Source organism: Artemia sp. Qi Xiang Cuo, chromosome 16, assembly GCF_049724085.1.
Source record: "Artemia sp. Qi Xiang Cuo chromosome 16, ASM4972408v1, whole genome shotgun sequence".
NCBI lineage: Eukaryota > Metazoa > Arthropoda > Branchiopoda > Anostraca > Artemiidae > Artemia > Artemia sp. Qi Xiang Cuo.
This window is the reverse complement of record NC_142809.1, coordinates 30,727,249-30,799,337: the sequence shown is the minus strand read 5'-3', so window position 1 is coordinate 30,799,337 and position 72,089 is coordinate 30,727,249. Positions and strand designations below refer to the sequence as shown.

Here is a 72,089-nt window from a genome sequence, read left to right as displayed (position 1 = left end):
TTCTACTGTGACCTGAACAATTTGATTTTTACATCATAAGAGGTGTGCACGCAGCAGCCACGATATAATGGTATAATTCTGATAAAATAAATGGTATAATGTACAATATATAGCTCCTGGAAATATCAACAATTCGGGATTGTATTTAACAGTATTTATTTTATTTTCAATATGATAGTTATAAAAAATAATGTTAATATTTTTTTTTTCGGTGAAAGGCAGATGACTTTGGAAGCTTTACGGTTATTAGGGGGGGGGGGAGGTCATTAGGAGGGAAGTTCTTTTATAGTAAATTTCTTTTTGTTTTGAAACTAAATTTAGTATAAGTTTGAATTTTTACTCGTTTCAGGATTTATTTAATGACCTATTCAGTATCTACTACCTTTGTGTTTGAACTAATTATTTACCTCTTCGTAGCTAGTTTATCTACTATGCGCTGCCTCCCCGTAAAAGTATCAAATTTGTAGGCCAGAATATATCATGACTCGGAGGTAATAGGCTGGAGACTCTCTGTGCGGGCTTTTGACTCTTGTTGATAAAAGATTATCGCCAAGTGCTGAAAACCATGTTGTGACCAAAATGGGCCCTTGATTGCACAAAGCCTTTATTAATACCGGAGGTCCTAGGGACTTCTTGCTGTCCGGTTCTAAGCCGACTTAAGCACTTCGGTTAGACTTGAGAATATATGTGATCCCCGTCCAGCACTGGTATCCGGGATCATTACTTTTCTGGAGGCAAAAATAATTTCAATGATTTAAAGAATATGAAAATTGGAACTTGAAATGATAAGATGTTAAAAATGACTATCCTATCGACATTTTGACTGACGAATTCAGACAATTTTAACTAGTCTTATTAAGAGTTTCAGAAACCCACATCCCAGGGGTAGAAAATATGAAATTATGTGATATATAATATGTTTACTCAGGCAGGAAGGATGGGGTACATAGACAGGGAGTAGAGCTCATGATGAATAAGAAAGCTGCTAAGTCTTGTTTAGGCTGGTAAGCTATTAACAATAGAATATAAATTGCTCATTTTATGAATAAAAAGTTCGGGGTATCAGTTATAGTAGTATTTGCCGCTGTAGAACCGACTGACAGAGATACTAGCAACTCAGATGAATTTAGTTAAAGTTACAGGAGCAAACAGACAGGGTCCTAGGTAGAAACGCGATGTTTTTACTAGAGTATTAACACCCAGCTTAGTAGATATAGGGATAAATGGTATACTGGCCTAGGTAAATTTGGTGAATAAAAAGAAAACAGTACTGGATACAGACTTTTGCAATTTTGTAGGTATAACAATCAAGTTATGACCAATACGGTGTTCGGTCATAACATGGCTCATAAGTTAACATGGTATTCACGTGATGGTAAGACAGATAAACTTATTGATTATGTTATAGTAAACCAACGGGAAGTTATGATGTAGATAGACTCCAGGATAAGAATTTGAGAGACACTTTCCAGGGACAGTCGAATACTAAACTTGAAATTTATAAAATAGACAATGTGGAAGATGGTTGGAATAATTTTAGAAAAATAATTTGTGAAGTCGCTGAAGGTGTCTTAGGGAAGAAAGCTAGGACTGCAGCTACGAATATTAGTGACAAAGCATTATGTTTAATAGAAAGGAAAAGGGACATTTACAAGAAATATCTGAGTGATAGATCATATGAAAACAAAAGGAATGTGAAGAAAGTGGAGAAAGGATTAAAATATGGACTAAGGGGGCTTGAAGTGGAGGCCATGGATAAAATTGCCGAGGACCTGGAAGATGCAGCTAGACGGCATAATAATAAAATACTGTTCTGATATTTTAATAAATTGAGAGGGAGCAGTCAATCCGGACTCGTCCCAATTAAATATAGGAGCGGGGCCACAATTTGTGATAAGGAAAGAGTTAAAGAGAGATGGGCAGAACATTTTGAGAATTTGCTAAACCGGGATAGAGTTGCAGGAAAAGATATAGAGGAAAATGAAAAAGTTTGTGATATCTAGGATGTGAAGGAAGATTTGTTTTGTGAGGAAGAATTAGCAATAGCACTAACAGGATTAGAAAAATTATAAGGCCCCAGGTGCTGATAGTTTGGTAAATGAGTTTCTCAAGTATGGTAACTCTGAAGTTAGAAATAAGTTACTGAAGATTATGAATATGATTTTTGAAAAAGGGGAAGTACCTAAAGATTTTAGGAAAACCTTAATTAAGCCACTTTGTAAGAAAGGTGATAAGAGTGAGTGTGGTAATTATCGAGGCATTAGTCTGGTCTCTGTAGGTAGCAAATTACTTAGTGATATGGTACTTTTAGATTGAGAGATGCTGTAAACTCAGTTTTCAGAGAAGAGCAGTGCGGTTTTAGAAAAGGTAGAGGATGTGTCAACCAAATTTTCACTCTTAGGTTAATAATTCAGAAGTGCCTGAGTTGTCAAACACCTTTTGTCCTCAGTTTAATAGATTATGAGCAAGCGTTCAATTCTTTTGATAGAACAGCTTTAGCAAAGGTTTTATCCTTACATGGTATACCAGACAAATACATTATATGTATTTGTATTTTAATACATTTAATTGTACATGATTAGTGCTATGTACGAGAATAACACTGCTGCGTTTAAGGTAGGAAATGAGGTTAGCAGCTGGTGTTGTATTAAATCAGGAGTTAAACAGGGTTGTGCTCTATCCCCCTTTATATGGATTATTTTGATAGACTTCGTCTTAAGGAGCACAGGAAAGGCAAAGGGAGACCACAGAGTCAAATTGGGAGGAAAAAGTATCCTGGACTTAGATTATTCTGATGATTTAAGCATCCTAGATGAAAGTGTGAGCAAAATGAATGGATTTTTAGAGGTTTTGAGAGTTCAGGGTGCTAGAATAAGTTTCATAATTAATGTTAAGAAGACTAAGTCACTAAGGCTAGGAACAAGTGATGATGAAAAGATGACGCTTGGTAACGAAAAGATTGATCAGGTTGGCAGCTTCACTGACCTTTGTAGCATTTTTAGTAAAGATGGCGGGAGCAGAGCAGATGTTAAAAGTAGAATAGCCAAGGCTAATGATGTTTTTTCACAGTTAAAAAAACTTTGGAAGAATAGGAAGATAAGCCTGCAAACCAAGATTAGAATATTAGAAGCTACAGTGGTCAAATATTGCTCTGAAGCATGAGCGCTCGAAAAAGCAGATGAAGGTTTGCTAGATGTTTTCCAGAGAAATTTCTTACGGATTGTTCTGGGTACTCGGCTGACTGACCGTATTCCAAATAGTAGGATGTATGAAAAATGTGGTTTAATCCCGCTTTCTAGAGCTAAAATGAAAGATTTAGGTGGATAGGGCACGCTGTGCGGATGAAGGATGACGGATTGCCGAAGATTGTCCTTTTTGGGCAACCGTCTAGTGCTAAACAGAAATGGGGTCGTCCTCGTCTTGGGTGGGAGGACGTCATAAAGAAAGATTTAAAGAAAATGGGAACTTCCAGGGAGGTGTGATGGTTTATCATTTTTGTTTTCCTTTCGTTATTTTCATGCCGTGATTTTATTTTCTCAGATTATAGTTCGTAAGTGTGTGACTTGAAAAAGGCTAATTACCTGTTTTGGCGGAGAGTCAAGATACGACTTAGTTTGGTTTTGTATGAATGTTTTTGTATGAAATTTGCAGATCTTTCCTGAGCTTTGAGAAATAAAAACCTCTGTTTGAAAATTTTTGCACTTTGTGAATTTAGATAGCGATAAGGGTTTCTGATTGAGACCAATTTAAGGTCTTGGGTTCTAATTATTGGTTGCTGTGGTAAAGATACCACATTTACTGTCTGGTGGTGGGATAAGATCCCTGAATTTGGAGAGGCGTTGAACGGTGGATCTGGAATAGGGACAAAGTGTTTACTATTGCCGCAAGTGATCGCGTTTGAAGAGTTTCTGAGTTAATGGTAACTAATTTAATCACGCTAGCGACATTTTGTTGTTTTGTACAATTTTAGTTCTCTGTTTAGGCTTTTAAGATAAGTCTAAACCTAATCGATTAATTCGAGTTACCGACAATTTGCTGTTTGTGCAATTTCAGTTTTCGGTTTTGGCTTTTAAGAAAAGTCTAAACCTAATTAATTAATTCACGTTACCGATATTTTGCTGTTCTTAGAACTACAATTTTCCGTTTAGAATTTTGACGAAAGTCTAAATTTGATCAAGCAATTCTTGTTACGACAATTTTGCTGTTTTTATAGCATTTCAGTTCTCCTTTTAGACTTTTGAAAAAAGTCTATACTTTCAAATTGATTATGTCGTGAAACCTGGCTACCAAATTTTCCGTTTTCCTAATTGTCTACAAATTGGAGTGACAATTTGCCGGTAATCGAAGCGGTAAATAAAGACAGTATTTTTGAAACCTTAGAGAGATTATAGGATTTGTTTTTGTATAAAGAAAAAAACTTTTTGTAACCTAAGTTTTCTTGTCTTAGGTGATAAGAATCTGATTCCAATGGACGCAGCGCAGTTTAACCAGCCTATGACATCGCACATGCAGCTAATGATACCAATGAACGCCCTAACAAAAAGCTTGGGGGGTCAACCTACGGCAAATCAGCAGCATCCAACAGCAGCACAGGCCACAATTAGGCCCAAGCTAATGAAGCTGTCAGAGTGTTTGAGAGCACTGTGACGGCAAGTGGGGGGCCTAGGGAACAGTGGGCTACACAGCTGTATCCAGTTCTATCCGTCCCTGCATTGTAGACAATGTCAGGTTTATCGGCGGATACATTTGCTGATTTTGATGCGGTTGAGACAGCAGTTCTTGAGAAGTACTACTGTCACAAATGAAACGTATCGTATACACTTCCGAAGTGGAAGAAAAGAAGTCCTACGGAGAATTTGGAAGGAAGCTGGCAACCGACTTCAATAGATGGCTCAGTCTAACATCGCTGAGAGCGCAAGCAGAGAACCTAGCGGCAACAAGCACCCGGCCAGCCAGAGTGGTTGTGCCATTGAAGAATGTAGAAGAAACTTTTGAGCTTTTACAGGCGAAACAGTTTACGGAGGCAATACCATATTACCTGCAGATAGCCCTTCGTGAGACGCAGTTTAAAACTCTTAAGGAAGCTGTTTCTTTTGTGGAAGCTAGTTCCCTAGTTCGTAAAACTACGAAAGATTATTTGAAAGATGGGTGGCGATAGCAGAGACCAGCGTCCGGGCAAAACAGAAATGAAACAGAGGAATTTTGATAGCAAGCGTAAATGGGGGCGGAGAGTAATAATCAAGCGAGAGCTGAGTCCAAGGAAGGAAGCTCACGTGAGAGTCACCAATTAAGAAACAGGAGAGCCTGCTTTGTGTGTGACGATACGTCACGCTTTGTGAAGGACTGTCCGAGGAAAAAGCAGCAGCCAGAGAATACACGACAGTGCTTCTTGGATGAGAACCCGGAAAGGCCGGATCACCAGGAGTCAACAGGGGTCGACAGGAGTCGACAGGGGCATGGAAGAAATGTTGAAATGCTGTTGGACAGTGGAGTGGACAAAACAGTTCTGCACTCGGCGTTGGTACCAGAAGAGTCATGGTGCTGGGAGGTGAATAGAAGCTTAAGATGTGTACATGGCGACAAACACGAATACCCTACGGCAGCAGTGGACATACGGTGAAACAAGCAGATGGTTTGCTTTCTGAAATTCCAGTGAAGGTTGCAGTTTCGGATCGGATCCCAAAGAAGTTTCTGGTAGGGAGAAATTTTCCACAGTTCTTGAGACTGGTAGATTCGGAAGTTGATGTGTTTGTGACAATCAGAGCCAGAGCAAGCAGGCTGGGTGAGTTACAAACGGATATTTTTGAGGCAAGACAGTTTTGACTTCGATGACTCAATGCTTTCTGGAGGAGGAAAAGCACGGAAGAGTTGGGGGCTGAAGCGTATAGAAAAGAAGGCCGCTTCTCAGAGCAAGTCGGATGGAGAGGAGGCTCCGATGAAACCTGGACAGAAAGAGAAAGGTTTTGCTGAGTTACAGAGGATGGATGAGACCTTGCAAGAAGTCTGGATGCGGGCTAAGGCCATACCTACAGAGGCAAAATATTTCATTGTAAGGGATGAGATCCTTTACCGAGTAGTGAGTGATGGAGATCGAGACGAATAGAGGTGGCAATTAGTGGTTCCTTCAGCTTGCAGAAAAGACGTGCTAAAACTAGCCCATAATTCACCTATGGGAGGGCATATGGGCAGGTTAAGAACTACCGACAGGATTCTAGAAAGATTCTTTTGGGCGAATGTTTATCTGGACGTAGTAAACCATTGCCAACAGTGTCAAGACTGCCAGATGACATCCAGAAAACACCAGATACAGAAGGTGCAATTAAAACCCCTCCTGATCACTGAAACTCCTTTCCACAAAATGGGAATGGACCTGGTGGGACCTCTAAAGCGTAGTAAAACTGGTTTCAAGTGGATCCTAGCGATAAGTGACTATGCAACCAGATATCCGGAGGCTATACTGCTTCGCTCAACTCACTCACAGAAGATAGCTGACTTATTGATCAAGTTTTTTTCTCGAGAAGTGGGACCAGTATCTTACATATCTTTTGTTTGCCTACACTGAGACTAAACAGACTTCTACAGGTTTCTCACCATTCGAGCTGATCTATGGGCATCCCGTAAGAGGACTACTAGATATATTACGAGAGGAGTGGGAGGAGAAAAAGAAAGGTGCGTCTGAATCAGTAGTAAGTTACCTGTTCAATATGTGGGAACGAATTAGCAAATGGGCTGAGACTGCACATCAAAACGTATTGACCAGTCAGGAACGACAGAAGACCTGCTATGATCACTATCGGAAACCCAAAGATTTTGAAGCGGGAGAGGAAGTGCTGGTCCTATTACCGTGTGGAAATAGCAAACTTAAGGTACAGTGGCAAGGCCCATACATGATCCTGAAGAAATCTAGAAGTGTGGACTACCTAGTGGAATTTCTCGAGGAGAAAAACAAGTCAAAGCTTCTCCACGTAGACCTTCTTAGGAAGTACCACAGGGCAAATCCGAATGAAATCTTATTCATTCAAGCAGACAACTATACGGACAAGAGTCTGAAAGAGATGACGAACTACAAGGATAGGGGAAATAACGAGACTTCAAAGAAGCCGTCCAGACATCCATAAATGGAATTTTGAGTCATGGTCAGAGAGGGAAATTCGCTAAAATCCTGAGAAGACACAGAACAACCCTCTCGGACAGACCTGGGAAAATCGATCTCATGATGCCTGAGATCGATACAGGTAGTAATCCACCATTGCGGAAAAAACCCTATCGAGTTCCAGCAGCGAAACGGCACCTGGTAGAAACTGAAGTGGCTAAGATGCTGCAAGAAGGAATCGTAAGACCGTCGGAGAGTGATTATGCGCCACCAATAGTACTAGTGCCAAAGACAGATGGGACGGTGTGGTTTTGTGCCGACTATCGGGAACTAAATAAAATATCGATGCGGAATTGTTACCCATTACCTCGGATGGATGAGATCCTTGAGGGAATAGTAACGGCTAAATTTATCAGTAAGCCACACTTAACCCGAGGATATTGGCAGATAAAAATGCACCCTAATAGCATAGATAAGAAAGCATTTGTGACACCAAATGGTCTATATGAGTTTCTCGTAATGCCATTCGGAATTCAAGGAGCAAGTGGACGATTCTAAAAGCTCATGGATCGTGTTCTCAGAGATTTGAATTTTTGTCGCTGCTACATCGACGATATTGTGATCTTCAGTGACACTTTCGAGGATCACTTGCGACATATCGAAATGGTGCTACAGAGATTGCAACCAGCAGGGCTGACAGTCAATCCAAGGACGTGCAGGTTCGGGGATGCAGAAGCGGAATTTTTGGGACATACAGGAGGAGGTGGAGTTGTTAATCCATCGACGAACAAGGTCCAGAGGATTTTCAATTATCCTAGGCCCATTTCGAAAAAGGATGTTCGAGCATTTATGGGACTATTTAGATACTATGGTCGCTTTATCTAGAATTTTGCAGCTTTGGCCGAACCACTCAGCCAGATGACAACCAAAAAGGCCCCTGAGGTAGTCGAGTGGACTCCCAAGGCAGAACTGGTATTTGAGTCTCTGAAGGAGGCGTTGTGTTCAGCCCTGGTTTTGAGAAATCTGAACTCTAATGAGCCCTTAATACTACAAACGGACGCGAGCGGCAAAGGACTGGGGGCAGTATTGACCCAGTGATCCGACGGGGAGGAACATCCTATTAGCTTTATCAGCAGGAAACTAACACCTGCTGAGAGTCGATACTCCACGATCGAGAAGGAGGTACTGGCAATAAAATGAGCAATATCCAAGTTCCACTATTTCCTGGCGGTTTGGCAGAGCTCGGTGGATCATCGCCCTACAAGTATATAATTTCACTATTTGTAGCCGTCCAGGGGTTGCGAACGCTAATGCCGACACCCTGTCAACATATCAGGAATAGGCGACCCTCCTCGTTTTGTAAACACTGTATATAAATTTTTCGTTACGGGATCCAGAACGAATCGTTGTCTTGAAGAATATATATCTGCCGAAGAAGCTGTATGGATTCACCTACGGTGAAGTAAGCCGGCTGCAAATAGCAGACGGCACACTACAGTATTACCTAGAACGGGTGGCGTTTGAAATGATGGTTCCAAGTGGCACGAAACACGCATGGGATGAGAAAGGAATCTTAACAAGGTTCTTCAACGATCAACTTCCCCAAATCATCGTGCCTATGGGATTTTTTCGTGAGTGCCTAGTCATGAGTGGCACATCCGAAGATGGTTTTCACAGGTCCGATAAAGAGGTGGCTGATCATATTTTGCCGGGATACTTTTGGCCTGGGTTATTTACAGATATCAAAAATTACAAAAAGAATTGTAACTAATGTCAGGCAGTCCGGTTGAGACGGGGTCAGTCTATAGTCACACAGCTGTCATAGGGTTAAGACAAAGTGGGGCCTTTTTGTAAATAGTGCTCAAAGTGGCCCTTCCTCTTTTCTCGTCATAGATGAGGCCTCGAAGAAAAAACTCATGAAACTGTGCCTAAGGGGGAAGGGATGAATGGTTCATCATTTTTGTTTTCTTTTTGTTATTTTCACGCCGTGATATTTATTTTCTCAGATTATTGTTCGTAAGTGTGTGACTTGAAAAAGGCTAATTACCTGTTTTGGCGGAGAGCCGAGATACGAGCTACTTTGGTTTTGTATGAATGTTTTAGTATGAAATTCTCAGACCTTTCCTGAACTTTAAGAAATAAAGACCTCTGTTTGAAAATCTTTGCACTTTGTGAATTTAGATAGCGATAAGGGTTTCTCATTGAGACCAATTTTAGGACTTGGGTTCTAATTATTGGTTGCTGTGGTAAAATTTGCCACAGGAGGTTGTAAAAAGAGAGGCTTTGAATAGATTGGGATGGACGAGGAGTGTCTGTGGCTGTGTTTGCCTCAGGCGGCTTGGTGCTGCAGTGAGTTGTTAGTAGTTGTAGTAGTAATTATTTATTTAAATTTCTGTTCTTCTTGTGTTTCATTTATTCTTTGAAAGTATTTTTTTCGTTTTACGTTTGAATTACTATAGGAATTTATTTTTGCGTGTCTTAAGCTTTAAAATACGTCTCTACTTTTCATTGAAAAACTTATTTTACGGGAAAATTTTAAAAATTGATTTCTGTTCATTCTTGATCACCAAAGTTTCATTATTTGTTAATATTATGAATATATCGGATTTTTATTTAAATTCTTATGTTACATAAAGTTGTCTGAGCGTTGTCTTTGGCTGTATCCAATTCTATTCTTTTGTCTGGGTTCTAAGTTCCTTTGTTTAATAACGAGTTTAAATCAATAGAAAACAACTTTAACATAGCCTTCCCGGCCAGGCTCCATGGCCAGGAAATAACTTAATAATAAATTTTACTACTGATGACGGTCACTGCATATGTGACCGACATATCTAGTATTTTTGTGAAATTTATCTCTGTTTATTAAAAGGGTTTTATCCCTATTTGAACTTTCATTTAGCTTAATAAATGATCCCGATAAAACAGGCATAGCAGTAGCTTCTCTTTACCAGACGTAATCTCAAAACTCAATTCAAAAACGCAATATGAGATTACTATAACTGATTAAATTAAGGGATCTGGTCATTATTTATATATAGGGATCTGGTCAATATATCGGATTTTGATTTAAATTCTTATGTTACATAAAATTGTCTGAGCGTTGTCTTTGGTTTTATTCAATGCTATTCTTTGGTCTGGGTTCTAAGTTCCTTTGTTTAATAACGAGTTTAAATCAATAGAAAACAACTTTAACATAGCCTTCCCGGCCAGGCTCCATGGCCAGGAAATAACTTAATAATAAATTTTACTACTGATGACGGTCACTGCATATGTGACCGACATATCTAGTATTTTGGTGAAATTTATCACTGTCTATTAAAAGGGTTTTATCCCTATTTGAACTTTCATTTAGCTTAATAAATGATCCCGATAAAACAGGCATAGCAGTAGCTTCTCTTTACCAGACGTAATCTCAAAACTCAATTCAAAAACGCAATATGAGATGACTGTAACCTATTAAATTAAGGGATCTGGTCATTATTTATATATTTACCACTAGGAAAAGATTGGATAGAAAGATCAGAATATTCATCGGCAGTTGATCCCACCAATTTAAGTAAGTTATTAAGTCAATTTGTCTTCTCTCAAAATAATGAAGCCGGTCAGATGTTATTCTATTTAACACTTATCATCAATTCAGCATACAAATAAGACTTACCAAAATCAATTTGGAATGATAGGCTAATATACACAAAATAGTACCTCATATTTTTCCCAGCACAGGAGGAGCAATAGGGCTGCCGGAACAGATCCCAATTAAACAGCAGCGAGGCAGTCATTTCTTCCATCAAACTCACAGACTTAACATCTGACTTTTTAGCCGCAGAAAAAAAACGAGCAGAACGAGCACTTTTTTTGCGAGACTAGAACTAGATAGAACAAAAAGAAAACATGAAAACAATCGCATCGAATTGCCAGATACAAAAAAGCACTACGTTAAGATACATTTTGAAGACTTTTTTCCCTTACGGAAAATTAGTATAAATTAAATTCTGTGTCGCAACTATTTATAAAGACAAGATCAAATGTAACTACACGTGATACCACGAAGACGAAGATCCTTTGATTTTCCAGCCATATGTCCATTTTTCACCTTTATGTCACCTTTTTGAAGGACCCGAGAAAACTTTATTTTGCCTTTCGTTTTCATGTCGCGTAGCTTAAACAAGCATTCACTTCTGTACAAATTCAATTCAAGTGTCAGATCCATACATTTAACTATACCACCCACGATAAATTTACCAACGTTTGACATTACCACTTGAATCTCGTTTATAGACCCTATTGATGCAAGAACTGGCTCCAACTGTTGTTTCTTACTTTTACGTCGGCGGGAGTCAGTAATATTTGTCAAGCGAGAAGCGAAACGATGCCACTTAGATTTCACTGCTGGTGCAGAGATTTCTAGCTTATACTTGAAGAGAGTTTTCACATTAGATTCTGATGTTTCGCCCGATTTTTCATCTGGTAAGCCATGAATCAGCAAGTTAAGCTTTCGATCTTTTACTTCAAAAACGTCCTCTCGTTTTTCTAGAGCTTCAAATTAAAGCTTATATTCTTGTAGTATAAATTGAAGATCAGTTATTTGAGAATCAAGCTTCGCTGCATCAACTTTTTAATGACACAACTTTGGTCGAAAACGAGTCCAATTTACTAGAAAACTTGGCCTGAGACGTAATGACGTTGTCTAGTATATCACAAAATATTTTAACAAAATTGTCAAATAACAACTGACTAACCTACAACATCTTTAAATATTGCAAAATCCTCGATAAGAATCTTCAGTTTATTATAAAATACATCTGTGAATGAAAAACGGTACTTATCTTAATTTGGAGCAGGCAAACGCTAGCGTTGGCAATTACTCTTGAAAGTAGCTCCTTGGAGTTGGAGACCTGCTGAGATTTGTTTGCCACCGTGCTCTTACATCCAATAATGAATATCTTCTTGGTTATTCAAAGTAACTCTATTCTTTTTTTTTTTTTTTATTATTACATGAAAACTATAGCCAGTAAAAATAATCGGCTTGTTCAAATATTAATACTTGTGAAAATTATAAGAAAACAATCACAGGCAGCGCAATCGCACTGCCTAAGTAAAGAATGATGTTGACACAATGTTTTTTTTTCTTTAGACCAGGGCACTTCGTATCAAAGGAGTTGTCGTAGAAACTTCGGGAAAGGGCTCATTCGACTGGAAATTGGAGTGGCTTGTGCCCTTTTTACTAGTCGAAAGTAATTGGAAGGCAACAAACCTCCCTTCCACGCCCGTCATTTACCCAAACAAATCCAATCAAAATTTTGAATTAGCAATTTTGTTAAGCGTAGTTGATTTCCAAATAGAAATTATGTTTTTAAGGAGGACGCTCCCCCACAGCCCCCAGGGTAAGGGTTGTAAGTTATGCCCTGGGGGCATAAAAGGTTTTATTTACAAAAAGCGTTGTTGTTGAAACTTCAAAAAGGGCTCATTCGATTGGAAACTGAAATAGCTAGGGTCCTTTTATAACAGTTAAAAGGGATCGGAAGGCACATAACATCCCTTCCACCCCCGTCTTTTATCCAGACACATCTAGTCAAAATCTTGAGATATCCATTTTACTCAATGTAGTTAAAAGATCCTGAAATTATATCTTTGAGGATGACACTCCCCCACAGCCCTCAGGGTAAGAGTTGTAAGTTAGGCTTTGTCGTAGAAACTTGAAAAAGGGTTCATTCGATTGGAAATTCAAAGGGCTAGTGCTCTTTTTAATAGTCAAAAGTGATTTGGGGGTAACTAGAACCCCTCTCACGCCCACCTTTTCCCCAAACAAATCCAGTCAAAATTTTTAGATAGCCGTTTTGTTCAACGTAGTTGAAAGATTGAGACATTATGTCCTTGCAGATGATAACCCCCTCAGAGCTCTCGGGGCAAGGGTTGTAAGTTATGCCCTGGGGGCAGATAAGGTTCTTTTAGATTGTGGTGTTGTAAAGACTTCAAAAACGGCTCATTCGATTGGAAATTAGAAGGGCTTTTTCCTTTTTAGTAGTCTAAAGTGATTAGAAGATAACTAACAACCCTCTCACACCCACCATTTTCCCAAACACATCCAATCAAAATTTTGAGATAGCTATTTTGTTAGACGTAGTTAAAAAGTCTGGAAATTATGTTTTTGAGGATGACAGTCCCCCCACAGCCATCAGGGCAAGGGTTGTAAGTTATGCCCTCGGGGCATATTAGGTTTTCTTATAGAAAGCATTGTCATAGAGACAACAAAAAGGAATCATTCGGCTTGAAATTGAAACGGCTAGTGCCCTTTTTAATAGTCGAAAGTGATTGGAGGGCAAGTAACGCCCTCTCACGCCCACCATTTTCCCAAACACATCCAATCAAACCCCCTCACAGCCCTCAGGGCAAGGGTTGTAAGTTTTCCCTTGAGGCATACAACGTTTTTATAGAAAGTGTCGTCGTAGAAACTTCAAAAAGGGCTCTTTCGATTGGAAATTTAAACAGCTAGTGCCTTTTTAATAAGTAATTAGTGATTGGAGGGCAACTAACCCCCCTCTCACGCCCAACATTTCCCCAAACACATCCAAGTAAAATTTTTAGATAGCAGTTTCCTTCAAGTAGTTGAAAGTTCTGGAAATTAGGTCTTTGAGGAAAACATCCCCCCCAGAGCTCAGGGAAAGGGTTGTATGTTATGCCCTGGGGGCATATAAGGGTTTTATAGAAAGCGTTGTCGTAGAAACTTCAAAAGGGCTAATTCGATTGGAAATTGAAAGCGCTAGTGCCTTTTTTCAAGTTGAAAGTGATTGGAGAGCAACTAATGCCCCTTTCATGCCCACCGTTTCCCCAAATACTTCCAATCAAAATTTTGAAATAGCCGTTTGGTTCCACAGAGTTGAAAGTTCTGGAAATTAGATCTTTGAGGATGAGAAGCCTTTCACAGCTCTCAGAGTAAGGGTTGTAATTTATGCCCTTGCGGCATATAAGGTGTTTATAGAAAGTGTTGTCGTAGAAACTCAAAAATGGCTCTTCCGATTCAAAATTAAAAGCGATAGTGCCCTTTTTAATAGTCGAAAGTGATTGGAAGGCATGACATTTTATAGTAAAGATTGATTTGGGTAGAATGTATTATTATTTTTTTCTTTTTGTTTAGACCAAGGCACTTCGTATCGAAGGAGTTGTCTTAAGAACTTTGAAAAGGGCTAATTCGATTGAAATTAGAAAGGGCTAATGGCCTTTTTAATAGTCGAATGTGATTGGAGGGCAACTGGTTCCCCTCCCCCCCCCCCCCTCCTAATCGCCCACTAGGTTTAAAAACTAAATGTTCCCTTAACATTTAATCAAAATGGACTATGTTAATGCTAATTCCCAATAGGGCATCTCAGCAGGATCCTAAGAACGACTGAGGGTATGATGTTCAAACTTTCGGGGTTACTTTTGCTCTTAAGATTTATTCAAATCAAAATAGCGTGAGTGTATCCAAGCTATCACAAAAAGTAAACAGATTTTTTTGCGAATGGTATCAAGTTTTCTATTTTAGATCAACTAGATGAGGCATGAAGCTAAATTAAACACTATTATTTGTGTCCAGATTTATAAAAGGGTGTATGCTGTTAAAAATTGCTGAAAATCTTTCTCCAGTATACAAATAGCAGGCCAAAATATAAAGTCTTAAAAAAACGAAAATATTTAAAGTATTATTTTCTTTTTCCCTGAAAAAACTATGTCAATATAAAACGAACAGGAATTAATTAAAAAAAAAATTTGTCCACAAAATAATTTCTTCAAAGAAAAGTAAAGAACTCCATTAAGCCAAAAATGAGCAAAAAGAAAATCAAATAATCTACCAAGCCTGAAACTACCACAAATTAGCATCGATAAATAAATGAAACCCAAAACAAACAGAAATTACAATAAATAACCGAGTCAAAACTCACAACGAGCAGAAATTAACATGAGTAGGGCTCAAGACCCTTATGCCTTCTCACGGCCAGAACATAATTTGCACTTTACTGAAAAAAATACAAATGAATGTGCATTGTCAGTTTAATATACAGATACTGATATGTAGCAATCAAAATGTTAATATTATTTGATTTATCAAAGTTGTAAAAGTAAAATCATTTATATTTTTTCATTAAAGTGCAGATTTTGTTCTGGCCTTGGGAAGGCATATGGGTTATGAGCCCTAGTCATGTTAATTTTGGCTTGTTTTGAGTTTGACTCGGTTATTTATTGTAATTTCTGTTCTTTTTGTGTTTCATTTATTTATCGATGCTGATTTGTGGTAGTTTCACTTTTGGTAGATTATTTGATTTTATTTCTGCTCGTTTTCGGCTTAATGGAGTTCTTTACTTTTCTTTGAAAACTTATTTTGTGGAAACAGTTTTTTTAATTGATTAAATTAAAAAAAAAAAATTTTTCAACTGAAATTAAGAAGCAACATTAAAACTTAAGACGAATAAAAATTGTTATGTACATGAGGGGGTTCGCCTCTTCCTCAATACTTTGCTCTTTACGCTAAAGTTTGACTATTTGTTCCAATCATTTAAGAATTCCTCCTGAAAAACAAGGGTCGCTTAATTAAAATAATAAGATGTTTTAAAAGTTCTAGAACAAAATTTAGTAAAGGTAGATTAGTACAGATTAAGGTATCGAGGAGAAGCCACCCCCCCCCCTATATACGTAATAATTTCTGCTCGTTTTGTTGAATAATGTTGCGTAATGTTGCTCCCTTACTTTCAGTTAAAAAAGCATTGTTTTTATTTAATTTCTGATCGGTTTTTCAGATAATGCCGGGACATCCGGCTCCCCCTTCATGGAAAATTTCCTTGCCATACTAAAAATTTCCCAATGGAAAGATCCTCCCACTTAACCCCTCCCCGAAATCCCCCAAAAAATGTCTGTATATTTACCAATAGCCAATACTATGCGTACACATTGGTAAAACTCATAGCCTGCTATCCTTCCCATGGGGACTATGGGGGTTCAAGTCATCCTCGAAGCCATAGTTATCAGATATTTTGACTTTGCTGAACCACATAGCAATCTCAAAGTTTTGATCGGGCGACTTTGGGAAAAAGGGGCGCGAGAAGCGGATTAGCTGCCCTCTAATATTTTGGTCACTTGAAAAAAGCAGTACCACGTTTAAGGCGTTTAAAAACGTTTTTTTTAATACAACGACACTAAATCTCTGCTGCGGATTATGTCAAAACTATGATTCCCGAATAACACCAATATCTGTGTCCAATAGGCATGAAAAATTGATGGCACTCGCTAATGACAGTACGGTAGGTGCATCGGCTATAGATGACGAATCCCTTACACTAAAGTTACAAACGATGACTGAGAAAATGTATCATTCGTTTAATAGTAATCTCTTAGCTATGAATGTAAAAAAGTCATACCTTATTTTTTCCCTTATGGATAAGAGTTGTCCTAAGGTAATGGAGTTTCCTACTTCGAGAGGACGTATATGCCGTCCACCTGACCGATAAGTGCGATTCCTTTGACTTCTTCTGGATGAAGAATCTAACAGTCAAGCAGCATATTTTGCTGATAAGAGTCAAGGTTTTAAGAGGACTATAGATCATTAAAAACTTAGACAATTTTTTCCTTTTTCTATTCTCTGTCTTTTATACTCCTCTCTTATTTATCCTTATCTATATTACTGCGCGTCGGCATAGATGTCTACTTTTCCATTTCTACTTTCGCCCGTTAGTAATCTCCAGCTGAAAGCGGCCTCCAGTCCACCATTTATGTCCTGTCCAACTCTTAAAGCTGAAGGATATCAATACACTTTCGTTGTGTTTAATGGCATTTCTGTATTTCCACGCAGATCTTTCAGCATGTTTTTTTTTTGTTGGAGAAGAATAATTTATTGTAAAAATTTATAAATAATGTAGTTTTAAATTGGATATTCAATGGAGTGTTGTTTATTTTATTTTACTTAGCGTTGATTCTCGATGTCGCTGACAAGGTGAGATTTGTTGTTGTTGACAAGTGATGTGGAGAATGGTTGTCTTCGCATGAAGATTCGCGTGAGTACTACATTTTTGTCTAGACCTAGTTCAGTAACCTGCAAATGAATAATATGTAGTGTTATTTTGTGTTGTTGTTTTACCAGTTATTAGGCCTCTGGGCCCTTTGGGATTTTTTTGGAATGTAGAGTTTCTTTTTGTGTTTATTAAATTAAAGATCTTGAACAACAGGATAAGATCACCCCTGGGGATAAAAAAACAAACAAACAAATAAACATACATTTGTGATTTTTCTTCTGGTAAAAATTACGAAATTTCACATTTTTGTGTGTAGGAGCTTGAAACATCTACTGTAGGGTTAAGTCATATACTAAATCTGATGGTGCGATTTTCATTAAGATCACTTAATGTTTTCCCCCTTTTTCAAAATTGGGCAAATATTTTCAGGCTTGTAACTTTGGATGGGTAACATTAAGGTTGACGAATTCTGCTTTTTTGAATAAGCGTATAAATTTGATTCTTTTGATGTATTCATTGTATACATACTTAAAGTTCATTACCACGAGCTTTTTGATATAAACGGGTTGATATCTTCACAGGTCAAACCCAAGATTCATGCAAAATGTAACTGCATGTACCTCACCTACACACCACACAAGTATAGGCCTATTCTTATGTTCAACTTTGTGCTAAGATTTTACATCTTTTGACAAATAACTCTTAAAAGTGAAATCTTAGCACTAAGATCTTACATCTTATGGCGTTCTTTTGCAAACGTCTTTCATCATTTTGCTCTGATCAGTGGTCTAAGAACAATGATGAGTATATCATCAAAGTTCTCTAATAATTGTTCTATATGGCAGAAAAATGGTGTTCTTCACACTTTTTGCTAACATCAGTGAGCTCTAAGATCTTAGAACAAAAGAATGGAAATATTTACAGAAAGATGTAAGGTCTTGAACAGGGTTGCCACTCAGCCGGCTTTTTTGGTGTCACTTTGGGTGGCGAAATAGTGTCAATTTTGTATATAAAGTGTCATTTCCCAAATTTTTGCCGCTTGCAACGCTTCGCGTCGCTTGCGCTCATATCAACAAGCTTTTCAAATTGAAAATATTGGCCAATCCACTTGGGATCACCCCCGCGTGGTTTCTCGTATCTTTAAGTTCGCCAACCTGAAATCTCGGATCTAATGCCATCTGTCAACTATAAAAAAGAAATTTTGATTTTACTTAGTTGGTGCTGATTTCCGGCTTTGCGCAGCACTTCCACTCTTGTCAACTTTCCAGTCCCCCTCCTGAAAACCCGCTAAAACACAAATGGTGCTTACTGTATAAAATAGGAACTCGTTCCACAGATTTCTTTCTTCTCTTTTTTTGCTGAGCAGTCTTTTTTCATAGCGTGAAAAAGGAACGGAAAAAGAAAAGAGGAAAAACCTTCAGTTTTTTTTCGTTTGAGAAAACGGAAAAAAAGGGACAGAAATACTCGTCTGCAATGAGAGTTTTTCATCCAGTTTTTCCATCAAAAGGACTATCTGGATTATTACAGTTCATTAAGGTGCTTGAAACTTTTCTTTTCTCCGAAAATACTGAAGAGAATGCCATGAACATAGATCGTAGCAATTGATGACTCTATGATAAACACAACTAATAGTTGTTCAGACACTAACTCTTTCAAATAATTTTGTTGGCAAAAACGAGTGGAAAAACAATAAGACAGCTATATCATCTAATCTGTTTAGAATAAGTTTAGAATACAACCTGAATAGAATAAGTTTCACGAGAACTTTCGCCACTCCCAGTAAATTTTTCTTTAAGATGTCTCCAGGGACTAGGGCACAGGAACAGTCATCTAGCATTTTAAGTATCAATATGAAAGCACCTTTATAATAAAAAATGGGCATTTAGAGTATCAGCGTGAAAGCACATTTACAATCAAAAATTAGTGGGAAAGAAATAACTAAAATGAGGAAGGGTGCCCGAATTCAATTTATGTAATGATTTAAAACAAATTTAAGTAAGAAAAAAAAGTGTAATTAGATTGTGATTTTACTAAAGATTGCATAGGATTTAAGATAATGGAAGTTATGGTATCAATTTTGTTTTAGTATGATGGTTATGTATGACATTTGTCCCTTGCCAAGAGTTCAAAGAAAAAATATGAAAAATATGAACGGAAATGTTAGAGCGCATTTTTGCGTCACTGGCCCAGTCACTGAAGAGGTCACTAGATATTTTTGTGGGATATCATTCAGCTTAGTGGATGCTTTTGTATTGCTGAGTCGTTGTGTGATTCCGCAAGTGAGCTTTTCAGTGATTGGGCTTCGAGAGCTTTATTTAAGAAAATCGATGACAAGACGCGTAAAGTTAAGCAGTCATTTGCCCAGTAAATGGTTAACATAGTTACATGTATTAACATAGTGGGGCAAAAATACACTCTTAGCTGTTCTAGCTCTTTTATTCTTTGAATTGTAGTCAACCCTCAACTAATAAAACATAAAAATTTAATTGGGACCCGCTCAAGAATTGTAAACCAATTGCAACAACACAAAATAGTTGAACTAAACAAGTGAAGGCTTCTCCACCACGTACCGAAGATCACTGGGTGATCTTCGTTTATCAGTGATAAGAACAAGAATAAAAATTTTCTCACACACAGATAGAGACAAACACGTTTACGTTTTTCACCGCACAGAAAGTTTCTTGCATCCAATGTTGCCTTACGCGGAGTTAAGATAAGAATCTTAACTGACAGAAAAAAGATATCAATACATATCTACATTGACAGTTTTCCTTTTGGCTTTTTGTCTGAAAAAATTCTTTTTTTGTAAAATAGTGCTACTTAGCAAAAAATTACCACTTTTGCTAAAAAGTGTCCTAATAGTGTAAGGTGTCCCGAAAAGTGTCATTGAAAAATAAAAGTGTCAATACTGACCACAGCTTATATAATTATCCAGTAAGCTTATCGCAGATCATTTCTGATCTTCGTTCTCGGTGCGAACAAAAAGCTCCTCCCACTTCTTTGTGCAGTTATGGATCAGTGTGTTTGCGTCAATCAATGAGAAATGGTTAGAAAGTGCATTATTCGTAATAGCGGGTTTCCACTTGTTTCGCGTCTGACTTGTCTACCCGTAAAAAGATCTGATGCCGCTTATGTTTCTACGTTCTCTGGAGCACTCGCACCCCGGTCCGGGTTTTTATAATGGGTGAGATAGGGAATGATCATACTGAATAATTGTTTAACTGTGATAGTGACACTAAAGTGTCAACGGTGGCAAACCTGATCTTGAAGCAAAAGAACGGCCCTTATGTATATGTGGTACTCTCATGAGATGGTTGATGCCTACAGACCAGCCATCTATAATAAACAAAATTCCGAAAATTATTAAAAATTTTTAGATGAGGATATTTACAGAAAAAAGCTAACAGTTATAGTTTTATCACCAAGTCACTTTACTGACACTGAGACGTATTTGTGGATCCATTTAAGACCTAGATAAAACATCAGTTTTGGCCCTGGGCAGAGTAAATGCGCCAGATTCAATATCTCACGTAGGTTAGAGACGATCAGAGGCTATTAGTCTATACAGATAGGCTAGGCCTAATTATTAAGCCTAACCATTTAAAGAAAGCCCTTACAATATTCTAAAAATTGTTGATAAAATTATAGATGAACTACCTTTTGCTATCCTGGAAAGTGGTTAGGTTAGGAAATTTCAGAGATGAAGACTAAAGTGTGGCCCAAGAAGGAACTTTTGAAGTAACTTATCTCCACTCCTTCTCCCTCTACAGGGCACTGGCTACGGTTCTCAAAACTTTTAGGGACACAAATGTCCAAATCCGCCAAAAATGGACACTTAGCCTACTGTCCCTCTAGAAAATTAACCAATATCCTTGTTGCCGCTATGAATTTTCAAAACCTGTGAAAAAAGTGCCTAAAAACCTGTGCAAAAAATATCTATAAGAAGAATCCCCAAGACATTACCAAAGCTTAAAAGTAAAGTACAAGATTAAACGCAGTTGTATTTAGGCCTAGGCTATAAAAAAGAAGAAAATAAAGACATTTGGTTTTGATTTGGAAAAGTGTTCTTCTTTTTCAATAAACTACCTTTTTAACCCAATAGTGTCCCTCAGAGTGAAAAAGTTTTCAAAAGCCACTAAGTGTCCATTCGGCATCCCAGGCACTAGCCTTTAAAAATCTTTGTTTTATATAAGTGAAACCTTTCAAGATAGATCTTCTGCTTAAATGAAGTACAAGAAAATTAGTTTCAGCTTCACAACTTTGCTCAATCCCAATTTATGAGGTTTCAAAGATTTGCAAATACATTTTCTAAATCTAGAAAAAAAAAATATTGATATGCCTTAAGATTCTATTCAAATAACAGAAATTGCCTTTTAAAAACCAAAACCAGAAAAAAAACTGAACACTAAAAATTAAGGTGTTATGTGGGGTAAAGTTCTAGGTGGCCCTAAAATTTAGCTAGGATGAAAGTGAAAACATCATTTGATGCCTTTTTTATTGCATTGTAATGCAATAAAAAATTTTCAGAAAGAAGATTGTATTTTCTTTAATCTATCAAGCATTCAATAATTGTGTATTAAACATTAAGAAAATGTATTTAAAAATAACAAAAGAAAACAAAATTCTACAAACTTACGATTCAGCTGGTGCAACAATCTGTTGACTATCAATTTCAAAATCTAACTGAACCTGCATAGTGTATATGTTCTGTTCAACTTAAAAATGAAATTCTTGAGTACAAATAATGTAAGAATCTTATAGCAATTGGGAAAAAGAACTCTGAAAGCAACAATAAATTAGGATAGACTAAATAGTTTAGCAATTATGTTGATTGAAAGTGAAGACACAACAAAAATAGATTCTAAAACTGTTTTAAAAGTATTACCAGAACAAAAAATTAGAAATATATAAATTCATATGCCCATATTTGGTTATGTAAATTTCAAAGAGCATATTCAGCAGTTTCTTAATATCTAAGGGACACAAACTCTTCCATAATACATCAATTGCTTCTGTTGCAAATTGTATCTTGAGCCCTTAAAGGGGCCCCAAAGGTATTTCAGTTTTGTAACCAGACAAAGAAGTTATAACCTAACCTGGTTAATATAAATAAGGCAACATGTTGCCTTATGTATTGCATGAATCCTAGGCTTATACTGTTTACAGGAGTTTTTGGGGCTTCCTTTAAAAGATCTCCTGGGCCTAGCCTTGTAAAATTCCACATTAACTGACAATAGAGATAGGCAGGCTAAGTAACAGATATAGCCCCCCCCCCCCCAAAAAAAACCTTTAGAAACCAGAATTTTTTCCTGAATCCAAATATAAAATACATTTTCATTGTAAAAGGCCTTTACAACTACCACCCTAATGGTCAAGTAGCCTACACACTATACCCTGGATTGTATATATGCACCAAATTTTGCATATGTCACTCTTTAAAAAATCAGTAGAAAACGTATTGCATATATAAAATGCAAGTATTTTTTTGACTACTAGGGGGGTGGGGTAGAGTAAAGTAAGTTTATGATGCAAACAAATGTTGCACTTAAATTCAGGATGACTCTCTGATTCTAAAAGTATATCTATTTCTTAGATGTCTTAAACTTATGTTCAGGTTAACAATAATTGTCTCATAGAATTATTCTTTCCTACTAATAATACTACCTAGGTAAGTAAAGGTGGTCACTGGATCAATCTTCTTGTTACCCAACATTACCTCTTCACCTTCACTTATTACTAGAAGAAAATATTTGATAATTCCCATAAATTGCATTGGCCAGCAAGATATGGTAGTGTTTAACCTCCTATAAGGTATCTTGCTAAGAATGTAAACTTCATCAAGGTTCAGCAGCATCCCAGGTCAGCTTTCATTCCACATTTGTCCAGTTATGAGCAATGCCCTTCTTGAATGATTGAGCCATCTAGGATTGAACAGTACCATTCGAGTGACTGTTCAACAGAAGCATGGAGCAAATAGCATAGATGTTCTGATGCATACACCATTGACTTCTGGGAACCTACAGTTTCTGGCTGTGACACTAGAGGGAGGTAGAGAGAAAACCTAAGACTTGCATGTAAAAGCAACCTGCAAGTTATGATGGCATATCCTCTTTTTCTTCTATACAGTAGTGTTGTCAGTTTTAGGTTTTTCTCACAGATGTAGTACAAGTTTGGTGGCTAGATATCGACTATTCTCCAGTGCCTTAGCATCTATATTATAATGGAAACATGCCAATATTAAATCAAACTCTAAATATAGGCAGACTAATGCCTTATAGAGTTTCCTTACCATACACAGCTTCCTGATGGCCTGGTTTGTTTTTGCAGCTTCAGCTTGTGTATGGATGTGGAACTTCAGCTCCCTGTCAATAATAATGTCTTAAGTATTTTTTCTTTCAGTTACCACCTTGAGTTTGTCAATCCCAGTGGTATGTGATTGGTTGGAGTTATTTTGGCCCAGATCAAGAACTTATATTTTAACACATTTAACTGCAGACCCCAGTATTTAAGCTACCTTCAAAGCTTGTTGTGGTCTTCTTGAACAGTTAGGGTTCTTTGATACATCTAGTCAGCCCCATTAGCTTACAGCTGTCTGCATGTATTGTCAGTGGATTCCTCAGGTTTGTTTAACAGTTATTGACATATGTACTAAACAGTATAGGCCCCAAGATGACTCCCTGCTGGACACCACTGACAACTATGGCTGGCTCAGAGAAAATGACACCATTTTGGTATTCACAAAAACATTCTGTATTTTATTTGACAAGAAAGCCACAATCAAATCTATACCCTTAACATGGACTCCATATGCATATATTTCAGTATCAGGAGGTTGTGTTGCACCTTGTCAAAAGGTTTTGCTTGATGTAGCAGAATAATGTCTACTGGAAGATCTCTGTCTAGGAGCTTGGTGACAATATCATATGACTCAATAGAATGACCTATGCAAAACACATGTTGACCTTTTCTGAGTAAATGGTTTATATTTAGATGGTCAACCAATGCATAATTTATTATAGGGTAAAGGTACCGATGATTTGACAGTTTCTGTAAAAAAACAGTTTTTCTACTCTAGAAGTCTTAATTTAAAGACTTTCGGTTTGAAAAGGGTTTCAGTATGTAGGAAAAACATCTAGGAATCTAACTTTTTGATGAGAAGTTTGAAGTTTTGTCTGGAAAGGGTACAAAACTCCAATTTTCCGAAATTAGAGCATTTTCACCTACAAATTCGACACAACAAAAAAGTTACCTGTTTTTGACGCAAGTCGGAACCCAATTCGACACCTGTATTGGGTGTCGAACCCCTGATTCGACAGTATTTGTAAAAAAACACGTTTTTCTACTCTAAAAGTACTAATTTAAAGACTTTTGGTTTGAAAGGGGTTTCAGTATATAAGAAAAACATTTAGGGATATAAATCTTTAATGAGAAGTTTTAAGTTTTATCACAAAAGGGTACACAACTCCAATTTTCCAAAATTAGAGTATTTTCACCTACAAATTCGACACCACAAAAAAGATGCCTGTTTTTGACGCAAGTCAGAACCCAATTCGACACCATTATTGGGTGTCAAACCAATGATTTGACAGTTTTTGTAAAAAAAAAGTTTTTCTACTCTAGAAGTCTTAATTTAAAGACTTTCAGTTTGAAAAGGGTGTCAGTATGTAAGGAAAACATCTAGGAATCTAAATGTTGGATTAGAAGTTTGAAGTTTTGTCTGGAAAGGGTACAAAACTCCAATTTTCCACGTACAAATTTGACACAACAAAAAGTTACCTGTTTTTGACGCAAGTCGGAACCCAATTCGACACCCGTCTAAATACTTGGGGAATACTTGTGGGCAGAACCTGGTGTATTTGACACGTATATTCTTGTTTCTTTGTTTTTTTTAAAATTCATTTAATGTATAAAAGTATAAAAGACTATGCAAAAAGTAGAAGTAATAAAACTAACAAAGTCGTTTCAAGTATGTAGTATTTGGTATAACCAAATTGGTACAACATATTTTCATATGCATTATTAAATAGTATTTAGTATAACAAATTTAGTATAACAAAATTGTTTCACTAGCATTTTGGAAGGGATAGGGTCTAGGAAAACGGGAGTGTATTTCAAGAAATTTAAGAAGTTTATTTGATTTAGTGAATTTTAGTTTCATATGCAGATTCTTAGTTTTGTCCAAAACATAGGCTTAGTTCTTAGTTTTGTATTCGATAAAATTTGTATTTTTTATTCGGATGAAGGATAAATAAGGGTATAATCTAAAAAAATCTGGGGCTTGGGGCAAAATCGGGGGGGGGGGCAAAACGGGGTCTGGGGGGGGGGGCAACTGCCCCCCCCCCAGTCAGTGGATCCTGGAATTTCGACACCTATTATTTCTCATCTGTTTTACATGTTCAGTGAAGTTTCGACAAAGTCATCTATATTTCGACAGGGCCTGTTGCTGTCTGTCCAAAATTTTTACAAGGTTACTACAAGATATTCGCCAAAGAAATAAATCCCTAGATAGAAGCCGATATTTACGCTTGAATGCGGCTGAAGGAACATTTTTAGTCCACCTGGTATTCCACTACATCGAACAAGAATTTTCGACACTTGGAACCTAGTTTAAACAATGCAATTTCTGTCACCATTTTCATTTAATTTTATCAAGAAAAAGCTAATGTGGCTACATTTCAGAGAAAATCAAATGCATCTCGACACATTGGCGCTTATCCCAACTTTTTCTTGCAATAAATAAACAAGTAATGACAGTTTGAACATTACATACCTGGAAAATTGTCGGTAGCTCCTTTCGTGTCGAAAACAGGAAACTGACCGAATTTAATGTCCTTTTCTTATCTGGGTGTACCGGATATAGTGTCCACGTTTTGTACCGTCGAAATATAATGACGGCTCCAAGAGATGGCGCTCTTAGTCAGAGCTAAGCAGAGCTATCCCGTTTTGAAGGAAAATTTCGACAGTGGTTCCAGAATTGCAATGTCGAATCATTGGTGCCTTTACCCTACTTTTGCAACCCTTACAAAGTACCAAAGTAAGGCTGATGGGTTGGTAGTTGCTAGTTAGTTTTTTTGTGTCACTTCTTGAAAATGGGCTAGATATGAACCATTTTCCAGTCACTAGGGAAGGTTGTTGATATTGATGCATTTAATTAACTTTAACAAAGTTTACACACAAAAATCAATATGATTTGCCCAAAACCAAATGGTTAGCATGGGGTGAATCAGGTAAAAAAATACATTCATATAGTGTCTTTAAAATTCACTATAATAAGAAAGAACGAAAAAAAAAGACACTAAAGAAAAGAAAGAAAGAAAAAAAATAATGCTAAAGGGACAGCAACTACATACCAGATTCATGCTTTGGTGTCACACGCACAAACCAACAAACAATTGCAACTTAATTTAAATTAAATCAAGTCTCCTCCAAAACAAACAAAACTAGAATTCTTGCTTACTTGATAATTTTTCTTTCAATTTTCCTTTAAAATCACTAAAAAATTTTATCTTCTTCATATCATTATCCAAATTATTCCATAAATTCTTACCCTTTATAATAAAAGAAAACGTGGACCTGGCAGACTCTATACATGGAGTATATGGTGGTATACAGAGTATATGGTATACACTATATGGTGGAGTATAATAATCATTTTTACCCCTAGTGTTTTGGTTATGTATATTCCATCAGCTGTAAAACCAACCATTAAAACACTCCAGCAGCTACTTCATATTGTACCTATACATAAACACTAATATATAAAAATGATGAAGACCCACTGCTGGCTATATCCTAGGATCCCTATAAATTTCTCAAACTGATTCTCTTTCTGAATTTCCTGATAATTCAGCAATAGACTTGTTTTGGATAATTCGAAAATGATTAAAAATGGAAGAAAATGTACCAATGTATACGGAAGAACAATACAAAATATAGGGATGGATTAACGAAAAATAGAAAAGCCTAAGTATATTGGTTGGAAACATATATTTAAGTTTATGGATCATCCCCAAATTATGCAATAGAATCCGGGATAAAGTTTCAATATGGGGCTGGAAACTGAGAGTGTCATCTATAATAATGCCAAGATAGTTTACTGCCTTTTGACGAACAATCATACCATCTTCATATGCTATATGCTGAATCCATGGATAATAATTCAATGTCCTGGAAAATATGAGAAAGTTACTCTTAGTGGGGGTTCACCTTTAGCTGATTCACTCTCAGCCATCTTGAAACTTCATTTAGCAATTCTCTTACACTCTCTAGGAGCAACCTCTCTGTGTTTGTGATCACCACTAAAGGAGTATCATCAGCAAACATAGGCACTGTAGTCGCGCTATCCTTTTTGACAATCTCACTCATTCTTGTTTCCAGTTTACTTACAGACTATGGAAGATCATTGAAAAAAATCAAAAATTTTCATCAGAACCCATATTACCAATTTGAAAATATTGTTTTCTACAAGACAAAAAGAACGTAAAAACGGAAAAGCTGGACCCCTAATCCTATGAGTTTCACACTTCATTAACAGAATATCATGACTGACTGTATCAAAAGCCTTTACAATATCTATAAATAAAGTTGCCACTTTATATCCATTATCTAACGCCATATTAATAATGCTAGTCAAATATATGTTTGTTTGCTCAGTAGTGTAATCTGAACTTGAAGTCCATGTAATCTGGAATAGCTTAGCAATTGGTTCTGCTGTAATTGGGCTATGCTGTAATTCGGTAATTGGGCTAAGTAATTTAGGTGAATATTATCTGGGCCAGTGGCATTGTTCTCACAAACTATTTGATTCTTTTGATGATGTTCCCGGTTGTTATAACTAGGAGAGACACAGTTGTATGAAACAGGGGGGATGGCATTGCAAATCATGGGCTGGGTGATGACTAGGAACTTGTCAGGTTTTGCTCAAGCTATCATTCAGCATATCAGTTATGTCTTTAGGATTAGTTACTTTATTACTGTCCTCTTTATAATCTATGTTATTCCTCTCCTGAACTAAATACTATAATGTTTTTATCATTTTAATACCCAGGATAGTACCACCATTAACCTGCTCTTATGGTGACTAATTTTGGACAAATATTTTGTGTAAGAAATATATTTCATAGGCATGGATTGTAGGCATCTAATTTTGGATATGATGTGTAGATAGTTAAGACTGGCTGATGATTGGGGCTGGGATAGTTAAGATTGGCTAACAAAAATTTAGGAAAACTTAAAAAACAAAACCTCTAAACTTACCCAAAAGTTACCCTTGCCAATAAAATTGCAGTTTGGTAGCTATTCTGCAGGAAAAATGCTAATAAGATAAAAAGATTGCCATTATATTCCTTATATCATGCTCTTTCCATATATGAAGGTCAACCAAACAGTTTGTGGTAACACACTGTAAGTAAGGAGCAATGCAGGTCAATAATGACCAAAACTCCAAGAAACAGAGTCTTGATAACAATAGATACATCAAAAAATTGAATTTTGATGCTTATACAAAAAATATAAAATTAATCAAGTTTGATGTTACCCATCTAAAGTTCCAAGCCTGAAAAATTTTGACCACTTTTTGAAAAAGGGTGAAATACCACCAAAACATCAAATGATCCTAATGAAAATCCCACTCTCAGATTCAGTATATCAGCGAAACTTACTGTAGAGGTTTCAAGCTCCTACATACAAACATATGGAATTTTATATTATTTTTCAAAAAAAAAGATCTTGGATGAATCTTTATTTGTTTTTATTTTCCCAGGGATGATTGTGTCAAACCAATGTTCACGTAGGGAGGGGAGGACGAGTTTTCTGCTGGCAGAATTTTCAATGGAGAGGATAGTTTCCAGGGGGTGAAATTTTTGAAGGAAATTTTACACTGGGTGAATTTCCCAGAATTCATATACGAAATTTCTTCATATGTCTTGCTTTCTCTTTACCAATCCAATTTTACGCTTGAAGATGTTAAGGGTAATTGTCCGGGGAAATTTTTGCTAGGATTGGATTATCTAGAGGATATTTCTATGGGGAGGGGGATTTTTCCGTGGAAGTGGAGCCAGGTATCCTGGCGTTATTTAAAAAACAATCAGAAAAAAAAAGTTTTTCAACTGAAAGTAAGGAGCAACATTAATACTTAAAACGAACAGATATTATTACATATATGAGGGGGGTTGCCTCCTCCTCAACATCTCGCTCTTTACGCTAAAGTTTAAATTTTGCTGCAATTCTTTAAAAACAACTCCTGAAACACAAGGATCGTTTAATTAGAACAATAAGTAACTTTTTTTTAAAGTGTCAACAAACTGTAGTGTGTTGAGTGAGGTGTTGAGGAGGGGGGCAATCCCCCTCATATACGTAATAATTTCTATTCGTTTTAAGTTTTAATGCTGCTTCTAACTTTAAGTTGTAAAAACTTGTTTCTTTATTTAATCAAGCATAGAGACAAACAATTTTCTAAAGGCAATGGAGAAAGTATTTTAATTAAAGTAAGAGTATATAAAAATGAAAAAAGTAAGTAATCACAAAAAATACACAAAACAATAGCCTACTTACAAAAACTAAGATACAAACTCCCAGCATTAAGTTCTGTTGAGCAATACCGAAGCGTTGGACAGATATTTTTTAACAATATCAACAGCTTTGAACTTGGTTATCAAACATCAAAATATTTAATGCCTTTAGACTCAGTGTTTATAGAAAGTAACGCATTATCAAAGTAGTTTGTTCAAAGTAAAACATTACAACTAAGATTATGAAAATCAAATCAAAATTTTTAATTAAATATTTTAATTTAATTTTGAATATCAAAGGCCAGTATATTTGACTCCTTTTAGGCTTCATAACTGTAAAATATTAAATCTTTTTCAAAGTGACAACTAAATAAATACCATCACTCCTGGAATAAAAAAATTGATAATAAGACACAAAAAGTGTATCCGTTCAGGGGGAAAATACAGAAATTCCCACCATTCCGTTTCGGGGGAAACAGTGGTTTATAGTTATAGTGGCTTCATATATCAGCTCATGGGTACTCTTGCAATACAAGCAAACGTTGACGGCATATTCTTACCGAAATTACCCCTTAAGTTGTTTTCCTTTTGTTTTCTATAATTATACGAACTTTCTTCTGTTCTAATAACTGCACTAATTACTAATAAACAAATACATATTTAGGATCACTATAGAAAGCTGATTCTTTGACTGAATGTTATCAATAGTTAGGCTCTTATACTTTTGTTATTGACAAGAATCATTATTTACTTACCATTCATTACTATGAAGAATTTGATTTTTTTTTTTTTTACTCCAACCAAATCATATAGAAAAAATGTTTGTGGAAAACTTGTTAAGGGTTACTCAGTCATAAATTAGAGTTCATATTTTCCTTATTATGGGTCAAAATCTACTGGCAGGCAGCCAACAAAGGGGCAACACACATTTTTTTCATGGTTTTTCCCTATTCTTCTCTCTTTCCTTTGGTTTCCTTATAATTACTTTACAATCTCAGATTTCCAGGAGGGACATGGCCCCTCTGCCCCCCTCCCCTTGCCGGTGCCCATGATCATAGTAGTAGTGGTAGAAGTAGGAGAAGTAGTAGTAGTAGTAGTGCTGTATTAGCCATTGCAGTAACAGTAGCTGCAGCAGTGTTGCATTTTGGTTACTTGAACATCTCCCTCATAATACCCTGGACGTCTCATGTTGATACAGTAAGCTGTTCCAAAAGTATTGCTGATATGCCCTTTTGATCCCCCCCCCCTTGAGGGCCTTTCATCTTAATACTCTTAGCCTTACAAGTAGCTGTAATTGAAGTAGTAGTTGGAGTAATCTAGTAGCAGTAGTAGTAGCAGTATAAGTTAAAGTAGCAGTGGTAGTATTATTAGTAGTAATGTGAAAATTTCACCTTTTAGTCAATTGATCTTCCCCTTTAAGCATTGTTTGAAAGTTCCAACTTAATACCCAAATCCGTTTTTGAGATACACCCTTTTGACAACCTGCATGCACTTAGTGTGTTTTGATTTAGTTCAAATTTCCCCTCAACATTACCTCAGTTTGTCATTTCAATATCTTCAGCCTGGTAGTAGGCTACTATCTACAGAAGCAGTAGTTTTAGTGGTAGTAGTGGTAGTAGTAGTAGTAGTTGTAGGAGTAGCATGCAAATATTGCCTTTTTGGTCAATTGATCATCTCTCTTATATTTCCTGAAAGTTCCAAGTTAATATACTTAGTCTTTCCTGAGTTATGGCCTTTTGACAGCCCATATGCATATAACATGTTTTGATTTAGTTCAACACGTCCCTCAACATCCTCTGAAAGACCCACCTAATTACCCTTCGTCTTTTTGGAAAGCAAAGGTCAAACATGCCCACCTTTGTCAGTAACATATAGTATGTTACAGGTAATTATTTGGTAAAAGAAAAAACTGTCTTCCTAATTTAGTAAATGAGATAAATGAGTACTTGAACAAGGCCGTACTCATATCATCCATCTGATCACCTTGGATAAAACAGTATATCCAATCCACTACCCAAAAAATCGTGTCCAAAATCGAGCAAATTTAACATTAACAAATGTAAGTTGTTGTCCAAAACCAAGCAAAAGCACCTTAAATCTAAAAAATAATTATTCCTCAATTGATCACCTTACATCAGGGCTCCTCAGAAGAAAACTCACTTGCAAATACGGGTTTTGGCGCTTACATTTCCTGACCCTAGCAAATGTTTAAATATAATATATATATAGACAACAGACAAATTTTTGGACATACAGCCCTTAACCTGAGGGCTATGTCTGGGGGGGGGGGTGTTGACATTCCAAAATACATAATTGCTTAAACTAGCTGTCTCAAAATTTTGACTGAGTGTGTTTTTGGGAAATGATGGGTGTTGGGAGGTTGGTTTTCCTCCAGCTACTTTTGACTTTTAAAAAGGACACTAGAACTTTCAATTTCCAATCGAATGAGGTCCCTTCGAAGTTTCTTTGACAACTCTTTCTATACGAATTGCCTTGGTAAAAAAAATACATTCTGCCCACGTTGCTCTTCATGTAGGCAGTGCACACTAGTTACAGATCTAGAGGATTCATGATATCCTAGAAACACATTGCTTTTTCACAGCGATATCACATAACTTCTTGTACCGTGGGCTATACGAAGCTTGGTTTCCGCCGCAATTTGTACATTAGGGGTTACAGGAGCAGGGTGATTCTTTAGTTGAGGTACATGGTCTGGGGCAGCGATCACATTTTGGGACGGGACTGGGACACTCCACCATTAAAGGGTTGGGAGAACGGTCTTAAACATCTGGAGAGTATTAAGAATCTGTGAATACAAATAATCTTGTACCCGACTTTTGTGCCATCTCTTATTGGTAGCTCGAGCGAGCGAGTATCGACAAAACTAAGCTTTGTAGCACGACAGCTCCTAAACCTCTCAGCCTCTTAGACTCCAGGGCAATCTTTAGACAGCAACACATCAAAGTCAGTGTCGACATTGGCAATAATACCAAGGTGCTTACGAGAGCAACTTTTGCAGTAGAATTTTTCAATATGTTTGGCAGGACACTGCATGGAATCTTAGGAAAGTGTTCATTGTAAGGAGCCAACTGAGCCGAAATAACAATAAGTAGTGGCTTGCATGCATTAACTTTAGTTGAAAGGCGAGAGTAAGCCACAGCTTGAATACAGGGTACTTCGGTTGGGCAGCGAATTACAAAATCGGGGACTTTGGCACTACTGGCATCACATTTGCAGAAAAGGTCAAAAACGTCTCAGATTATTCAGTTTTGAGTTAGTTCCGACCCGCTTTAGGACCGACTCATTTGGCAACATTTTTCTCCAAAGATTACACTTTGGGTGGTAAATATCAGCACTATAAAAAAAAGTCCAAACCATAACGGATGATATCATCCTAATTAATTTCCGCGAGAAAATTAATTTGCACGAAATTCAGCACCAGGGAAATTATCAGTTCACCTTGATTGGTCGTTTTCTTGCAAAGCTAAGGTCATTATATAATAATATAATTTTCAACGCACTCTAAAGTCCGCTAGCGAAAAGTATCATAAATGACGCTGTTTCATTTCCTTGTAAGTAACAAAAATTAGTATTAATCTACCATGGTAACTCCAGGAAAATAAGTCTTTTATTTCAAAAATATAAACAAACAAATCTCACTTGTGTGTTACTGTGTATGTATAATGGTAAGATGGGTCAAATGTCCACAGATTCATTATATCAATAAGTCCAATAGAGTCGATTTTATCAAAATAAAAAAAAAAATTCTTAATGCTCATCAAACAAACTTACTAAGCAGACTTGTTAAACAGATTTATTAAACAGACAATGAAACAATAATTCAGATTTTGTATAAAATTTGCATTTTCTTTCTTTTTTTTCTAGGGTATAGCACGTTATAGATGGCTCTCAAGTCTTCAAGTCTTCTAGTAATGGGGCAGAGGTAAGCAAAGGTTGTTATTGGTATATATGTTAACATGAACTCATTTAGTCATTGAATACTATACTATCGGCTGGGAGAGCAGCTGTTTTGGGTTTAATTAAAAAGAGAATTTCTCCTAAAAAGGAAAGAGCAAACTTAAAATAAGCAGAATTGAGCTTATAAAAAGGTATAAAGCCTAAAGTAGCATAAACTTTGGGCAAATGTGAAGTGTTGCCTCAACTTTTCATTATCTCTGTAGAAAAAAAATCGTGAGAGTATATCTTTGTTTTTTTTCTTTGCTTGTTAAATTCATGTTAATAATTTAACAGGTAATAGTTAATAAATTTGTCAGGTTTTAAATGAAACAGCAAACTTGACTGAGTTTGAGAACGAAAATTGCTAGCAACATCAGATGGTACCACTTTGTGATCTGTGGGAAAATGCTCATTTTTCTTTTATCTAAATTTTACTATGTATTATTCTAAACAAGATATTTTCACAACAGGGTCATCAAGTCCAGACCTTTAGCGCTTTTAAATTTTAGTCAACCTTCAAATCAGAACTGGTCTTCTGCTAGAATCTACTTCCTACTAGAACGGAGTTTTCCACTCGAAAACAGAAACATGGCTCAGATAAATAAAACTTGCTGGGATAACTTCAAATAATGTTCCCAAAAATATATTATTAGATTGACTTCTGCCCCCACAATATAGTCTGTAGCTCAAGGAGGAGCACAACATCCTTTTTGATCCCAGACAAGGATCATATGCAGCTTTTCAAAACGTAAAGTCTGAATGCGTCAACGTCTTTAGCTCCTTAATTTCTGTAAAAACCTCAGTGGATAGCTTTAGATTCTCATAATAAACCGAAGCTGGCAGCATAAAAAAGTATCAAAACTTAACCAAAATGCTGCCTTTGCAACAGAATTGTTATGCATAGGCCTATAGAATGAAACTTAAAACCAATTAAAATTACAACAAACATGAAGGCCCTCGTTTTTAGTGTGTGAAAACGAACAGTAGCTAGATACATATTGGTAGTATTGTGAAGTACTGATTTGGTTTTGTCTCTTCACCCTTGATTAAACACTATATTTGTCAACAACTGAGGAGCTTCGAAGTGGTATATCCCAAGAAGAATTTTTCTTCAACCAGCCACCAAATCAGCGTTGTTACTTTAAATGTCACATGTGTAATAACGTAGAAATATAGTAGTTTACCCCAAAACATAAAACATAGCCCCGTCTTTATAGTTATTTCAAACAAGACATATGAGTTGATATGTTACTTCGCATCAAAACATAACGTCAATGATTTGTTTCCTGTCTGTTTGATTATAAGAACAGTTTGATACCATGTATGACCAGCAATTGTCAAATAAACGCTTAACTAATAACTAAGAAATTATCATTGTATTAAGGCAATTTCTCTTTCCTTTAAACCTATTGGAAAGGAATATAAGGTAAACTATTAAGGTCAAATATTATCAAAATGTCTTAATTGACCTACTATAAGGTCAATAAAGACACTTGTAATATTTTTTTTTCCTAAAACAGAATATGTTTTATAATTCTGGCTCACAAGTTCCTTTCCATAGTAGAGGAGAAATCCCAACTAATCAAACTTAACGCTTAGACTGTAAAGGAAAACGGTTCAAAGTTTCATATTTTAGTCCCCTTGCTTGTTGGTACCTGCGTAGCTAATTTCAAGTTGATCAGAACACGATAACATGGAAGGTAGGTGAAAATCCATTCCCCTGCCTCTTTAGTTCAAATTACTAGCCACAATAGGTTTTAAGTTGATCTGAGCACCTTTCTGCAAAAGTTGGAAACGTCAATCATGTAAAAAAAATAACATGCCAACCGTTCTGCTTGAAAGCCGGGGGCAGAAAGGGGTCGTATTGGAAGAGCCCTCAAAGCCTTCAGTCATACACATTTAACATTCTTGTATAATTTGGTTTCGAATAACGTACAACATCTCCACCTTTCTGATACAAAGTTAGATGTTAGATGAATAGACTGTTGTAGGGGTCACGGACGCATTTTGTGCCTCGAATGGAATAGATTAAAAATTGTTGCAAATTTTAGATTTAAAATTAAGGTAGAATATTATAACCTTTCTGGTAAAAAGTTGAAGAAGGTACGTTCTAGGATTTTAGAGGGGTCTCAGGTCAGCTTTGGTCCTCCCATCATTGAGAATAAAGACCATTTCATGATTGTGGTTCAAAGAAGGTGCAACAATCATAATTTTTGGGCTCTCAAATCATACCAAAGGAAAATCCTTGCGTGACTCCGGGTCAAACTAGCTGGAACGTCATGAGAAAATATTGTTGAAAGGGGAACGGAGAATGTGGAAGAGGCACGGGCCTACTCTTCGCCTCATATTGTACAGTTTGAAAATCCTTCCAGGATTTTGTTTTAATCAAGGCACCACATACTTAAATTTTTATTAACAACCTGGTGGAAGGGGGTGCATAAGGATAGGCTATGGGGCCACTTTTTTCTCCTTTCATCTAGATTTAGAACCCTTGAACGATTCAGGTTCAAACAACGGGTAGTTTGCCTACCTATCAGCAAGAAACTGAATTGAGACATACCCTGGAAGAAATTTGTAGATTAGATTTAGAAAATAATTTCAAATTTCTCCTTAGAAACATCTTTTGATTTTTCTTTTGCAATTTTGGCTACGTGGTATAAGTGGGAATAAATAGTTTGCACAAAAAAAATTGTTTTTCTTATTGATTATCGAAAATATTTTTAAGTTTCGGATGCTTGCAAATGATTACAAACGTCTTAAAATATTTGTTGGAGATCCTTGATAACTCATCTCCTAAATCAAAAGGCTTTTATGCCACCTCACTACATATTACAATAGTGTTTTGAAATGTTGTCAGTGAAAATAAGCTGCTTTATAAATTACTGTGAAGGTATTTGTACTAATATTCAAAGTTCTTCTCTATTACAATTAGTGAAAAACTTTTTTTTCACATATTTCCGAGTAAAGATGGAAAAAACTTAACAAAATAGTGCGAGTTATATGGAGAATGTGAGAAAATCACATGAAAATCGTCGAACTGTTGAGATTTCGAGGGAGGAAGGGCTGAAAATCCCTTGCTCGTAAGCTGTGGTGTAATTTTGTCAAAATCAAGCGGTGGGGGGGGGGGAATGGAGCCAATTTTCCCAAGTCAAGTGAAAAATTAAAAATGAGCCATATAGTAATATAAGAGCAAATGTATACTAAAGAAAACTGATCTGTTTCTGTGGATACTTGAATTATGTAGGCCAATCTTAGATTTGACAAAAATTTTAAAACCCTAAATTTCAGCTTGGGGGGCAAACTGGGGGTGGGCGGGGATTGAGGGGGGTCAATTTACTCCCATGCCCTATAGCAAATTACACCCCTGCTGGTAAGGCTAGCATGTAAACAGAAAGGCAATTGATGAAGAGATATAATAATTTTGTAAAAAAGGAGGGAAACATTTTTAGCTCTTCTTTCTAGGCTAATGGCTGGACTGAAAAATCCAATTAGGGGAATGGCCAATGTTTATGATGCTGAAAAGAAGGTGACAGTCAATGTATTGAATAAAGAATTTGATCTTGGATTAATGATCGATTCCTATGGAAATGTGAGTACGGTGAAGTCCTTTTCATTCTCTTAATACTTGTCTTGCTTTCACCAATAATATCAAGATTAACAGTTTTGTCATCTATCAACACCGCATAAAGACAAAAATATGAAAAAACAACAACCCTGAGTCTCTTCACAAAAAATCAATGAAGAAAAAACACGAGACATTGTATTTCAATCACTGGCTTTATTTCAATCATATGGTATCACAAAATAATTAGTGGTAACATTTTGGGACAAAGTAGCCGAAGAAGAGGAGGGGGGTAGGGTTACAGTTACTAGAGTCAAATACCTTGTAATATTTAACCTCCTTGGTCCCAAATGCAACATTTTTAGCCATTTTAGATTATTTTTTCCAAATTTCTTTAGATGTATGTATCAAATTGTCAAGAGACGTTCTATCTTCCACCTTTTATTCCGTCTCTTAAAAAAATTTAGAGATCTAAAACTCTAAGTAGATATGTTCAATTAAATTTCCTAACTGTGCATTGATTTTACTATCTTATTATTTGCCATTACTTTGAACTTAGTTTAATTCATATTTTAGGGAATAGGTAAAATTAGGTCTTGAGAGGTAAGAGGGGCATGCGCACCAGAGAATTTATCCATGGACACAGTGTCGACAAAACAAAAATTTAAGTTTCCATATCTAAATTTGGTTAATTTTTCTTTCGGTAGTATTTGGGGAGAATCCCCCTTTGTATGCTCGAACTTTTTTCTAGTTAAATTTCTTTTTTTTTTATCTATTTCTCATAACAAGAGGTACTCTCCTCTACGAATGACTAAAGCATTGGTCTTGGGAAAGTTTTGTGAAATTACTGAGTTACATACAGAAGATACAGACACAGAGTTAAAAACCACATTTTTTTTTTAAAACCAGATTTCCTCCACTCGTCCTAAAATCTCCTGATTTTACCTGTTTTTGATTGTGTACATCTGCGTTTTAGTCCATTATCCAATTTATTTCGTTCAATCGGTGGCTTTTTTCGTTGGTAATCTGAATTATACCCAATCCAAACTGATAAGACTACTAATTCATGCAAATATACCCCAAAGACTAGTTTGAAGGACCCATTTTTTGAAAAACGAAAGAAAAATCGTTGTCTAGCAACGCCCTCCTCCCACACGATAAACCCCAAGTTCCACCCTAAGGTCAGACCATTTTATGTCTACGCGCATTATTATTTGATAAAACAGGTTAGCAAAATAATTTGAATGCTTAAGCATCAAGAACTTTATTAAGTTTATAAGCGCCTGTAAACAGACTAGATTGGGCTTTTCCCTCCTTATCCTTAAGAACAGAATGCACAAATTTCTTATGCAAATTGTTATGAAAATGAGAAATTTTTGCAGGATTGCCTTCCCTTTGACAAGTTTCTATAGGTTCTGTGGCAGGATTGACCTCTGTTCCTATCAACGACATAATGGATTAAGACAATCATTTGGACTCATATATAACATATGTGTTTAATTATCTTTTGATTTTCTATCATCTTGAATTCTTCAATTTTATTTATTTATTTTGGCGCCAATCCATGAAAATATTGCGGCGTGGGGGGTCAAAATATTTTTTTTTCAGAGTCTAGGGGGGGAGAGGCAATTTGTTCCAATGCAAAGACCAAAATATGGATATTTTTCAGTGAAAATACACTAAAAGATGTTTTTGGGAATTTAATGAAGGGGGGGGGGCAATACTATAGGAGAGCAAATGCCCCCTCCTATTGGCCTCACTGTTTATGTGTCTTCATTTTGTACATTTTTCATACCAATGGAAGGGGACAATCGTTGAAATTACCATTTGAAAAAGAAAAAATGTATTACTGTTGAAAAGTTGAAAGGAATAACTTATAGGCTACAGTTGTGCAGAGGCTCAGTTTGAAGAGAAATTAACAGTAAAGGTTGTCCGTGACGCCTATAACACTAATTATTGATTAGAATTTAATTAGCGGGAGCCGGCTTTTATCCCCCCACCCACCGCGGAGAATATCCGCCTCCCCGCAAAAAAATACCCCATGGAAAATATCTCCCCGCAAAATAGCCCTCCCGGAAAATACTCATCCCGCCGAAAATACTCCCTCCCCCGCGGCTGGTTGGTCTCCAATCACTTTCGACTGATATAAAAGGACTAGAACTCTCAATCTCGGACATAATTACGCCCTCGGGACTTTCTGCGACCATGAGATGGAGGTAGGGATGAGGAAGAGGCAGTACCCCTCCTATAAGGAAAAAATTCTGCTCATTTTGGGTTTGATGTTACTCTTTACTTTCATAATAACAGCGTGGACCATAAATATTTCCAGAAATCAAGTGGGATTAAACACCAATTTCACATGTTGATGGGTTTTTAAATATTTTCTTGTACCCCCCACCCCCTAAAAAATATTTTCTTGTGCCCCCACCCCTAAAAAAACCACAACAACAAACAAAAAACAACATCCCAAAACAAAAGTCCTGGATACGGCCCTGGGGACTATATATCAATTTCTATTTCCACCCTTCTTTCGTCTCTCCCTTAGAACTAATTCTGCATTTATCCAAAGGTTCAGTGAGAGTTTGGATGTTTTGGCATTAAAATACACTCTTTGAGGTATCTCCCTCCCTCCCTAATTTCAGAACAATCAGAGAACCCCATTTTAGAGGTTCAAACAAATGTTTGGAATTGTAAAGCAACAGAGATTTTACCTAAGACAGTGAAATTCTTTTAGACCCTAAAAATATTTTAGTTGTATATCCATGTGCCGTCTACGGCAAATTACATATATAAATTAAATAAAACTTACAATAAATTGAGACCTTTAAAACTGAAATTGAAAATTTTAAATAGTCCCAAGTTTGCTGTTCTTATGATGGAAAGGCAATGGGGTCCTTGTCGTTATTTAAAGATCATGGATGTGTGTTGCGTGTGGTTATTTTTTTTTTGTTTCCCCCTAGGATTGATCGTTTCAAACCAAGTGTCCTAGAAGATCGGGAGAGGGCTCTTTCGAACAAAAATTGAAAGGTCAAGTGCCTTTTTAAGTGACTAAACAGAATGGAGGGCAACTAACCCCCCTTTCCCTATCCCCTTTCCCCCCAAAGACATCCGGATGAAATTGTGAGGTGTCCATTTGCGTCATCGTAATTGATAGGTCCAATAAAAATATTCCTCTAAGGATGACATTACCCTCCCCAGCCCTTAGGGAAAGGGTTCTGCGATTTATCCATTGCTTACAGATAGTATTTGTTATTGAGAAACATACGAATATTTTCGCGAGGAAGTTTTCAGTGTGAGGGGGAGGGGGGATTTTCAGTGGGAATAAAAATTCCTGAGAAGAATTTCCTTTCAGCGGGATCAAAATGTCTGACATGGTTTTTCCGTGGAAAAATGTGGGTAATGTCCGACATCTCCCTTCTTATTGCACAAGAATGTTTTTGTCATTTATTTTAATCCTTTATTTAACCAAAGTGATTTGATTCATAATTATAGTGGTCTATTATTAAGGAGTGGTTGTAGATCTTTATGTAGGGAGAGGGGTAAGATGCCAAAAGGATTATGTTTCAATGGCCTAATTTTCAAAGCCTCACTGAGCCTTCAGATGAAAAGTAAATGAGTTATTGATATTGGAAAACATATGGACATTTTTGCGAGGGAGCTTTCTGCGGGGAGAGGAAGATTTTCTTTCCGGGTGGAATTTTCTGTGGGGGGGGGGGGGTGCGAGAGTTTCCCGGGGGGTAAACGCCTAGAATCCCTTTCATATCGTATATGATTAATAAGAACTCGAAGATTGAAAAAGCGAAGAAAGAATCTAATATGAAAATTACTCGATAAAGTTATCAAATTTTTTTTTTTTTAATGAATCCTGTATTTTTATTGTTTTTTAAGCTATTACCTTTTAAGTACTGCAGTATTTTTCAATTTTATAGGAAAATGTTGCATGACCAATTTTCAATATTTTTTTTTTAATAAATAGAAAAAATGAGCTTATCATCTTTTTCCATTTTTACGAAATATTAGCCTATTTTTGTAATTGTTTTATATTAAATTATTTTAAATGCCTTAATCCTTAGTTATAACCTTTTTGCTAAATTATAGTTATTTGCTAAATTATTTTAGCAAATAATTTGCTAATTAATTTAGCAAAATAAGAGTTTTTTGCTAAATTATAATTATGTGGTATATAATAACTATATAAATTTCAAATAAGATCCTGGAAATTCGCTATAAAGCTCCCGCCTATACTTCAATCCTTACTTGTTAAGGCTTCACAGGTTGTGTTAGGAGGGGTGTCTATGTATCTGTCCAAGCTTATAATCTTCGTTGAGGGTTTCCTTGAGTCCGGTTTTCTTGCACTACAGTCCTTGGCAGGGTAAATAAAGAATTCAAACCCGATTCTAAATAAAAAAAAAAAAAAAAAAAAAACGATTCTGAGCCAAATTTTTGTTTAAAATTAGGATTAAATCTTTCAATCCCTAGGTATAGAGAAAGGGTGTATGTCTGAGGTTGCAAATACCTTCCTGTGCCCTAATTTGGAATGTAGAGATATTCTTAAAAGGATCATACATGTAGCACAACCAATCTGGACCTAGCCAATATTTGATTTGCTATAATCTTGCCAAAAGTTTTTTCGCCTTAGTAATACGTAAGTCTAGAGGAACAATGGAGGAGGGGGAGGGATTAAAATCAACCTCTCATCTTTTTGTGGGTTTCCTTTCTAGTGCACTCAGTTTTATTATTAAACAGATATTACAAGCCCAAGTACTATTACCTAAAATATTAAATTAGCTGTGTATTGAAAAAAAGGAAAAAATAGTTTTGTAACATTCAAAATAAGACTTAAAATTTTTATTCAATATCTTTGTTTTTATGTTTTTAACATTATCTTTACAGACGGGTTTTAGACTGAATAATGGTGTATTTGTCATGGGGCCAATGGCAATATTTTCAAAATCAGTTCTTTGTTGGAATGTGCGAACAGTCAAAGATATTACTCCCGAATCACTAGGTGCATTCTATCTTCTCGAACCGAAATTAGGTGAGTTTGTATAGAGATATTGTATAATTATAGGTTTAATAACCAAGAGCGATTTATATTTAACTAAGGAAATTGGCCTGTATGTATTGAAAAGGTTTCAAACGAGTCAAAAATGTGTTTTAAATCTTTTTTCTAGCATAGTGGAGATACCAGAGGCTCTTGGCTAATCCCTTTGAAATTTGAAAATTATTTGTAAATGCAGTTTGGAACAAAAATTATGTTTTTTTTTGTTTGTGTTCCTTTTTCGTTTTCTACTGAACAACAATAAAATATTTATTATGTACGGGAAATAACAGACAACAATTACTTTACATTAGCGAAAAAGACCCTCTTCCAGGATCTTGTGGCTAGCAAAAAGCTTGCTTCACAGGTCTTTATTGCTTGTCTCCGCTTGCTGAGGTGTGTAGCCCGAAAGTTTCCTAGATCTTCAAATGTGTTATCAAAATCTAGAAAGATTATATATGCTAAAATTTACTGATTAAACTGAGCGTTAGTTTAAACTATGCCATGAACAGTTATATATATAATTTTATTCTTTACTCCAAGGTTAAAGCCAGTGATTAAATGGGATATATTCATTCAACAGATGAAGGCAGGTTATGCGTAAAATTCGACATCTTCAAAAACATTCATTTATAAAGAGACAAATAATCCGACTTACTCTAAAACTAGCGCCCCAAAGTAACGTGAATCCAAATTTTGACTACCCAAGAAAGTAAAACAAACATATTTTAGTTTGTGGACTAAGTTCCGGATTTGAAGGTTGTAGTTTACTAATCGTTGCCCTTACCTTCCATACATCCGTCTGTGCCTCCTGAGGCACCCACGACATCAAGGAGGAGCCGCTAATCTTCCCTCTTGTTTGCTTCTGCCGTGATGTCCGCCCATTTTGGTAGAACGGATGTTTGCATGTTTCTTAGATCCCTGTGGCAGGTCCGGTGCTGTGTGTTTCTGGATCTGCCCCGGATATGATCTCTTGTTGCTTACCAGTGTAAAGCGGCTTTTGGGAGTCTATGGTCATCCATACGTAGGACGTGTCCCAAATATCTCCCTCTTTCGACTCTGCTGATGTCGGTTATTGCAGGTTGTTGCGTCATTTCACGGATGAACTGGTTTGTCGTCTTCTGTGACCAGTGGATGTTCAATATTCTAAGAAGAAACGAGTTTTCAAAAGCCAGGACTCTTCTCTCTTGTTCTTGATTCAGGTGCCATGTTTCTGCTGAGTATTGGGATAACATTGCTGTTGAAAAGGCGTAGCTTCAGGCGCAGAGAACATCTCTAAGATCTCCATACTTGACGTAGTTTGTTGAAAGTACCTGTCCTGTCTTAATCTGATCTGTATCTCTTTCACTATCGAGCCGGTGTTCTCAATGATATTTCCAAGGTATTTGAACTGGAAAACTTGCCCAATATTTTGGTTGCCATATTTAATGAAGAGGGGAGAGTCACTAGTCGCCATGCATTTGGTTTTCTCAGCATTCACACGTAGGGCAAGATGGTTTGCCTTTACCGTGACCTCTTCAAGAAATTCTTGAAGCTGCATTTTGCTTGACTCAAGCACTGTAAGTCATCTGCGGAGTCATTATCATTGACTTGGACTTCGGGGCTTAATCTGATGCCTTTTGTCCCTGTGTTCCGCAGGATGTAATCAACCATTATTACAAAAAGTAATGGTGATAGAACACATTCCTGTTTTACTCCTGATAAAATCTGGAAGAAACGAATTTGGCCCTCTGGTGTCTTAATACAACATTCACCATTCTCACACATGGCGGTAATGATTGCCACTATTTTTTCAGGGATTCCATAATGGATGAGAATTTTCCATAGGCTTTCACGATCTACGGAGTTGAAGCCTTTCTCGAAATCCACAAAGATCATATAAATCTTCAAATGCCACTCCCTGCTTTCTTCAGTAAGAAGTCCAAGCGTGAATATAAGGTCCTCACGTGAGCGATTTGGCCGGAAGCCATACTGTTTGTCTCGGAGGTGATGATCAAGTTGCGGTCAGATCCTCTGTAGGATTATGTGTGAGAGGAACTTCCCAGGTATTGATAGTAAACTTATGCCCCGCCAGTTGCTCGGCTCGGTAACATCTCCTTTTTCGAATATCCTGATGATGTGCTGCGTTTACTTATCGTAATCCACGTAGCCCATCGTAGTCACGATCGTAGTCCATGGAGACTGAAAATGATATAAGAACTGGAAAATAATTCCCTTATTTAATAAACCATTTCGACTCTAAGCGAGGCCAGATGAGGTGAAAATGTAATTTTCGAGATTTTTTTTAATTATTTAATCGGTGTTTCAGTTATATTTCATTCCTATGAGCCCAAACATAAACTCATGACACTTTTATATTTTTCTGAGTCAGATGTCTCGTAGAGCCACCCTTTCACTCTTTGGCACCGTGTTTTCAACCCACAGTGACTGCTACCTTAACTTAAAATCCAGCACAAATATAGAATGGACCATTTGCTTTTATCTGAGAAGCAGATAGTTGACAGTGTATTACAGTAAACATATTTCCTGGCATGAGTTGATTTTATAGTTATTTAGAATTAATCTAATAATTAATCTACGTTGACAATTGGATATACGTTGTCAATATGCGTTGGCAAATAGTTTTTACATTATTATCATAAACACATGCGTTTTCCTTATTTTCTTCATAAAGTTACCAAAGCTATAAAATCTATATCTGAAATACCTTTTCTTACCAATATTTAGGTGTTCTAGCACTTTGGGACTTGGGACTTTGCAATGCACTGATTTCGATGAACTAACTTATTGTTATATATTTGATTTAGTAGTGGATTTAGCTAGAATTCGGCTAATTTAAGGCATATCCATGTTGAGACTAGACCCATTCATAATAAGTTTTATTGAATATACTTTAGATGCGAAATTCTTGCTACTTCTACTGACTATTAATTGTAGCAACCAGTTACCTGAGAACAGCATGACTGCGCACGCTCTTTTGCCCCGATACATTCACACATTTACCCTTTACTCTCCCCCATGATATCGTATGAAGCCTTGTGAAGACCTCTTCCGACTCTGTTTGAGGACGTCCTACTTTTCTTTTGGTCCCAGGTGTTTAATTAAAAAATATAATGCTTGCCAACTTATCATACTCTATCCGTGAAACCTGATCGTCTCAACCGTTCCTTTGTTATAGTCCTTGAAAATGGAATAGAACCATGTTCATCGCAGAGCTTATTGTGTGAAATAAGGCTATTCCAACGAGGAGCTAAAACTATCCACGCACAATTTATGTGGAAAGCATCTATCATATTTTTGTTCAAGCATACCAAAGTTTCAAAAGGTTCCATTGTAACTGAACCATCGTGTAACTGAACCCCAAGCAACTGAGCAATTCGAATTGAACAACCAAGTAGGTGAACCCCCATGCAACTGAACCACCGTGCAACTGAACCCTCTTGCTACTGAACCCTCATGCAACTGAGCCCTCGTGCAACTCAACCCCCGTGCAACTCGACCCATTCAACTAAACCCCTCTGTAACTGAACCACCGTGCAACTGAACCCTCTTGCTACTGAACCACCGTGCAACTGAACCCTCTTGCTACTGAACCTCATGCAACTGAACCTCCCTGTAACTGAACCCTCGTGCAACTCAACCCATTTAACTAAACCCATGTGTAACTGAACCACTGTAACTGAAACACCGTGCAACTGAACCCTCTTGCTACTGAACCCCCTTTAACTGAACCCTCGTGCAACTCAACCCCCGTGCAACTCAACCCATTTAGCTAAACCCCTGTGTAACTGAACCACCATGTAACTGAACTACCGTGCAACTGAACTCTCGAGTAACTGAAACCTCGTGTAACTCAACCACCGTACTTACATTGGGTAAAATACAAGTTAGAATCTTTACATGTTCAACCTTGTTGGAATTGTTCGCTTTTTTAAGTCTTTATATAAATTACTGTTAAGATGATTTATAAAAATGCTCTGTTTGTTGTCATAAAAACAAAGAAAATCGGACGTCATAAACTCTGAAATCCAGATTTATTTCTCTTTTTTATGTCTGTTAATGGGGGTTCCCTTCACCCTGTCACTTTCTGCGGGTCTAAGCGTTTACCCCTCTCCCCCGTGGGATACTTCCCCTCCTCCACCCACAGAAACCCCTCACCTGCAAAATACCTCTCTCGCGGAACGTTTTCAAAATTTAAAATCTTCTTGAGTCGTGTTATTTTTTAGTTTAATTGAAAAGTTCGAAGGGAAGTGGACAAGAGGAATTTATGTGTAAATCTTGCCCCCCCCCCCTCCGTGCGAATACTTTCTTCTCATGAAAAATCCTCCAAAAAAACCACACGCAAAGAATTTCCATACGTTTCCTAATGACAAATACTATCTGTAAGCAATAGACAAATCAAAAAACTTAAAAAGGAACTGAAACTTCTGCAATGGGGCTATGTGATTGTTTTGTAGCTAGGAAGAGAGGGAGATACCTCAAAGGGTGCATTTTGATGCTGAAACATCTCAGCCCTCATTGAGCCTTCAAATAAATACAGAATTAGCTCTAAGCGAGAGACGACAGGAGGATGGAGGTAGAAATGGTTTGATAAACCCCCGGCATTTCTAGTCTTTTTTAATAAGCCGAAAGTGATTGGAGACTAACCAACTGCAAGAGGTATTTTTTTTTTGGGGGGGGGGATTTACCACGGATAAGTATTTTATGAAGGGGGGGGGGGGGGTATTTTCCGTGAGGTGTTATTTTCCGTGGGGTATTTTCCTCAAGGGATGTTTTTCGGGGGGGGGGGGGATAAATGGCGGTTCTCACCGTCTACATACGGTAATTTTTTTTTAACACTTGTACTTTGTTGTTTTCATTTTGTGGTATTTTCCACGCTCTTAGTTGGTTATCGTTCGGTTTGAAAAAGGTTAATTACCTGCTTCGGTAGAGCCGACACAAAAGCTACTTTCTCTTTGTGTTTGGAAACTTTTGGGTTTTTTTTTTCTTAGATGAATCAGGCTTTTCCTGGACGTTGAGTAATGAACATTTTTACTGAAAATATCGGAACTTTGAGAATTTAGGTAACAAAAAAGTCGCTTTTGGTTGCGCTTCCTTTAAATTAATTAGAAAGATCCTTTCGAAAAACAATTTTTCAAAGAAAAGTAAAGAGCCATATTAAACCAAAGACTAGTAGAAATCAATTCCTATAATAATTCAAACCCCAAATTATCAGAAATTACTACAAAAAAAAATAAACCCAAAACGAATAGAAGTTAGAACAAAAGATCATAGAAAACATGGGGGTCCTAAGTCAAGGTCTAAAAATAAGTTTGAACGAAGGCTGATTAAAAGCTCAAAATCTATTTCTCGCTTCATTTGCGGTTTCTAGCTTGTATTACTCATCAGTGTAGCCCCTAAACCCTCTAAATTGAATGAAACTGTCAGGATTGGACCTATCGCCAAAAGCATGGCCCGATAAAGTGTTTATTTTGGTTTTATTGCAAACCATGAACTTTTCATTAGTTCGAAGTCCCCCACCCACAACTTATCCTGAAAGGTCTAACTTAATAATGGAAGCCGTTCTTGAGATATTGCTTTGTAACCCTTTTGAGTATGTGCATAATCATAGTCAATTTGATTCTGTTCAATATCCGCCAAAATATTCCTTGACAGCTTCACCTTAATACCAGTAGCCTGCGTAGTAGCAGTAGTAGAATTAGTAGCAGTATGCACATAGCACCTTTTATTTTCTTCAACATTTTTTTTCAACACACCAAACTGTCCCTGGGATATTGCTGATGCGCCGTTTTGACAACCTGTATACTGATGGCGTGAAGTGATTCAGTTCACCTTACACCCTCAATATTCCCTGAAAATTCCACCTTCATACCGTTCATTACCGGTAGGTACAGTTGTAATGGTAGTCCCAGTAATAGTGTAAGTAGTAGTATTAATAGTAAATAAAAAGGTCTAACTTAATAATGGAAGCCGTTCTTGAGATATTGCTTTGTAGCCCTTTTGAGTATGTGCATAATCATAGTCAATTTGATTCTGTTCAATATCCGCCAAAATATTCCTTGGCAGCTTCACCTTAATGCCATTAGCTTGCGTAGTAGCAGTAGTAGAATTAGTAGCAGTATGCCCATAGCACCTTTTATTTTCTTCGACATTTTTTTTCAACACACCAAACTGTCCCTGGGATATTGCTGATGCGCCCTTTTGACAACCTGTATGCAGATGGCGTGATGTGATTCAGTTCACCTTCCACCCTCAATATTCCCTGAAAATTCCACCTTCATACCGATCATTACCGGCAGGTACAGTTGTAATGGTAGTCCCAGTAATAGTGTAAGTAGTAGTATTAATAGTAATAGCACTAGTGCTAGTGGCAGCAGTAGTATTAACATATTGCCTTTGGTCAGCTGAAGATTCATCTCATCAAGTTCTAGAAGCTTCAACTTAATACAATTAGCTGTTGCTATCCCATTCCGATATATTCTTTTGATAACCTATATGTTCATGTAGTTTCTTAATTTTCATCTTAACACTTTTAGCTTACAAGTGGTTGCAATAGGTGTAGCAGTCGAACTAGTAGTAGTAGTAGTTGTTGTAGTAGCAGTAGTAGTAAATGTAATTAAAATAGTAATAGCATTAGCAGTAGCGTGCAAAGGCCCGGATTTAAAACTTTGACGCTTAAGAACCCAGCATTTTTGCCGCTCCGTTTTCGCAAGATTTTCGGGGTTATTCCCAAAAATTCGGGGCTTATGGAAGCAACTGACAGAACACAACTGATGAGCAAAAAGTGATGAAAGAGAGGGGTAATACCGAACTCTCAGCTAATATTCTTGGGAGACATCTGATAGTTTATAAGTGACCATGGAATTCCTGTGTTGTTTTAAAGTCACTTTTCTGTGAATAGGCAGAGTGAACCTGGCGACGATAAACCACATCCGTTCAGTTTCTGTCAGTAAAAAATTACTCAGTGATACGAGGCATGTTTTTTAAGTAAGTACCGTTTTGCGATTACGCCGCTGTAACGCTACGGTCGGCGTTCTGCGCATGCGATCTGGGTACCTACATCTCTTTCCTACGCACTGACGTCATTACAGTGTGATTTTTCATTGTATACGTTGTTTACTGAGTGTTTAAGATGCCTCCGACAATCGTGAGTCCCGCCGATTGTGAAGTACGGGCTGGTATGCGATTTCTTAGTGCTAAAGGCGTAAAACCGATCGATATTCATCGTGAGATCTGTGAAGTTTACGGACAAAATATTATGAGTAATGGAGTGGTAAGGAAATGGGTGAGAGTATTTAAAGATGGCCGCACAAATGTGCATGGTGATGAACGGAGTGGGTGTCCTTCGGTCTTTAATGAAGATTTGGTGCAGAAAGTGGAAGAAAAGGTGAGAGAAAACAGACGCTTTGCAATTTCATCAATGTGCAACTTCAAATTTCTTCAATATTCTCGTTGTGTTTTGTATCGCATTGTGACTGAGAACTTGAATTACCGGAAATTATGTTCACGTTGGGTTCCAATAATGTTGACGGATTTTCACAAAACTCTACGTTCAGGCAATGCATTGACTTTCCTTGAGCGGTACCACAATGAAGGTGAAGATTTTTTAGACCAAATTGTTACTGGTGACGAAACATGGGTGGCCTACGTCACACCAGAATCAAAACGACAATCCATGGAATGGCGACATTCATCATCAACAAAAAAGTGAAGTTTAAGCAAACAATTTCTGCCCGGAAAATCATGTGCACAGTTTTTTGGAACAAAAAAGGAGTATTGCTGGTGGAGTTTCTGCCTCGTAGTGAGACAATCAATGCAGCGTCCTATTGTGAGACATTGAACGATCTGCGTCGTGCAATCCAGAACAAAAGACGTGGCAATTTGAGTAAGGGTATCGTTTTGCTGCATGACAATGCCCTTCCACATGTGGCTAATAGGACCAAAGATCTCATGAAATCTTTTAAATGGGAAACTCTAGATCATCCTCCATACAGCCCTGATCTAGCGCCCAGCGACTACCATTTGTTCCTGCACTTGAAAATACACCTGGGTGGTCAGCGTCTTCAAGGCGATAACGAAGTCAAAACAGTTGTGATACAGCGGTTAACAAGTCAGGCGGCAGAATTTTATGAGGAGGGTATTCAAAAACTGGTGCCACGGTATGACAAGTGCCTCAATATTCACGGAAATTATGTAGAAAAGTAGATTAAGGTACAGACTTTCATGTAAAAATAAAATTATTGCGATATCTTTGCACGTCTTTTGTTAATTCCAAAACGGTACTTACTTAAAAAAAACATGCCTCGTTTATTGCTCCCCTTGGCATTATGCGTCCCTAGGCTTGGGCCTAGGGACCTACTGGTAAAGCCAGGCCTAATCGTGCACATATATCCTTTCGGTGAATTGACTTTCCCCTTTAAGTACTCTCTGAAAGTTCCAACTTAATACACAAATCCCTTTTTGAGATACGCCATTTTGAAAATCTGCATGCACATAGTGCCTTTTCATTCAGTTCAAGTTTCCCCTCAAATACCCCATTCTGTCAAATTTTCAAATTGATATGCGTAGCCTTAATAGTGCTAGTTTATTAGTAGAAGAGGTCGTAGTAGGAGCAGTAGTAGTAATAATAGTGTTGAAATAGTAGTAGAAGCAACAGTAGTAGCAGCAGTATTAATAGCAGTACCAGCAGGTAGATGCCCCAGAAGTTTCATCTTGATACGTTAAGCCGTTCCAAAAAAATTGCTGATACACCTGTAACAGCAATCTGCATGTTATTGCAAGTTACCAAATGTTAAAATTTAAGGTTTTTATAGAAGGGATGATCGTAAAAACTTTGAAGGAGGCTCATTCGATTGGAAATTGAAAGTTCAGGTTCAATTCTGAAGAATCAAAGGTAATCAGAGGACAATCAGCCTTTCCCTCTTAACCGACATTCCCTCCCCCCCCCCCCCAATGCATCCGATCAAAATAAAAATAAACATTTTGTTCAAAATAGTCTAAAAGTCAAATAACCATGCCTTTGGGGTTAAAAACCCCACCAGCAGCATCTGGGGCAAGGGCTGTAAGTTAAGCTAGTTGCTCATTGCTAACACATAAGGTTTTTGTAGAAAACGTTTTTGTATGAACTTGGGGGGGGGGGGGGGGGTCATTCGATTGGAAATCAAAATTTCCAGTGAATTTTTTAAGAGTTAAAAGTGATCGGAGGGCTTCCACCCCACCCTGTTTTTTCCCCAAATACATCCGATCTAAATTTTGAGACGGCCATTTTATTTAAAACAGTTCAAAGGTTAAATAACTATGCCTCAGTTAAATAACTATGGTTCGCAACCCTCAGCCTCTGGTGCAAGGGCTGTAAGTTATACCAGTTGCCTATTGTTAACATATAATTTTTTTTATCAAGAAAAGATGGCATGTTTGATCCTATAAATAAAAAAAAAGCATGCAGCATTAAGGTCAAACCTTAGGGAAATGTCAATAAGAATGCCAAACACAGTAAAAAATCATTTATTCCTTTATTGGTTGTAAAAAGGAAATACGAGGAACATTTACAAATGTGCAATGTGTCGAGAACAGCTAAGGGTATAAACCTGAGGGTATGAAGTTTAAACTTTCAGGGCATGTTGAAGGAATGTTGAAAAAAAGGCGGAGTGCAACCAGTCCCCCTCCCATGTCCTTTTTAGCTGCAATCTCCTCAAAGACATCTGATCAAAATTCGTTATCTAGATTCACAAAGGTCAAATATTTTTAACATATATGTTTATTACTTAACGTCCAGAAAGGTCTGATTCATCTGAAAAAAAGAGTAATAAATCAGCTTTAAGGGTTTGTGACACGACAGATCTTCTTTTCCTTGTGCAAAAATAAAACAAAGCTTTTTCATGATTATTTTTGACAGGTGTTTATATCATGAATTTAAGAAACAAACAATTTCAACAAGGTTGAACATGTAAAAATTCTAACTTGTGTTTTACCCAATGATATTGCCTAATATTTTTAGAGAACTAAAAATCTGAGTTCAGTGGTTCAGTTGTACGATGGTTTAGTTACACGAAGGTTCAGTTGCACGGTGGTTCAATTGCACGGTGGTTCAGTTGCACGTTGGTTCAGTTGTACAGTGGTTCAGTTGCACGGGGGTTCAGTAACACGGGGGTTCAGTAACACGGGGGTTTAGTTAAACGAGGGTCTAGTTAAATGGGGTTCAGTTTCTCGGTGGTTCAGTTACACGAGGGTTCAGTTGCACGGGGGTTTGGTTATACGGGGTTTCAGTTGCACGGTGATTCAGTTACAGGGGTTCAGTTGCTTGTGGTTCTGTTAAACGCACATTTTTCAAAACCATACTAGGGTAATATCATTAGCGAAACATATACTAATCGTTATCACAGAGTAGGTTGTTGAGATACTCCTATTTCGGAAGAGTCTTCGAGTTAAGACGAGTTTGTTTTCAAGAACGAGCATAATTGCCGCTTTCTTTATTTTTTTTTTTTTTGAAGTAACTATGACATACTTACTTTTTGTACTGAAGTGTTTCAATTTAATTTACCTCGTTTTTGACGGCTATGCTATGCCAGTTGGGCAACCATCTAAGATCGTCTCTGCTATGAAGTCTGCTTGGAAGAAAGAAGACTTTCTTTCCAACTCAGGCAACAAGTTGAATATCATTGAGCCTTATACCTGGAAAATTTAATGAAGCCAGGTGTCAAGCACAGCTTGGCATAGATGATTCAGCCGTTCTAAGTGTAAAAACTGAACTTGCTTCAGCCGATAAGAGGGAGATCTGTTCGATTGGAAATGATACTGACTTGTTGGTCTTCCTGACATACTAAGCCCGAGCAAGCACCCGTTTGGTTTCAGACTGGAGTTCCAGCTGATTATGAAAATTCTTATAAGCCGTCCTAGCTGAGTGGTTGCGCGTGCTGGACTTGTAATTTTATGTTCTTTGGGACAGGAGTTTGAGTCTGATGGCATTTGTTTTTTGTGAGACGGGGCTCTGTGGCGTGAGTCTGTAAGCTCAGCTACTGTAGAACCAACTCCAAATAGAAACCTGGTAAAATCTGGGAAAAACACACTAGGTGCTGGATGATTTTCTTCCAACCATGAATAGGATTCCTCGGCAGAGCGCAAAGAATCTGGAGGTCAGCGCTTATGCTACGCAGACTATTGATCAGCATCGGAAAAAGTAAAATTAGCGAAAGTTATGATATCTGTTACTTGAGGAGAAAGCCACCATCAGGGATGACAAATTCAACGATCTTTGTCAACGCCTTTTGAACTTGACACCAGTTAAGATTTCAAGGTCTTGGCAAAGCTTCATTGCTGAAAGCTACAGCTAATTTCATTTTGTTTAAACTACAAAGATTTACCCCGTCTTATATCGTTTGGTGTGGAAATGGTATGGTATGGCTACTAAATACCGGAATTTTTCGATTCTGAGGTCATATACAATCGTCTTGGACTTGGAGTAAAATAGAACGACATTTCAATCCATAGAGTTTTGCAGGAATCACAGTTTTATAATTTCACTCTTTTCTCCCTCTTTTCCCCAGAAGAAGTAGTACTTCCGCACGGGTAATTTCGATCTGTTTTGGATACGCTAATAAGCAAAGTTTGCTGAACAGTTTGTTGCCAAAAACGTTTATCTTGCTCTAATGCCGAGTCAAAACCATACCTTTATTGGACTAATCGATAATTAGGTATCCAGACGTTCATCCTTTAAGTAAATAGGGTTCGCTGTTTCCCTAGAATAGATTGAAAATCAATGGCTTAGGCTCTACTAAAAATTAGTAATTTCCTTATTTGTAGAAGTCTATTTTATTCTTCGACAAATTTTGCTCAAAAATTGCAAATTTACTATTTTCTACCACATTTTTCTATAACTGTTTTGACTTGTGTGGCGTATTTTCCTGATTTGTGTTAAATAGATTCGCTAAAAAACTGACAAAGAATGTGTATAGTCAGAGGCAACGCTGTAGCGTTGCCTATAGTAAAGGCCATACGGCTCCAATGTTTTATTATTTATTTATTATTTATTTTTTTCCCAGAGGCACTTCATACGGAAGGGGTCGTCATAGAAACTTCAAAGAGGGCTCATTCGATTGGAAATCGAGAGTTCTAGTGATCTTTTTAATAGTGGAAAATGAATGGAGGACAACTAGCTCCCCCCACGCCCATCATTCCCCCAAACACATCCAGTCAAAATTTTGAGATAGCCATTTCGTTCAGCGTAGTTGATTTCCTGATAAAAAATATATTTTTGAGGAGGACACTCCCCCACAACCCTCAGCGCATAGAAGAACGATGTTGGCACAATGTATTATTTATTATTTTTTTCCTTTAGACCAGGGCACTTCGTATCGAAGAAGTTGTCGTAGAAACTTCAAAAATTGCTCATTCAATTGGAAATTAGAGTGGCTTGTGCCTTTTTAATAGTCAAAAATTGATTGGAGGGCAACTAACACCTCTTTCACGCCCACCATTTCCCGAAACACGTCCAATCAAAATTTTGAGATAGCCATTTTGTTCAGCGTAGTGGATTTCCTCACTGCAGAAGCCAAAAACCTACTGCGTCATCTGCGCTTTACTGAAAACGAATTATATTACAAATGTTTTCTTTTGTACTTAATATTGAAGATAAATATTAAAATTACAGTAAAATTTTGAACTGATGAGCTTTCAGAAATTAATATCATTATACATAAAATATTCAGTTTAATTTATTAGTTCTTTCAAAGATTGGTCAAGACAAATATAGTTTCACTACAAACAAAATTTGGATACTGCCCCCTTCTTTAACTGTAAAAACCTAAAGCCTTCTGCGTCATTGGCGCTTCACTGAAAACGAATTACTTGTATATTACAAATTTATTCTTTTCCAGTTCTTAAAGCATTGAAAATGAAAATAAAAATTATAGTGAAAAAAAAATCTTGAACTGATGGATCTTTCAAAAATTAATATCATTATATATCTAATATTCGATTTGATTTTGTATATACTTTCCAAGACTGTTCAAGACTCATATAGTTTTCAGTAACGCGCCAATGACGCAGTAGGTCTTTAGGCTTATGCAGTGGGGCGATATCCAAACTCTTGTTTGTAGTTATTTTTATTCGATTCAAACTTGATTTGCATATTCAATTTAAGTTTCACTTGTATTAAGATCTATTTATTCATTTACATATATATTGTATGTTTGTTCGCATTGATTGTTTATTTAATTTCTGTTAGTTTTAAATTTCATTTATGCTTTAATAGCAAACAATTTTTTTTTTCGTTTTAAGCTTGATTTTCATATTAAATCTAAGCATTACTCGCTTTAAGATCTATTTATTCATTTATATTATTACTTGTTGTATGTTTTTTGCTATAATTGTTTATTTCATTTCTGTTCGTTTTGGGTTTCATTTATTCTTTAATAGTTATTTCTGGTCGTTTTGAGTTTGAATTTTAACAGGTATTTGTATCTCCTCAGCTTAAGTTTAAAATGGCCTTTACTTTTCTTTGAAAAATTTATTTTTCGGAAAGCTTGTTTAATTAATTAAATTAAACGCCTGTTCCCTCCTTAAAGAGAAGACTTGTTTTTTTCCCATCCAAGACCAGATTAACAACATTTTGTGAAATACGATTATCTGGTAAAATAAAGCTAATTTTCACATAAAAAAACATGATATAATAAATCATAATTGATGCATGTTTGTTCTTGTTCAAAGCTTTGTAATAAAAATTAAAAGCATGTTTTCGTTCTCAAGTAAATTTTAACAAAATAAATCTTCGATATGCCCTGTAGTTTGTGCCTGATGTGCCTGTGCAAACTTTGATGATTGAATGGTTACGTTCATACCTATGTGGGGTGCAGTGCTTTCTTCTGAAATGGTTTTTTACCATTCTAAATGGGACTTTTAGCTGTACTCTCACTTCAAGTCATCAGTCTCTAGATCAATTTTAAGTTAGATCAATTTATGAAAGTTTCCTAATAAGCTCAAGTTTTTACTTAACCAAGTTTATAATTCTTCACTTAGCATTATAATGGGCTATGTATGGGCTATTGTATTGGTTTACATTATGCTCCTGATTCGGTTGGGTATGCCGCTACAATGTATGCGTTTTAGGATCATTTCGAAATTTTAGTTTTATTTTTTTTTTCTATATCTGTCAAAAGTTGTATTTTATTTTTAGTACCATATTTTGTTACTTACAAAAACCACGTAGATATAGCAATTTTCTTTTAAACGAACCCTGAAACATCTCTATGGCGTTTCAGTGCCGGAGACTAAAAAACAAGTTGAAGCAGGATAATGCAAAAGGAGACACATCACTGCTTTCCAAACGAAAAATGATTTTTTTTTGTTACTCAAAATAGAAGACTGTAATTAAGATCAATCGAAATCATAGTTACAATTCCTAAATCAGCTTTAAGTGCTGAGTCTTCCTCACTTGACATTTTTTTTTTTTTTAATGTGTTTCCAAGTTTTTGGTTACTCTGGGTCAAGGTTCGTTTTTTCATATTATCTCTGTTTTCGATGAATTTTCTTTGAAAACTGTAAATACCAATGTCGTGTATATTCTATAGGATGTAAGATTCGCCATGACTTAGAATAGTTAAACAAGTAATACTTAGGGTTGTATGGGCTAGAGAAGAAACTGGGGCCGAGGTTGCCGTAGGACTGCTCTGACGACTGGTATACCTGATAAAGTCACGCTTCTCAATGTCGAAGCCCTAACCTAGTTTTCAAACGGTTTACAGAGCAAGATTGGAACCATAATTAGTCAAAAGGAAGTAGAGTGGGTGCCTATTTTACCTTTCTTAAGAATGGAGTTGACCCTGGAAAAATTACGGAGTAATGATGCTCACAAGGAAAATATGCACAACAGAGTCAAATCTTCTAAGTGTGAGATATCTCCGTATTTCATATTAATACTACCAAATTTGTCAAATCTGTAACCTACAATTGTGTTCAGAAGGGGGGAGGGCTTTCATTTACTTTTGCGTGGTTTTTACTTTTGTTTTTTTACTGCAAATAAGTCGAGATAAAAAGGGGGCTTTTAAAATTGACGAAAGGTTGGGTCTTCTTTTAGTAATAAGGACCTTTCTTTGCAGTACGAAATTTCCCATGAGAATAGGGTTTAAGGTCTTTAGTTCGCCTCCATCCGTGTTGCTGCGTGCCTGTTGAGTTATTTGTACTTAAGGCATAACTATCGTGCTGTACAGTCTTGTGTGTTTGAACTCATTAACATAATATTAACTTAAGTCAACAATTTTAGATATACTTGTCATTGGCGTGGGAAACCGTGGGGATAAACTATCCCCTCAAACGATAGAATTTTTGAGAAGTAAGAAGCTGGGTTTCGAAATCCTACCTAGTAGCCAGGCATGTAGCACTTTCAATTTTCTAAATTCAGAGCAAAGATATGTAGCTGCTGCGATCATCCCACCGACAAATGTGGCACTGAATCTTGATGAAGAATTTGATGTCGGCTATAGGAGGCAGCGAAACTTGCGGCTATATGAAGAGTAGATTTTTATAATTCGTACGAAGAATTTTTGTCGTTTCTTATTTTCTTGAAAATATATAAATTTTTGAAAACATATTTTATGCATATAACCAAACTATTAGACTTCAGCTGTTAACTCTGCTGCGATTTTCCTGAAGATGAACATGCAGCTGAATCTTGATGAAGAACTTGATGTTGTAGGGAAAAGAATTAGTTGTTTTACGATTAATGGCTTGTCATTTACTGATTTATGGTATTTTATTTGTCTGTTATTAATTTGTTATTATGGCTGTTTATAGGTAACGTCAAAAATAACAATTAATGGGTCGTCATCGAAGCGTTTTTGCCTCCTAGATATTTTGGGGAGGCCGGTTAGAAAGATAGCTAGGAATATTAGTGAAAGGACTTTAAGCTTTGAAGAAAAGAGAAAGGTTTTTACAAGAAGCTCCTGAGTTACAAGTCTTACGAGTATAAGAGGGAAGCACAAATGGCTTTAAACCACGGTGATTTACTATTATGTGAAACAGATGTTTCGCATTAGACGACCAAGGCTTTTGAAGTTAGGTAGTCAGTCTCGACTAACCCCGTTTTAAGACAGGAACGGGCCTCAATTAGTAACTAAAAGAGTATTAAGGAGAAACATTCAGAACAGTTTGAGAGAGCTAAACTGTGATAAAGTCGTGGGAAATTATATAGAAAATGGTCAAAGAATTTTAAATATTTTGGAAAGGAAGGAAGATTTATTTAGTAAGGAACAGCTAAAGTGATATCAGAAGCATTGAAAAATGACACTGATAGTATGGTAAATAAGATTGAAGCGTGGTAAATATGCCGATGACGAGGCTAGAGATAAAACAAGGGAACTATTTTATTAAGGAAGAGGTACCCTGATGTTTTAGGAAAATTACAATCAAACCCTTGTTATAAGAAAGGTAATAAGAGTGAATATGGCAATTATAGAGGCATTAGCTTGATTTGGGTGGAATTGAATTCATTAGCACGATGATGCTCATTAGACTGAAAGATTCTGTAGAACAGACTTTGAGAACAGAATACCTTGGCTTTAGAAAACGAATAGGATACTTTGATCAAATTCTCATTCTAACATTAATAACTGATGTACCCGTCAATTACCAAATTACCAACTAACCCCCCTCTCATGCCCATCTTTTCCCGAAACACATCCAATCAAAATTTTTAAATAGTCATTTTATTTCATCTTTGTTGAAAGTTTTGAAAATTAGGTCTTTAAAGATGGCAACCCCTTCCCCCCACAGCCCTCGGGGCAAGGGTTGTAAGTTATGCCCTGGGGGCATATAAGGTTTTTGTAGAAAGCGATGTTGTAGAAACTTCAAAAAGGGCTCATTCAATCGGAAAGTGAAAGGGCTAGTGCCCTTTTTAATAGTCGAAAGTGATTGAAGGGCAACTAACCCCCCTCTCACGCCCACAATTTTCCCAAACACATCGAATCAAAATTTTGATACATCCATTTTGTTCAACGCAGTTGAAAGTTCTGGAAATTAGGTATTTTAGGATGATAACCCCCTCAGAGCCCTTTTGTGCAAGGTTTGTAAGTCATGCCCTGGGGACATATAAGGTTTATATAGAAAACTGTTGTAGAAATTTCAAAAATGGGTCAAGTGCCCTTTTTAATAGTCGAAAGTGATTTGAGGGTAACTAACCCCCCTCTCACGCCGCCCATTCCTCCGAACACATCCAATCAAAATTTTCAGATAACCATTTTGTTCAACGTAGCTGAAAGTTCTGAAAATTAGGTCTTCGGTGGGTGACAACCCCCCCCCCCCCAACCCTCAGGGCAAGGAGATCAAGTTATGCCAGGGGGTCATAATAGGTTTTTATTGAAAGCATTGTTATAGAAACTTCAAAAGGGCTCATTTGATTGAAAATTGAAAGAACTAGTGCCTTTTTTAGTAGTTGAAAGTGATTGGAGAGTGACTAACGCCCCTCTCACGCCAACCATTTCTCCAAACACATCCAATCAATATTTTATGAGTCATTTTGTTTAACGTGATTGAAAGTTCTGGAAATTAGGTCTTAGAGGATGACAACCACCCTAACAGCCCTTAGGGTAAGGGTTGTAATATATGCCCTGGGGCATATAAGGTGTTTATAGAAAGCGTTGTCCTAGAAACTCAAAAAGGGCTCATTCGATTGGAAATCAAAAGGCCTAGTGCCCTTTTTAATAGTCGAAAGTGATTGGAAGGCTTGACATTTTTAAACAGTTCGTGGTAACGAACTGTAAGTAAGGAGCGACCCGGCTCAATACCAACCGAAACTCTAAAAAACGGAATTTTGATACCCATAGATATCATCAATAGAATCGAAATTTTATGCTGATTCAAATATACAAGTTTTATTAAGTTTAATTTCACCCATCAAAAGTTAAGCGCCTGAGAAAATTTGCCATATTTTCGAAAAAAGGGGGAAACACCCCCAAAAAGTCACAGAACTTTAATGAAAATCACACCATCGGATTCAGCGTGTCAGAAAACTCAATAGCGGAGGTTTCAAGCTCCTATCTGCAAAAATGTGGAATTTTGTATTTTTTGCCAGAAGAAAGATCACCACGGATGCGTTTTTTTTGTGTTTTTTTTTTATTTTCCCAGGTGAGATTGTATCTATCCAGTGGTCCTAGAATATGGTGATAGGGTTAATTCGAACGAAAATCAAAAGTTCTTGTACCCTTTTTAAGCAACCAAAAAAATTGGAGGGCAACTTGTCCCCCTCCCAGGCTCGTTTTTTTTCCAAAGTCACCCAATCAAAATTTTAAGATAGCCATTTTGTTCAGCATAGTCGAAAATCTAATAAATATGTCTTTGAGGATGACTTAATCCCCAACAGTTCCCGGCGGAAGGGCTGGAAGCTATGAACTTTGCCCATTGTTTACATATAGCAAGGCCGTATCCAGGGGAGGGGGGGGTACCCAGTTTGAACCCCCCCCCCCGAAATTTTTGACCGAGTCGAAAATTAGTCTAAAAAATATCTGTAAAGAAAAAACCTTACGAGAAAAAAATATGCTCCCACGCTAAATCCTATTGCATTTTGTGGGTAAACGGTCCTGATCAGCTTACGCAATTAGGTAACCGTAGGTAACCCCATGTTCACCTGACTTTGTATAGTAAATTAGGGTTAATATGCACTATTATCCTATTGCATTTTGTGGCATACAAAAATCCTATTGCAATCTTGTGGGTAAACGGTTGTGATCAGCTTACGCAATTAGGTAACCCCATGTTCGCCTTATTATGCAAGGTCAGACCTTGCATAGTAAATTAGGATTAATGGGGGCTCGAGGTAAATGTTATAAGAGAGTGCAATATTTTCAGTTCAGTTCAATTTTGGACTTGGATAAGAGAAGAGCGATTTTTAACATGAAGAGGAAGTGTGACATTACGTCGTTTTTCGCGCCCAAGCGGACCTGGGATGTTTCTGATATTGGCGTTAGCGGGACGTCTGCGGAGCATTCATCTACACCTGCGGATCTGAAGGGTACTGGAGCCATCGTTGAAGCCTCTGAATCACGCACACTGGAACCAACCACGACGCAACACGCACCTGCACCAACCCAGCTCTGTCGTTGTTTGCAAATGACATCGGTCGTTTTGTCAACAAATCATCCAGTCTCGATGCAAATTCTAAACTTCGTTTACTGAAGAGCCCTTGGACTCCAGATATCTCCTACATTTTTCCAGTATCCGAAAAACGGAAGCTGAAGTTCCAGTTAACTTGGCTCGCTCGTTTCAGTTGGTTGTCCTACTCTCCGTCTGAGGACGCTGCTTTTTGCAGATTTTGCGTTCTGTTCTCGTCAGAGACAGCTGGCAAAGGCTGCCACCAGCACTTGGGGAATCTAGTCACTAAACCATTCAGGAACTGGAAGGAAGCGATAGAGTGATTCACAGCTCACCAACAAGCAGAGTTTCATAGAAACTACATCGTATCGGCTGAAAACTTCATTTTCGTTTCGGAGAAAAGACAGGACAATATCGTGCACCAGCTAGACGCTGCGAGGAAAGCGCAGGTTCAAGAAAATCGCCAGAAGTTGCGACCAATTGTTGAGACGGTGATATAATGAGGGCGACAACAGCTTGCCCTTCGTGGTACCAACGATCCCGGCCCCATTTCGGTCTCGGATCCAGAACCTTCTCACAATGATGGCAACTTCCGAGCACTACTGCGGCTGAGGGTGAGACACGGTGACGATGTTCTGAAGAACCATCTTCTTTCTGCGGCCGGAAATGCCATATATCTTTCTCCCATCATCCAGAATGGTATTATAGCCGAATCCGGGGAGCTTCTTCAGCAGTCTATTGTGGAAAGAGTAAACGCAAGTCCGTGCTTTTCGGTGCTTGCCGATGAAACGGCGGATGTTTCGAATACCGAGCAGCTGTCTGTTTGCGTCCGCTACACTTTCAAAGGGAACCTGCATGAGGACTTCCTTGGCTTTAACCCAGTTTCTGATTTGACTGGGCAAGGTCTGGCTTCATTAAGCCTGCGATTTCTCGAAAGCCTTGGTCTTAATCTGAACAAGATGGTTGGTCAGGGTTATGAGAGCCACGATTCAGTCCTGCGTTTTCTTGAGCTGTACCGACCAATCCTGCGATCCATGGAAGCTCTTGAAGAGAACGGAAATGCAAAAACTTCTGCAAAAGTGGCGCAGTTGCTGGACACGATGAACCAGTCGCAATTTGTTGTGTGTCTCCATGTGGTCAAAGAGCTTTTCTGCCTTACGCTTCCACTGTGCAAGACTCTTCAGTTAGCTGACTGTGATTTGGCAGCTGCATGCAGGCACGTGGAAACTGTCCTTTCAAAAACAAAGGAAATGCGAGAAAATGCTGCTACTGCTTTCACGTCTATTTTCGACGAAGTTCAGCGTTTTGCCAGTGACTTAGGACTGGAGATGACTCATCCAAGGACGAGAGGTGGCCGGAGTATGCATACAGACGATCCAGACCTTCTCAACCACTATAGAACCTCGCTCTTGATTCCTTTCCTGTACCACTTCACTTCCGAGCTGAAACAACAAATTGTGCTTCACCAGAAACTGCTGTCAAATCTCAGCGTCCTTTCTCCTGCCAAAATTGTTTCTGTCGATCTGAAGGCATTAAACCTGGAGTCACTGGTTGAATTGTATGGCGATATTCTTCCCGAACCAGACTGTCTGAAGCAAGAGATTGAGCTATGGCGCACCAAGTAGGAGAATGTTCCGGTATCAGAGAGGCCTACTTGTGCTGTGTCTTCGCTTCAGGCATGCGACGCCACCTTTTTTCCAAATGTTTTTCTTCTTCTGGCTGTTCTTGCGACGTTACCTGTTAGCACTGCTACTCCCGAAAGAAGTTTCTCAACCCTCAGAAGGCTCAAAACCTGGCTGAGAAATTCAACTGGAGAAGAACGATTGAGTGGCTTAACCCTCCTTGCAGTCCATAGGGACGTTGACATCTGCCCTGACATCGAGAATTTGCAGGGAAGAAAAATCGTCGCCTGGATTTCGTTTTATAGATATTCGCCCTTACTTTTAGCTAAAAAAAAAAAAAAAAAACCTATAAAATATATAGACTACTTCTACTATTTTGCTTCTTTTTGCGTTAACTGTTTTTGCTGTCTCCAAAAAAAAAAAAAAAAAATTAGCTTATAATATTTAACTGTATGTAAATACTTGTGTTGTTTTTGCGTTACTAAAAAAAAAAAATAAATAAAAAAAAAAAAAAATGCCCCTTAAAGATACGAACGTATGTCTAGTGGACGTCTCCTCGTTCGCACGGGGCGGACTAACGGTCTCGCGCTAACATAATGTTGCTCGTGGTTGTTAGACATAGTCCACGGGAAAAAATCGGTTAACCCCCCCCCCCCCCCCCGAACAAAAATCCTGGATACGGCCCTGACATATACTATTGGTTAATGGGAAGTATAAAGACGTTTCAGGAGGGATTTTTTTCTGTTTGGGGGGGGGGGGTGTCGGAGGAGGGGGTTACGGGGAGGATCCTTCCATGGAGGATTTTTCCTTGGGGGAAGGTACATTTCTATGAAAGGGGCGCCAGATTTCCCAGCATTATTTAAAAAAACGATCAGAAATAAAAATAAAAAACTAGTTTTTTCAACTGAAAGAAAGGAGCAACATTAAAACTTAAAACAAACAGAAATTATTACATATATGAGGGGTTTCGCCCTCTAGTCAATACCTCGCCCTTTTCGCTAAAGTTTTTTTTATGTATTTTCAAAAGAGCTATCTAATCTAATTAACCGGCCTTTGTGATTCAGGGGTATGTGATTCGAACTTTAGCGTAAAGAGCAAGGTATCGACTAGGGGGCAAACTCCCTAATATACGAAAAAAGCATACAAATATAGAAGTGCTTTACGCAACCTAATTCGCAAGGTATGTCAGAACAAAATTTCGAGAAAGCTATTTAGCCAAAAAAGGAAAATTAACATGAAAGCTTCGTTTTAATTACTCATGTTCGGTGAGCTAAAATCAAAGCTGCATTACGTCAAAAACGTTAATAAATTAAATAAAAAAAACAAGATCTTTTAACTGAAATTAAGGAGCAACATTAAAAGTTAAAACGAACAGACATTATTCCGTATATGAAAGGGCTGTCCCCTCTTCAATACCTCGCTCTTTACGATAATGTTTGAATCTCTCACACAACTTTTTAAACAATAAAAAACATTAGTGTAAAGAGCCAGGTATTGAAGAGGGGACAGCCCCTTTCATAGACGGAATAATTTCTCTTCGTTTTAAGTTTTAATGTCGTTCCTTACTTTCAGTTAAAAAAACTGTTTTTTTTAATTTGATTATAGTAAAGATCGATGTGGGTATAATGTATTATTTTTTGTTGTTGTTTTGACAAGGGCACTTCGTATCGAAGGAATTGTCGGGGGAACTTCCAAAAAGGGCTCATTCGATTGAAAATAGAAAGGACTGATGCCCTTTTTAATAGTCGAAAGTGATTGGAGGGCCACTAATCCCCCTCCCACGCCCACCCTCCCATTTGCCCATTAGGTTTAAAAACCAAATGTTGCCTTAAGATTAAATCAAAATGCACTGTGTTAATGTTAATTCCCAATAAGGCATCTCAGCAGTATCCCAAGACCGATTGAGGGTATTGTGTTCAAACTTTCGGGGCTACTTCTGCTCTTAAAATTTAACCAAATCAAAATAGCGTAAGTGTATCCAAGCTATCAAAGTAAGTAAACAGATTGTTTTCCGAGTGGTATCAAGTTTTCCATTTCAGGTCAACTAGAGGAGGTATGAAACTAAATTAAACACTACTATTTGTGTCCAAATTTTTAAATGGGTGTATATTGTTAAAAATTGCTGAAAATTTTTTCTCCAGCATACAGATAGCAGGCCAAACTATAAAGTCTTAAAAAAAACGAAAAGATTTAAAGTATTATTTTTTTTTCCCTGAAAAGACAATGTCAATATAAAACGAACAGAAATTAATTTAAAAAGCTTTATCCACAAAACAAGTTTTTCAAAGAAAACTAAAGAACTCCATTAAACAAAAAATGAGCAAAAATCAAATGATCTACCAAGCGTGAAATTACCACAAATCAGCATCGATAAATAAATAAAACCTAAAACAAACAGAAATTACAATGAATAACTAAGTCAAACTCAAAACGAGCAGAAATTAACATGAGTTGGGCTCAAAACCCCAATGTCTTCCCAAGGCCAGAACTTAATTTGCACTTTACTGAAAAAAAATAAAATGAATGTGCATTATCAGTTTAATATACATATACTGATATTTAGTAATCAAACTCTTAATATTATTTGATTTATTAAAGTTATAAAAGTAAAAATATTTATATTTTTTTCAGTAAAGTGCAAATTGTGTTCTGGCCATTGGCATAGGGGTTTTGAGCCCAAACCCCAGGCCATAACTTCCAACCTTTGTCCTAAGAGCTGTGGAGAGGGGGGGGGGGTTGTCATCCTCCAAAACTGGTCAAAAAAAATTAATAATATATTTTGCCCACATAGGAGGAGTTGCGCCGGCTGTGGTTTATCTCCATTTTTATCACATTGAAGAAGCTTTGGTGGTTACTGGTATTAAGTGGGAAGGTGACGCTCTTGCAGGGACCAGGTAAAAAACGTTCCTAAAAACTAATGAATTTTTGAAGTTTTCAATTGAAAACTGTGTAAGAAATAGTTTTGAATTTTAAAAAGACCAACTTGCCTAAAAATTATAATTTACGACAAACTGTGATTTTAGATAACGAGGAAATAGATTTCATATATGGAATAATTTCTATTCGTTTTAAGTTTTAATGTCGCTCCTTACAAGTTTCCAGGGGGGATTTTTTCAGGGGAAAGTTTACACCATAGGAGTTTTTCGGAATTCCTAAACGAAATTCTTCTTACGTGTTGCTTTTTCTTTGCCTCCTCAATTTTACGCCTGGAGATGTTAAGGGTGTCTTCGGTTATTCGAATAAATTTCGAAAAGGGCTTATTCGATTGGAAATTGGAGTGGCTAGTGCCCCTTTTAATAGTCGAAAGTTATTGGAGGGCAACTAGCCCCCCCATCACGCCCATCATTCCCCCAAACACATCCAATCAAAATTTTGAGATTGCCATTTTGTTCAGCGTAGTTGATTTCCTAATAGAAAATATTTTTTCGAGGAGAACACTCCCCCACAGCCCTCGGGGCAAGGGTTTTAAGTTATGCCCTGGGGGCATATAAGGTTTTTTATAGAAGGCGTTGTCGTAGAAACTTCAAAAAAGGCTCATTCCATTGGAAACTCAAAGAGTTAGTGCCCTTTCTAGTAGTCGAAAGTGATTGGAGGACAACTAGCCCCCCCCACGCCCAACATTCCCCCAAATATCTCTAATCACAATTGCGAAATAGCCAAATTTTTGACTGCCGATAATTCTTAGAGATACATTATCTTTTTGCCGGAGACACACTCCAAATACCTTCAGTGCAAAGGTTTTAGGTTATGGAAGTGGGGCAAAGGTTGTATTTATATAGGCCATTATCGTAAAACCATCAACACAGTCTTATTCGATTGGCAATTCAAAGGGCTAATGCCCTTTTTAATAGTCGAAAGTTTTTGGAGGGAAACTAGCCCCCCCCCAAGCCCATCATTCCCCCACAAACATCCAATCAAAATTTTGAGATATCCATTTTGTTCAGCGTAGTTGATTTCCATATTAGAAAATATCTTTTTGAGGAGGACACTCCCCCACAACCCTCGGGGCAAGGGTTTTAATTTATGCCGTGGGGGCATATAAGGTTTTTATAGGCGTTGTCGTAAAAACTTCAAAAAAGGCTCATTCGATTGTAAATTCAAACGGCTAGTGCCCGGTTTAATAGTCGAAAGTGACTGGAGGGCAACTAGCCCCCCCCCCCAAACAATGTGGGCACAATGAGTTGTTTTTTTCCATGCCCGGGCACTTCGTATCGAAGAAGTTGTCGTAGAAAGTTCAGAAATCGCTGATTCGATTGCAAATTGTAGTGGCTAGTGCCCTTTTTAATAGTCGAAAGTGATTGGAGGGCAACTAGCCCCCCCCCCCCACGCCCAGCATTCCCCCAAACACAGCCACTCAAAATTTTGAGATAGCTATTTTGTTCAGCATAGTTGATTTCAAGATAGAAAATATGTTTTTGAGGAGGACACTCCCCCACAACCCTCGGGGCAAGGGTTTTAAGTTATGCCCTGGGGGCATATAAGGTTTTTATAGAAGGCGTTGTCGTATAAACTTCAAAAGAGGCTCATTCGATTGGAAATTCAAAGAGCTAGTACCCATTTTAATAGTTGAAAGTGATTGGAGGGCAACTAGCCCCCCCCCCCCGCGCCAGCCATTTTGTTCTGCGTAGTTGATTTCTAGACAGAAAATATGTTTTTGAGGAGGACACTCCCCTACAACCCCGAGGGCAAGGGTTTTAAGTTATGCCCTGGGGGCATATAAGGTTTTTATAGAAGGCCTTTTAATAGTCGAAAGTGATTGTAGGGCAACTAATCCCCCTTCCACTCCCACTCTCCCATTATGTTTAAAAACTAAATGTTGCCTCAAGATTAAATCAAAATGCACTATGATAATGCTAATTCTCAATAAGGCATCTCAGCAGTATCCCAAGAATGACTAAGGGTATTATGCTCAAACTTTTCAGGCTACTTCTGCTCTTAAAATTTAGCCAAATCAAAATAGTGTAAGTGTATCCAAGCTATCAAAGAAAGTAAACAGATTTTTTTTGCAAATGGTATCAAGTTTTCCATTTCAGGTCAACTAGAGGAGGTATGAAACTAAGTTAAACAGTACTATTTGTGTCAAGATTTTTAAAATGGTGTGTGTTGTTAAAATTGCTGAAAGTTTTTCCCCAGTATACAAATAGCAGGCCAAGCTATAAAGTCTAAAAAAACAAAAAAATTTAGAGGATTATTTTCTATTTTCCTGAAAAGACTACGTCAATACAAAACGAACAGATATTAATTAAAAAAAACTTTTTTCACACAATACGTTTTTCAAAGAAAAGTAAAGAACTCCATTAAACAAAAAATGAGCAAAAATAAAATCAAATAATTTCCAAGCTCGAAACTACCACAAATCAGCATCGATAAATAAATGAAACCCAAAACGAACAGAAGTTACAATAAATAACCGAGTCAAACTCAAAACGAGCAGAAACTAACACAAGTTGGGCGTAAAACCCCTATGCCTTCCCAAGGCCAGAACAAAATTTGCACTTTACTGAAAAAAATATAAATGTTTACTTTTATAACTTTAATAAATCAAACAATTTTAACCTTTTGATTACTAAATATCAGTATATGTATATTAAACTGACAATGCACATTCATTTGTATTTTTATCCTGTAAGGGTGAGTCATTGAATGGAACATTTTGCCTAAAAGCTGTTTCACCCATTTAGCTTTCTGGAAAAATTAAGTTTTTAGATTCTCTTTAATCTTTGTCTATCTCTCTTTCTGATTTTGTGTTTATAATGTTTTATTGACTCGTCTGTATTTTCCCCTTCTTTAGAGATAAAGTAGTTTTTGTGGGGATTTGTATGTTTAATGTATTATTAATGAATCTTATCTTAAGTATTTAAACAATTTGATTTGTTGCTTGGTTTAATTTTTGAATATAATTTATTCCTTTACTGTGGTTTAATTTGTTATAAATGTTGACCATACAATTTTTCAAAGTTTAAAATTTTAGTTCGTTGATCATGTATGCATTTCGTCATAACTGCACTCCTGTGCCATTTAAAGAGCCCAACCCTCTCCCCCGCGCGTAAAAAATGGTATAAACTATCCAATAAATTTGCACCTTTTCCTGGCGAAATCCCTGCAAAACTTATCCATGAATTTGCTATGTTCCTTGCCCTGCCCCTTTCCACTCTGATTAATCAGTGCTTTGCGTCCGGAGTGTTTACCTTGCTTTGGAAGAAAACACACATACGTGTCATTCCGAAGGTATACCCACCTAAGGGCTGTGATGACTGAGACCCATCTCCCCAATCCCCTGCTTTGCGAAAGTGACGGAATCTTTCATAGTTCGCTACCTGTTAGCTCAAGTGCGTAAATCCATAGACAAATATCAGTACGGAGGACTATCTAAATGCAGAACTTCCGTCTACCGAGTAAGATTGTTCGACCGTATTCTAAAGTCACTAGAGACCCTGGTTTGTTTTTCTGATCTAGCTGTGATCGATTTTCGCAAGTGTCAGTGCATGCCTTAACATGAAGCGAATGGGAGCCAAGCATTAAACTCTTAACAATTGGACTGGATTTTTTGTCGAACAGGTATTTTGCAGCAGGTATTCACCCTCCACGAAGAAAACACTGACTCCGACTGGAGTGATATAACCTGCGGGGCCCCACAAGGCACCAAACTTGCAGGCATAACATTTCTCGCTATGGTTAACTACATCTTGAGCGAATATGAAAGCAGGTATAAATTTTGTGGATAACTTATCTCTCATGATTTTTTATCTACTTGAAGGTAATAGCCCTGTAGCGCTGTTTGCTAGTGACATTTTCAATGAGCTAAATTTCCAGTGTAACGAATCCAATCTAACCATTAATGCTACCAATTCAAAAATACTCCGGCTGAACTCCCTAAAAAGAGACTTTACCCCCCCCCCCCCGAAGTTCCATTTCCGTTGTGTCTGAAGCGAAAATACTGGGAGTCATTTTCTCCAAAGACTGTTCTTTTGCAGCACATATGGACAGTGTAATTAGGAAGGGTAACACTTCCCTTCAAACTTTGTCTAAAATGCGTCGTTTCGGTTGCGATGTCAAAAGCCTCCTCCATGCCTACCTTTGCTATGTGCGGTCAGTCTTGGAGTATACATGTCCTGTGTGGGGCCCCTCCGTACTACATACTGCTCACCAAATGCACGACCTAGAGTCAGTGCAGAAAAAGGCAGTTAGGATTATCTTGGGATGTAGTGATATTGGGATGAGAAGAACTCAATAAGCTTGAAATCCAGTGCCTTGACCAAATACTGGGTGATCTCATCATGAGATTTGGAAAAACATTGCTGTCAAACCCAACCCACTGTGACTATTCTACCCGCAGATGCCCCACCAAACAGAAAAACCAGACAAAAACACAAACTGACACCTATACATGGACGAACATACCGATATTGTAATTCATTTGTGCCATTTTTTACGTCTATGTTTAACATGTCACGTTGTAATATTTATGTTTATCTATGTCCATGTTTATCTATATTTAACAATTAATGTTTTGCAACTATAAATTAACTAAGAGCTGCGAAAGTTGTGGAATAAACCGTTCTCTCTCTAAGCCCTCGATGACCTCCCAGAAGACCTTGAAGGAGCCTTGGAGACGATTTGCAAAAGCTACGCGGACGCGGCTGAAGAAACCATTGGGACTAGAAAACTGGTTAAGCAACAGTGGATATTTACAAAGACCCGGGATCTCATAGCAAGCCGTAAGAAACTGAAGTAAAACTCTCTTGGGGAAAATGGTCAATTAATGTCAATTAAGAACTTGGAATACAAAGAAGCTGATAAAAAAGTAAAGAAAATTGCCGGGTCTGACAGATGGTCTATTATGATTGGAAAGGCTAGTCAAGCCGAAGAAGCAGCAAGCCGCTAAGACACACGAACTGTGTAATACCTTACCTAAAAAATAGTAGCCAAGTTAATTTAACACGAATACCCATTACACCATTTGGGGACGACCTGCTTTTCCTTTATCCCTAGATAGTTGGTCGACAAGGACGATATTTAGCAATCTGTCTTCCTTCATCCGCAGAATTTTTCCTAGCCATCTCAGTCGTTATGTCTATATAGCCCTAGAAAGTGAAATATATTTTTTGTACAACTGCTAGATATACGATCAGTCAGACAGCTACCCAAATCAATCTGTAGGCAATTCCTCTTTAAAACATGTAACGGAATGTCCTTCGTTTTCAGAAGCGCCCGTGCTTCAGAACCATACTTGACCACTGTCATCACGGTAGCTACTAATATTCTATCCTTGGATCGTAGACATCTTCCTATTTTTCCAATACCATTGAATTATTCGCCTACAGAAAAGCGCTAGTCTCTTATAAATGTTGTGTGAATAGCAAGATGATAATCTTAGATTTCATTAATCTTCGGTATACCCTTTTTCAGGCGCTTATCATTTTAATGAAGCTGTCTTTGCCGCCAGTGTACATTATAGGCTTGAGGGCTGTCGCTTATCGCCACGTTCAAGGTATCTTAAAATATATAAAAGCGTCGTTTTTATTTTAGATATACTGACATGGCCAAATGTTGTAAGCCTCAGAAGACGACGCCGAAGAATCTAATGGATGGTTACGTATTTTTTATGAAAGAACATTTAAACCTAACAATTTTTGCAACACTACCAATCGAATGTTGCATATATATATATAAAATAGGGAAAATAGCTTTAAATCCATAAAAAGTAAATAGTGGAAATTTGAAAAAAAAGTAAAAAAACAATATTTTAGTATTTTTTAATAGCAAACCTGAAAGTGAAAAATTAATTTCAAAATCTTATAGAAACCTTGACCTGTTAGTAAATTTACTTATTTGTTCTTCTAAAATTATAAAGCATCATAGAGAGTAAAAAACGCGTCAAAACCTGGAGTAGTTGAGTGTGCAGGAAATCTTAAAACAAAGTAGATAGTAATAAAAACAGCATAATTTATAAATCATAGTATTCTGCACGTTTATAATCATACAAATATGTTTTAAAATGTATATTTTGACTTGGCTGTCCCTTGAATTCAACAATGCCCCAATATCCACTTGCAAAGATTTTGAAAAAAATCTTAAGACTTTGAATAATAACAATATGCATACATGAAAAATATTTTGAGGGTAATTTTCAAGATCGCAAGGTCGGGGCTAAGATCCAGAGATTTTGAGGAAAATCCAAACGGATAGCAGCCTTGATTTTAACAGAAAAAATATTTTTGGTTATTATAACTTCTAGATGCCTCACT

The 72,089-nt window shown here is 37.2% G+C and overlaps 1 protein-coding gene across 4 annotated transcripts; it reads left to right on the top strand.

The window, feature by feature from the left end:
• Positions 1 to 20,432: 20,432 nt before the first annotated feature.
• Positions 20,433 to 57,719, top strand: LOC148942774 (NADH dehydrogenase [ubiquinone] 1 alpha subcomplex assembly factor 3). Of its 4 annotated transcripts, none has more exons than XM_089102040.1 (5): positions 20,433 to 20,603; positions 33,468 to 33,525; positions 37,002 to 37,128; positions 41,995 to 42,139; positions 57,399 to 57,719. In XM_089102040.1, the coding sequence occupies exons 2-5, from the start codon at positions 33,485 to 33,487 to the stop codon at positions 57,650 to 57,652; spliced, it is 567 nt and encodes a 188-aa protein (XP_088958166.1). In that variant the 5' UTR covers positions 20,433 to 20,603; positions 33,468 to 33,484; the 3' UTR covers positions 57,653 to 57,719. The 4 variants fall into 4 exon arrangements, with proteins under 4 accessions (XP_088958166.1, XP_088958165.1, XP_088958167.1 ...); XM_089102039.1 differs by having other exon boundaries at positions 20,433 to 20,607; XM_089102041.1 differs by having other exon boundaries at positions 20,467 to 20,576.
• Positions 57,720 to 72,089: the final 14,370 nt, after the last annotated feature.

Excerpts from the sequence above, each read along its gene's own strand:
- LOC148942774 (XM_089102040.1), top strand. The coding sequence starts at position 33,485 with ATGGCTCTCAAGTCTTCAAGTCTTCTAGTAATGGGGCAGAG. Across the intron at positions 33,526-37,001 it reads CTTCTAGTAATGGGGCAGAG|GCTAATGGCTGGACTGAAAA; the intron begins GTAAGCAAAGGT and ends TCTTCTTTCTAG. Across the intron at positions 42,140-57,398 it reads TCTTCTCGAACCGAAATTAG|ATATACTTGTCATTGGCGTG; the intron begins GTGAGTTTGTAT and ends CAACAATTTTAG.